The sequence below is a fragment of the Crotalus tigris genome, unplaced genomic scaffold, assembly GCF_016545835.1.
Source record: "Crotalus tigris isolate CLP2741 ecotype Arizona unplaced genomic scaffold, ASM1654583v1 scf7180000024400.591365, whole genome shotgun sequence".
In the NCBI taxonomy this organism is placed as follows: Eukaryota; Metazoa; Chordata; class Lepidosauria; order Squamata; family Viperidae; genus Crotalus; species Crotalus tigris.
This window is the reverse complement of record NW_024100568.1, coordinates 489,204-561,292: the sequence shown is the minus strand read 5'-3', so window position 1 is coordinate 561,292 and position 72,089 is coordinate 489,204.

Below are 72,089 nucleotides of genomic sequence, written 5' to 3'. Positions count from 1 at the left end.
TAACCATTGCCACATCCATTGCCATGGTCATGTGAAGAAAATTTGGACGCTTGGCAACTGGTTCATATTTATGGCCATTGCAGTGTATTGGGGCTCATGTTATCACCTTTTGCAACCTTCAGACAAGCAAAGTCAATGAGGAAGCCAGATTCACTTAAAATTTTTTTACTAACTTAACAACTGCTGTGATTCACTTAACTGAATTCACTTATAAAATTGAATTTATAATGGCTGCATCTAGCTTTGGACACTATAAAGTAGAAAGATAAGTGATATAATGAATTCATTAAAAAAAAGAATTCTACTATGTGATATAAATGGTAACCAATATGTAAGATTTTTTTAATTGTTTGATCAAAATATTTGCAGTATTTATCCACAGTGTAAGGCCACTATTATGCTGAGGCTTTGTGTTACTTAGCTTTTATCATTTTATTTTTGTGAATAATAATATGCTTCATGTTCTTATATTGTGGATAATTAACAGAACAATCCAAACCATATGTTATTGTGCTCTGATTAGCTGTAAAGCCCTGCTGGATACAAGGAGACAGGGAAAATTGTTTTTAGATAGAAAAGAAATCCTTCAGCTTGGCAACAGAAAAGATATTGAACTAGTCAAAATATATAAACTTTGCTTTAGAGGCAGATAGATCAAGAATCCAGAAGATTCATACATTTACCTGGGTTATCTCAACCCCTCCTCCTTTGAGGCTGTTTTATTAGTCATATCACCATGACCTGATCCTCTTACTTATGCTTGGTTGGCTTCACTCTTCAACTTCCACCAGCATCACTCTAAATGTCTTTCTATTGTTTTACCTCCAGAAGCTCCTCTAAAAACCACTGGGCATTCATGGATCCATGGATAGACAGAAGGTGGTGTGGTTTTATTCAAGGCAACCGTTGCCTCTCATTCCAAGCAGTGACTCAGGTTTCAGTTGAATTGTGTACCACGACTTCAGGGACATCTGGGTCCCTTAGTTGGGTACTCAGTTGCTAGCCCCCAACTGGCATCTAGGGAGGACCAATGAAACAGGCTACTGCTCCATGAAGCAGGAAGCAGCCACAGAAAACTCCAAAGTTAATGGGGCGTAATCTAGCTATGACAAGGCACTAATAACAATTTCCTAATTCTAGTTCATAATACTACTGCTACAAAACAAATAAGGTAGGCCTTATTACAGACTAGTAACTGGAGACCAGAACCACCAAATCACCTCTCATGAAGGATGGCAAATGTAGAATCTGCACTAAATATTAGACTACAATTTACCACCATCCATACACCAATACTATCTATACTACATCTCAATTATTAATACTCTTACTAAATCAATAAGGATAAGAAGAATCATAATCCCCTTCTATTTTCCACTCAGAGAATGAGCAAACAGTAATAACCACAGTAGACCCAAATCTACAACGATTTGCCCTATTGCCCATTTAAAATAAATTCATCCCTCTCCTTAATCTGCCATCTTGGAAAGCAGAGATGAACTAAATTCAGAACCACACCCAGATGGATTAAGCAGTCTAGATTCAGTCTCTTCAGAGTCCTCCAAATCATAATGAAGCAAACAAGAAGCATGATGGTTGTTGCTTCCAGGGAACTCATGTGCCACTGAAGGATGCAGGCTGGTCCTCTGATAATATCACCAACCAGTTCCAACCTCTGCTGACACCCAGTACTGGAACCCAAGTAACCAAACCATTGCAACACTAAGGCCATGGATACCCAGACTGCCATAGTTCTCTCTACTCAAGTAAAAAATTGAGGCATGATGAGCCTCTAGCTTCTGTAAGATATCTTCAGGAACAATACCTTCTCCAGCATGATTGGATGGAGAATCCATGAATGCGTTGTCTTAATATTCCTGCTCCAATAAGACTAAGTCTGAAGTGTAGAACCGTCTCTGCTGTGCCATCTGCACCCCAGTTTAGACTTAGTCTCATGCTCTACAGACGTGTTTCTTCAGCTCCAGAAGCAGAAGTATTAAGACAGTTTGTGTAACTAATTTTCCTATATTCCTTCCCTTATTTGAACTTTCAGATCATATTACTATCCCTTTTGGAGAAAAAGACTATATTAGCTTTCTCCAGACACCTGTCTGCCCAGCCAGCCTGACAGGCTTATCTATAACATGTATGGGAGGAGGAGGAGGCAATCCATCTTTGAACTGGTCTCCACCAGCCATAACTGTCATTCTCTCATGGTAGTCCAGAGAAGAAACCAATACCATGAGTACTAACACTATCTACATTGTAAAGTTTCAGGAATCTTTTTCAGTCTTAATAAGTTTAAGATGTCTGAATTTCAACTCCAAGAAATTCCCAGCCATTCCCCTATTTGGGAAATTTTAGGAGTTGAAGTCCAGAAAATTGCCAAGTTAGAAAAACAGTGAGTTACTGTTCTTGCAAGTCTGAAAGCACTTCTCTCCTTCCTCAGACAACTAGGAAAGAAGGGCTCTCCTGAGATTCTCCACAGACTCCCATTTCTCCAGTGGGCTGAAATATCTCTTGTCTGACCATTGCCTTCCTCCTCCTGTTCTCCAAGTTTATTCTCACAGACCTTTACAATAACTGAGACATTCATCTGAATAAGTATAAAAAATAGTTTACTACAAAAATTGAATTTCTGATTGTTCTATATAAGGCATGCCTGACATTCTTCAAGGATATAGTATATTCCCAATTGACAAACAATAATTCCAAGAAAATGGATATATTCCATTTTCTTCAAAAAACGTACTCTTCTTTTGTCATATTTATTTCCTCTTGAGAACACTTCATTCAGATGAGAAGATGAGAAAGGAGGAAAAATCATTATAAAGCACACAAATAGAGGAAGAAATAAACTATGAATGCAACATGATAAGAACCAACATACATTTACAACTACCACTTCTATTGGCAAAGAAATGTCCTGTTGCATTGCTAGGAGTTAAGTCAGTGTGCACACATAACTTCGAGGAGAAAATGTTTACCCTTTCATTATTTCTTTGCGCTTTTCAGTTAGTTTAATTTTATTCTCTCCTAAATAAGATATTGGTAAGACAGATAAGGAATAAGAAGGAAGTTAGGTACATTGTTTTAAAGCACCTTGAATTATTTACAAATACACAAATGAAGGATGATATTATGCTATTAAAACTATTTATCAAGAAAGAGGTAATCCACCCCAAAATAGGATTTTTCAGTTCGAATTCCTTAGAATAGGATGACTATAAATGAGCTATTTCCTATTTTAGACAAGCTATCAAGGTCAATAGCAAACTGGTAACATTTTATTTGACATGAAATCCCTTGTGTTCTGTTTCAGGAAAAGAGGCATTGAGACGAAGCAACGAGTTCCAACAGTCTCCTTTATTGCAACACCAACAGAATAGCTTTTAAAATGGTGCAGCCCCCTTTTATAGCCCACTGCACAATACCTTGCTGGCCAATCATTGCAAAGGCTGGAAGCAGCCTTTCTTGTCCTGGGCATCCACATGGCCTGCCCAGGCCAATCGCTGCAGCCTGTGCCTGCCGGCCAAGGACATTACACCCCTCCCCCCTTGGCTAAAATAATAAGGCACACTTATTATTTTAAATACTCCAACACTCCATTACATTGCATACATTGCCTCTATATATACACAACACTACAGTCTTGCTATCGCCATGCTCCCCACTCCCCTTGAGCTGCATTACTTAACCCAGACTACCAGGCCTGCCCATGAACTGACAAGGACCGTACATAGTCTTGTAAGTATTTGGGAGGACCTCTGGCCAGCCCTGATCTTCTCATGGCCGGTGTGTGTGCCTGGCCTGCCAGCTCGCCTACCAGGCTAGGCAGACCAGGACTTTGTTGCCCCAAAGACCCAGGGGACCCACCCAGCTGCTGACTGGCTGGATCTGCTAAATCCAAGCCAGGGTTCCTTGGGGGGGGTGCAATTCTCCAAGTCCAGTGGTGGGGTAGAATTCCCCAAGTTCCCACTGGACTCCTCTTAGGAGCATTGTCCCTTGAGCCCTAGACCAGCAGCTGGAGTGGCCTGAGTGCCAGAGGCCGGAGCTGCCTCCATGGCGAACCCCCTTTCTGCATACTCCCTGTTTGGGGCAATAGCTGAAGCCTGGGGATGTTGGAGAGACCGTGGTCCACAATCATAATTGTGGTCCTCCTCCCCCCAAGAGCAGAGCTAGGAGTGGAAGAGTTGCTGGGAAGCCTCCAGCGCAATTGGTCAATGTGACATTGGATCACACGACCATTATCCAAGGCCACTTTGTATGACAGCGGCTCAGAGGCCTTGCATACCACTGCTGTGACCCAGAGATGTCCTGGTCCATAGTTCCTTGCCCAGACTGGATCTCCCACTTGTAGTCTCCTAGGTGCCCGCAGCTGTGATACCTGTGAAGCCACCCGGTCTGGGTGCAATCTGTCCAGTTTCGTGATAAGGCGGCGACCCCAGCGGAGTTCAGCTGGGCTCTTTCCAGTAACTGTGCAAGGTGTAGTGCGGTGGCACAGAAGAAAGTCCGCTAGCCTGTGATGCCAGGTCCCGTGAGTGATCCTCTTTAAGGCATCCTTAGTTGTGCGCACCATTCGTTCAGCCTGACCATTGGAAGCTGGATGGAATGGTGCAGATGTGGCATGCTGGATCATGTTGGCCTGGAGGAACACCTTGAACTCAAACAATGTGAATTGGGGCCTATTGTCAGAGACAAGGACATCTGGAAGTCCATGTGCAGTGAAGATCCCTCTCAGCACCTGGATGGTCCTAGCAGTGGTAGTGGAGGAGACAGGCATGGTCTCTAGCCACTTGGAATGTCTGTCCACGAGAATTAAGAAGAATTGCCCCTGAAAGGGCCCAGCGTAGTCGATATGAACCCTTGACCATGGGGTATGAGTCTCTTCCCACCTATGAACTGGGGCCTGGGGCATCTCCGGCCTTGACTGTTGACAAACAGTGCACCCGTGGACCTGGGCCTTGACATCTTTGTCAAGCCCAGGCCACCAAAGATGGCTGCGTGCTAACACCTTCATCTGGACTATTCCCGGATGTCCCTCATGCAGAGACTGCAGGACTCTAGTTCTCAGTGAGGTTGGGATTACTACCTGGCTACCCCATAGGACACACCCCTTGAAGGTAGAAATCTCATGCTTCCTCTGCCAGAAGCTCTGGAATTCTGAGCCTGGACATGTGTCAGGCCATCCAGACAATGCCCAAGTCAGCATGCATGTTAGCGTGTGATCGGTGGCTGTTTCTGCAGCCACATCTCTAGCACTGAGGGGAGATTCAGGCAAGTCCTGAATAGACAGGATGTGATTGGCAGGTGCTGGAGCTGCCTCTATCTGCTGTAATGACAACCTGCTGAGACCATCTGCATGACCCATTTCTTTGCCTGGCTTGTGAACCAGTGTATGGTCATATGCAGACAGGAACATAGACCACCTTAGCATTCAGGGGATATTTTGTGTGGGGTTTGTTTGTTCATTGTGAACAACCCCAGCAGTGGCTTATGGTCTGTAAAGACCGTGAAGTGGCGGCCATATACGAAGTCATGGAACTTCTTTATGCCAGCTACTATGGCTAAGGTTTCCCTATCTATCTGTGCATAATTGCGTTCAGCTGATGATAGGGTTCTAGAGTAGTATGTATTGGGTCTTGTGTTCCATCAGCCTTCAAGTGACTTAACACAGCCCCAATCCCATAAGGGGATGCATCATAGGCAATGCACACTGGCAAGTTCTCATTGAAGTGTGAGGGACCACATTTGAAGAGAGCAAGGCCTTGACCTCTTTGAAGCTCTTTTCATGTGCTTGTGTCCACTGCCAGGGGCACTGTTTGTCCAAGAGCCGGTGTAACGGCTCAGCCACTGCAGCCTTGTGAGGAAGGAATGAGTGGTAAAAATTTAGCAGTCCCAGAAAAGCCTGATGTTCGCCCTTGGAATTGGGATTTGGGGCCTGCTAAATTGCTTGCAGCTTGGATTCAGCAGGGTGGATGCCCTGGGCATCAATGCAGAATCCTAGAAACTCCGTGGAGGTAACCCAGATCTTGCACTTGTCTTGCTTAAGCTTCAGCCCTGCTTGGCGGAAATGTAGCAAAACAGCTCTCAGCCTTTTGGCTAAATTGTCAGCTGAGTCCCCAGCGATGAGGACATCATCAAAGTATGGGCAAATGCCAGGGATATTTCGGAGTGTTCGCTCCATTACACTCTGGAAGATGCCAGGGGCCACGTTTACTCCAAATTGCAATCTTTTTACCTTGAATGCCCCCCTGTGAGTCACTATAGTTTGGGCCTCAGCCGTTTCCTCATCAACTGACAATTGTTGATGAGGAAACTACATCCTGTAGCCCCTCAAAATTCCTACACTGCACATTGAGTGTGGCCTCCCCCCTCACATTGACTCTGGAATTTTGGAAATCTGTGAGGATGAGGTTTGACAGCCTGAGTTTCACCCGTGGGCTGCTTCTTTCTTGCCCACACACACACAGCAGCGTGGCAGCTTTGAGGTCATCTTCACAAATTTGATTCATCCGGAGGTAGTTCTCCACCCGGGCCACATATGAGCTCCAGCATTCTGGGTGAGCTGTGTCAAATTCTGAAAGCCGGCCTATCTTTGCCATCGTTTCAGCCCAGGAACTTCGTCCATGCCTCTTGCTGCACAGATTGAGAAGGGGTCCCCTTTTCTGATCTCACCTCCAGTGTCTCAGTGCTGGCAGGCTAAGTCAATCTCCAGGAGCCACACTTCTCTGAGCTGCAAGCCCCTGTGGTGAGTCAGCTTGGCTTCTTAATCTGTTTGCCTTGCAGGCATCTCACCCTCGTTGCCAATGTTCTGTTTCAGGAAAAGAGGCATTGAGATGAAGCAATGAGTTCCAACAGTCTCCTTTATTGCAACACCAACAGAACAGGTTTTAAAATGGTGTGGCCCCCTTTTATAGCCCCACTGCACAATACCTTGCTGGCCAATCATTGCAAAGGCTGGAAGCAGACTTTCTTGTCCTGGGCATCCACATGGACTGCCCGGGCCAATCGCTGCAGCCTGTGCCTGCTGGCCCAGGACATAACACCTTGGACTGACATTGTTATCTACATCAGGATCAAAATTTAGTGCCATTATACCTTTTTTCTCCTTATTCAGACAAATGATGTCCATCTACATAAATAAAACATTTCAAAACCAAGAGACACTTTGCCTGAATCCTTGTTAAATTATATCCAAAAATCAACATGACTTTTCAACTTGAGTATCTTAAAATAGGAAGACTATAAATGAGCTCTTTTACATTTGAAACTGGCTGCCAAGGTCAGGAAAAACCAGCAACATGCAATCAGTTAGGAGTTCTTTGACATGGGAAGTTCTTAGGTTGACATTGTTATCTGCATGGGGATCAAAACTTAGGGCCATTATATCTTTTCCCCTGCTTATTCTGACAAATAGAATCCATCTAAATAATATTTAAAAATATAACGAACCATTTCAAAATCAAGATAGTTTGTTTGTGGACTTCATGTTTGCTGGCTGAGGAATTCTGGGAGTTGAAGTCCACAAGTTTTAAAGTTGCCAAGGTTGAGGACCCTTGTCTTAGAACAGGGGTCTTCAAACTTGGCTCTTTTATGACTTGTGGACTTCAACTCCCAGATTTCCTCAGCCAGGCATGCTGGCTGAGGAATTCTGGGAGTTGAAGTCCACAAGTCATAAAAGGGCCAAGTTTGAACACCCCTGTCTTAGAATCATGGTAGACAATACAGAGATAATCTGTGCCTTCTGAAGGAATCATTTCCTATTCTTTTTTCTTCCTTCTTCCTTCTCTAGTTCCTAGAATAAAATGTATGACTTATTTCTCCAACTGGTACTTTCAAGAAAAGGAAACTTTCATTATAAAGCTGTAACAATATGTTACTACTTTAATTTACAAAAAAGCAATTAAGGATTGGAGAAGCACAAGAAACTGCAAGGCACCATTTTCTTATTCATTGCAACAAATTATCCCTTCATGCATGAATCACAAAGTTGGTATAATGTGATTGCTAGATTGATGGCAATACAGTTCTCAGTCCAAAATGTCCACATGTAGATTTGAACAGTCTTTATCCAGAGACCTCTGAGTAAGCAGCTATACATATATACATTTTATCAGTTTGGGTGGATATACTAAAATATGGACATGCAGGAGTGGAATTTGAGCATTGAAACTGGAAATAATTCAAACATAATTGCTTTGCTGTCCAAACTGTTATGCATAGAAATTACTTATATAATATGAATTGCTGAGGCTTGGTATTTTAATTTTCCTAGATTAATGCAATAGCTCAGTTTATATACAATTCATTTTAGAAGACATGCATACAGTTTAGAAAATTCTATACTGCTTTTCTTTAGGAAGTATTTACCAGGCTGTTGAACTTCCAACAATGAAAAAGTTGAATGTAGACTTTAGGAGTTTTAGAATGAAAAGTTTTAATTCAGTATGTATATATGTTTTTGGTTTTTTTAAAAAAACAAACCAAGATGTGTATTTTGTTGCATGTCTGACTATATGTCTATGGAGATTTTCAGTCATCCAGGTCATAGTTATCCCAAAAGATGGTTTTTCATGAGGCAAGTGGATTTTCTTGTTTTTCATTGAAGATGTTTTGCTTCTCATCCAAGAAGCTTCTTCAACTCTGACTGAACGGTGGGGAATGGAAAGATTTATACGCCTGCAGACAGCTGTTCATTTGAATTCTTTTAGTGAGTCATTAAAGCTACCTGGAGGCTTATCTGTGTCTTCAGGGTCACCTGAGTAGGGCAAATGGATGTGGAGCTTTCTTGAAACTGCTGAAAGGACTGTGTTGTAGACTGGAAATAGATGGTGTTGTATCCCTCCCCCTTTGTTGAGAGAGGTCTGTTCAATTTTTACATAGATGGCCTCCTCTTTGACCCCTCTTTCAAACCAGTAGTCCTTTTTTGAGATTTGATGAAGGCCCACACATTCTGAGGGCTTCCTTGATATGTTTTATATGTTGACTATATGCTATTACTGTACTTGCTTATTTATTTATTTTATTTTATTTTTAAAATTTAATTTTGTTGACCAAGTAAAGGGAATCAGTATTAGGAGCATAAGGATATTTGACATATCAGAACTTATTTTTCCTCTCTTCTCCTTATATTGCTTTTTAAAGAAACATGCAAGAAAGGAATAGTGTAAGAATACAAGATTCTGTCCTTGAAGAATATCCGGAACTTATAGTTAGTCCAAAATGCAAACACTTCTGTGAAAGCTTAGATCTGTGGATGTGTTACTTGTTTTGTGAGAGCAGCGTTGGTTGCCAATTCCAGGTGCAGTTCAAAGTCCTGGTTATTCATCCATCCATCCATCCATCCATCCATCCATCCATCCATCCATCTATCCATCCATCCATCCATCCATCCATCCAATTTAAAGCCCTGCTTGGCTTGGGAGAGTGTATTAGAAGGTAAGACCAACTCTCCATAGTTACATCAACTCAGCCCAGCCCAGAATGGACTTCTGGAAGCAGTATCCACACAGAGAACCCGTTGTATTTGAATCCCACAATTGAATTTTCACTATTCTATATTACAGTACATATTCCGCCATCTAACACATCTACTATCATGTTGCTTCACTTTTTTCAAGTAAAACGTTTGGGGGAAAAAAGAAAAAACCTCACAATAAATCCAAATTCATGTTTTGATTAAGCAATCCGTAATTTTATCTGGATCTGATGAGAAAGAGGCATATAAATATGATTAGCAGATAAGTTTAGCAATCATTAGCTGCATTAATCATTAGTAGCAATGATTAGAAAGAAAAGTTTAACATTTCTAATTGCTATAAATCTATATCTCAGAAAGAAAAGGTCTGACCATGATAAAGAGTAGAAGTAAAATCCTACAAGTTTAGACCACAAACTAGTTTCACTGAGCACCTAATCGAAGTCTGAAATGTGAAGGAGGTTAAAACATTTGGCAAAATTGCTCCGGGTGAGCATTTTCTATTAAGTGGTGGAGTGTGAATAGCTGGATCTGGGATGGCAGAACCAATACCAATACCTCCTTATAGAAAGAGGCTGTGCTAATCAATGTGAGAGAGGCAGTAACATACTTCTCTGGATCCAGGTATTTTGGGTGACTATTGCCCAGCCTCTAAGCCTCCCATTTCATGGAAAAGTTATAGTTTGAGTGCCAGAATAGATGCACTATAATCTCCTAGATAAAAGAGATTGCCTGATTTGGTTACAATTGGGATTCAAGTTTTGTGTACCATAGAAACTATTGTAAAACTATTGAATCCAGGAGGGGAAAGTGTATCCTTACTTGCCTTTTTATTTTTTTCCGTGGCTCAGTACCATAAAATATATTATCCTTATGAGACATCTATAAAGGTTGTTGTTAGGACACTGTTTATTTTGGTTCCATTGTCTCCTGAGTGCAGTTGCAGTTGGTGATGGTGGTGGAGGAAAGATTCATTCAGCCATTAATGCCTTGTTGGATGCTACATAAGTTCTATTTATTCAGCCCAGCTTTTTTATATAAATGTGTTTCAGAGATCAGAAGACAATGATTTTTAGTGTACATTTCATCTCTATACCTGGAATTTTGAATAATACCTGCAAAGAATCTCAAAGGTGTTTTTTTTCTTCAAAAGGCAACTGGACTGTTTTTTCCTTGAGAAAGAAGAAGAAGAAAATATTTTGTTCCTCATCTTTATCATAATCTGATGGCCTTACAAAGGATATTAAGGCAAAACTGTTAAAAAGGGCATTTTAATACTACAGTGCAGACACCAAGGTTGATTGATTATTTCATAATGTTGTTTGTTCTTATGGATTTGTATTTTTACTGATTTTGTACAGAATATTATAAGCTGCCAAGAATGGATTGGTGGTATATGAATATGATAAATACAAAATAAGAGGGAGAAAGAGGAACAGGACCACATGCTTGTTGTTGTTAGTTGCGAAGTCATATCCGACGCATCGCGACCCCATGGACAATGTTCCTCCAGGCCTTCCTGTCCTCTACCATCTTCTGGAGTCCATTTAAGCTCATGCCTATTGCTTCAGTGACTCCATCCAGCCACCTCATTCTCTGTCATCCCCTTCTTCTATTGCCCTCAATCTTTCCCAGCCTTAGGCTCTTCTCCAGTGAGTCCTTCCTTCTCATTAGGTGGCCAAAGTACTTGAGTTTCAACTTCAGGATCTGGTCTTCTAAAGAACAGTCAGGGTTGATCTCCTCTAGGACTGACCAGTTTGATCACCTTGCAGTCCAGGGGACTTGCAGGAGTCTTCTCCAACACCATAGTTCAAAGGCCTCAATTCTTTGGTGCTCAGCCTTTCTTATGGTCCAACTTTCATAGCCATACATTGCAACTGGGAAAATCATGGCCTTGACCATAAGACTTTTGTAGGCAGGGTGATGTCTCTGCTTTTTAGTATGCTGTCTAGATTTGCCATAGCTTTCCTCCCCAGGAGCAAGCGTCTTTTAATTTCTTGGCTGCAGTCCCCATCTGTGGTGATCTTGGAGCCCAGGAAGATAAAATCTGTCACTACCTCCATTTCTTCCCCATCTATTTGCCAGGAATTGAGAGGGATGGATGCCATGATCTTGGTTTTCTTAATGTTGAGTTTCAAGCCAACTTTTGCACTCTCCTTCTTCACCCGCATCAAGAGGCTCTTTAGTTCTTCTTTATTTTCTGCCATTAGAGTGGTATCATCTGCCTATCTTAGATTGTTGATATTTCTCCCAGTAATCTTAATTCCAACTTTTGATTCATCTAGCCCTGCCTTTCTCATGATGTGCTCTGCATATAAGTTAAATAGGCAGGGTGACAGAATACAGCCTTGCCGGACTCCTTTCCCAATTTTGAATCAATCAGTGGTTCCATGTCCAGTTCTCACTGTTGCTTCTTGACCCACATACAGGTTTCTCAAGAGACAAATAAGATGGTCTGGTACTCCCATCTCTGTAAGAACTTGCCACAATTTGTTGTGATCCACACAATCAAAGGCTTTAGCATAGTCAATGAAGCAGAAGTAGATGTTGTCTCTGGAGCTCTCTAGCTTTCTCCATGATCTGGTGTATGTTGGCAATTTGATCTTTAGTTCCTCTGCCTCTTCAAAATCCGGCCTGTACTTCTGGAAGTTTTCGATCCACATACTGCTGGAGTCTAACTTGTAGGATTTTAAGCATATTTACAGGTTATCTCTGGCATGTCTAAATACAACTGGGGAAAAAGTCATGCTTGGCATGTTGGAAAGCTACATTAATTTACCTTAATTCTTGACTCCAATTGAGTTTTTATTCATATCATGTGTACAGGAGCTACTTGCATTGCTCAAAAAGAAGATTTCATTGTAACACACAGAACTTCATGAGCTTACCATAAAAGATAATGATGATCTCTCCAAGGGCTCTAATTTAATTGATTTCATTGTTATTGCTATTAAAATAGCAAAAGAGAGGAAGATTAGATAACATCATTTAATACTATGAATACAGAAATTATGTATTTGCTTTGAACAGTACTGAAAAACACTTACTATAGTTATATTTTTAAGTAGCAAGCAGAACTATAATAGTCTTCTGCCAAATAAAATGTTACTGATTACTCTTCAGTGGTGTGAACAGATTAGATCCATGGGCTGTCAGTTCTACTACTATTTGCCCATGACCAGAATAGATTACATTAGAGGTAATGTAGTCCTTGGCAGAAAAAAAATGGTTCCTACCTTGCTCTAAATTCTAGGCCAAATACTAAATAGTAACATTGCTTTTCGGGACCAACAGATTATCAACAAAAAAAGGTTATTTCCATCAAAGATGAAGCCTGATCAAGCACTGTATTTTGTAAAAAGAAAATACCTCCCTGTATGCATCTTTCTAGATATGCATGTTGTGTTGAAATTTTGAGTGATGTACAGTACATGAATGCAATACTATATCATTCCCATCTGATTTTATGAACTGCGGAAGTGGCCATGTTTTGACAAGTCTACTCTTCTGCTTTACTATATGTAGCCAAGAAGGAAAGAAACTTTCAGCCATACATCAAAATTCACCATGACCGCATATCCCATTTCTATGCTATTCTGCAGGTGGGAAGTAATGACAGATGGTTTCTTGCAAGCTGATGATGTCCAGAAAAAGATTGGCAATAAATCACTGTGCTTAAGAGGTTCTGCATCCAAATCACAGTATCACCATTCTATGAAAAGCTAAAACAGAAATAATATAGCATACTAATATTTTTAAAATTAATATAGCCAATTTAAGTATTAATATATATGTTTCACTGATGCTTCTGCACCTGTTCAGCTATGTTCACAATGTCAATTTGAAATGCATTGACCAAATCTATATTCAGATTCTGGGTATACACAAAAACACACAGACATACACACATGCACAAACCCCCATCAATTTAATCAACAATAGGACAACATCTAGAGATAGAATTCTATGCAGAGCAAAACAATTCATTTCAATTCCTTAAGTACCTTCCATCGTTTAGTTTTAGGCATTTTAGTTTTGAATGGCTGAAATTGGGAGTTTGGCATTATCTTCCATTCTTTCATATCTGTCCTTTTATATCTTTTATAACTTCCATAGAGATGTCCTTAATCCTGTGGAAAAAGAACAACCAGAGTGAAAGTAAACAAAGTTCTTACTGTATACCCCCCCCCCAATACATTGTAGTACTATATAGTATAGTACTCTATACTATTTCTTGGATCATCATTCCACTGAACACCTAATTCTCATAGTACTGTCAATGTATATGTGTATTTACCCATGTAGTATGGCTGTAGTATTATTATTTATCATCTTCTTTACTCCCCCCTCTTATTAGTATTATTACTAGGATGAAGATTATGATTCTGTTACTTTGCACGTACACTGGTACATTCTGCATCAGAGACAAATTCCTTATATGTCTTGGCCAAATAAAGTATTCAATTCAGTTCAATTCAATACTAAATAACTCCAAAAATATTTACATAACTACAAGGCTGAAATGTATACATTTTATGTGGTAAACACATTTTAACATAAGTTTAACATACGAAATAAAAACTTTTCTTTCCACTGTACAACTTAAAGCAAGTTACACTGTGGCTGATAAAGCCAATTTGGGTAAAAATACAAATATAACAATCTATATAGTAATGGATACTGAATGAATACATCCTTCCACCCAAAATGAACTTCATTTTTCCAAAATGTAATACTTTTACAAGTGTGTTGTGTTGTTTAGTTCATAAGTTAGTAGGTTGTTAAAAAAAATAACCAATTTTCTCACTTTTATAAACCAACGCAGTATAATAGGAATAGCAATCCTCACACTGGAAAACTATATTGTACTTGTTTGCCATAGACCTCCTGTCTTAGTAAACAAATGTTTCATTTTCTTCTTTCCATATATGATTATTTTTAAAATGTATCCCTCCATTAATTATCATCTAAAGAACTCATATTAGTAGACATGGGATTATCTATCTTTTCATCTTCACTATTTAATTAAACTCACTTTTTCTATTTTGGAAATGGACCTATTAAAGATGTCAATCATTTATGTGTGGTTGTAGTAATGACAGTTTACAATGGCTCCTCTGAAAAGGCTTGTCTCTATAGAATTGAGAATTTTTTTTAAAAAAAAATGTTTAGTTTCTTCCAAGTGAGAAGCTCCTTTGACTTATTTTTCAGGCTACTAGTTTGCTCACTTATTAGGTATCCATTTATAATGATTTAAGACAGCTGTTAAATAAAATGACATAGAATTAGAAATGACATCATTACTTTAATAAAATAGCCATATGTTTTAGTTAGCTAAAGTTTTCAGAAAACAAGCTTAATTCATGATGAATTTAGGAAAAATGTAAGTTATCTTGCGGAGTAAACTGGCATAAATAAAACAACCTTTATTTAGAGTTTTGATACTTTACTGAATGTTCAAATGATATTTTGTTCTATTTTAATTGAAAGAGACATTTCTAAATTCCAGTGAAGGTGAGTTATCTTTTATTTAGATTTTCTAGCCATCAGTTTAGGAACTTAAAGACCAATAACCACCTTTCTGAACAAATTTGCAGCAGTTGACTGAAAGTCACTCTGTAATTGGGCAGACCCCTAATGTACTATAGTTAGGTTTAAATCCAACTGAAGAGATTGTTTTCTGCCTCTTTAATAACATCCAGTATAATGCCACCAATGTCACGACTTTAAAGGTTTTTTTTTTATTTTCACATGTCGCAGACTCATTTATTCACAGATCCCTTAGTTGATTGTGTAATTTGAACCAGTTGCCAAGTGTCCTAATTTTGATCATGTGACCATGGGGATGCTTCAACAGTCATTAAGTGTGAAAAACAGTTATTAGTCACTTTTTTCAGTACCATTTAACTTTGAATGGTCACTAAATGGACCATTGTTCGAAGACTATCTGTATCGACACTCCTATTGACTCCTATGACCCAGTGAGCTAAGTTTTCCAATGTATCAGTTTCTGACTTGTGTCATCTAAGTTTCATTCAGATTCTTTTTTACTGAAACTTTTGAAAAACAAGTCATCAATAGCCAATCAGACTAGAGCTGGAAGGGACCTTGGAGGTCTTCTAGTCCAACCCCCTGCTCAAGCAGGACACCTTATACCATTTCAGGCAGGTGGCTGTCCAATCTTTTCTTAAATACCTCCAATGATGAAGCGCCTACAATGTCTGAAGGCAAGCTGTTTACAATTTTGTTACAATATAAATTTTTTACGATGTTTACAATACAATTTAATGATATTACTAATTATTGTTGTGATTGTTGCTGTCCTAGAAACTTAGAGAAACGGTGTTATTTTAGGATAAATCCTTACATAGTCAAAACTGCACAATCTGTGGCCCAAGAATACACCGAATCATTAACAGTGTACAAATTTATTTAATTAATTAATATATATAAGAATGGAGAAATACTAAGCTTCTTCAAACATGCAAACTGTTTAGAGAATGTTGTATAGAAATGAGGGCCATTTGTAAAATAAACCCTCCAAAAAATTATGCAGTATGAGGACTAGCTGAAGAATGAAAGGCTGTGTAGGAAATAAAATGGAAAGATAAAAACAGGCAAGATTTCCTGGCTGGATAGAAGTCAAAAAGAAGCACTATGCACATTTTGCTGCATGTTTTCCTTTTCTGTTTCTTCTCTTCCTTCTCCTATAAAATCTTTCCCATCATTTTCTTCCAGAGATGTAGCCAATTTCATTCTAGTAAGATCCATCTGGCAATATCCATGTGTTCAGTTACTGACTGAAGATTCTGTGTCATAAATAAATTGCTTTTAAAATAACATTTTATTAAGTTGTACAGTAAAATATGAACTACAAAGCAAATAGTAGGACACAATGGGGAGGAAAAATGGAGAAGAAAGCGAGGGAAAGGGGGAAAAAAAAGAGATTGACTTCTGACTTCCCCTGTTGCAATAGAATAGAATATTAATGTCAAGCCTCAGCTTTTTAATTTTTCACAATAGTAAAAAGTAGCCATTTCTGTAACAACAAATCAATCTAATCAATGAAACCCAGAATCAAAGTTTCATTTTTTTCCACCTCAAGCACAAAGTCCAGAAGCGGTCTCCATGTAGAAACAAAAGTACTTGTATTCTTTTCTTTAATCAAAACAGTCAATTTAACTGTTGACGGCAACAAGACTACTGCATACAGTAGTCTTGTTGCCGTCAACATATCAGGATCAAAGTTCTGAATTTTTTTTCTATGTGTCATAATAGATTGTTGATCCTGAAGAATTTAATCAAGTATCCCCCAAAGTAAATTCTGTTGCCAAGGGCATATTATCTAACCACATGGTCGTCTTCTTTATTCCCAAGGTTTGTAGCCTAGTCATCCTTAACTACCAATATTCTGTTTATTTCAACTTGTATTTGTTTACAAAATTTGTTCACCTTCATCATTTGTTGTGACAGCAGATACCTGAATAATAATCATGTTGATGGACATTCCTTGAAGACAAATAAAATTTAAGAATTCATTGTACTGTATTTTATTGCAGCTCTTGCAAGATTCTTGATTATGATTTGCTCTTGCCCTTCATTCTTTGCCCTTCATTTCTTTGCCCTTCATTCATTGCCCTTATTAGACTCAAAATGCCTAATTCCAATCCACTTTTGTTGTATCTTCCAATTTGAGTGTGATTTTTTTTCTTGACAATTTCCAGTTCTCCTTCATCTTTTGTTCATTCCAAGATAAGGGGCTCATCTTCCATTTTTGTATCAAACTTTATTTTGTTGTGACTGTCTATTGAGTTTTTATTCCACACAGGTAATACAATGTTGTTGCCCTTGTCACAGAAATGCAAGTCTCTACTACCAACACTGCCCTATACTGTTGCCACCTATATTATGGCTTGTCTTAGTCTGGCACTTCATCAAAAACCTATTGACTCTGAGATATCCAGAGTGTAGACAGTAGTCTATAGTCTGATGGCATATCTCTCTGCATCTCTAATGCATTCAAGCCCTTGTGGCGGAAATCACAAAGCAAGTAGGAGAAGTATATAACTTCCATATTTCTCTGAAATATATAACACTTTTATCCTTTCTCTAATAAATTGCCTGCATTTTATAAATATATACAAGAAGCTTATTTTATTTAAAAATAATGATAGGTTTGTTATAAATACTCAAATAAGGTACATTGCATTTTCTTTTATTTTTTTAAACAGAAACTCTTCTCCCCCTTCTCTCTCTCTCTCTCTCACACACACACACACACACACACAGAGAGAGAGAACAGAAACCAGAGAGATGTCTGATAGCTCTTCCCTTTGCAGTCTTTAATCTTCCTTATTGTATTAGCATGACAGAAAAAATGATCAAATGATTGCAGATTAATTGAGTTGCAGAAAAAAGTAGACAGGCCTCCAAAAGTTGTTTTGAGAAGAGGCATGATAATGAAGGAAGAGAGTTCAAGGCAATCTGTATAATTCTGATGTCTTAAATTGTAAGCAAACTTAATTGTTGATGCTGTGCAATGTCTCTACTATTACCTGCCATAGATATAAATAAATACCTTTATAACTAGGTTATCTTAATTTCATGATGAATACTGATGAGTCTTTCTTTGAAAAATTAGCTAAAATGCTTTGTTCTACCTTCATAATGTGTTAAAAAGCTTAATCCCATAATTTCTTTCAAGAAATGCCTTTGGCATTTTGGCAACATTGCCATTATTTACAAATGCACATTCAAAGACATTTATTTGCATGTCTGCAACATTTGTTAGCAACTTCAATCACCATCACAAAAACATAAATGTCAACTGAGTATTCTACAACAGCTTGTTGCCATGGATAACTTCAACAAGAATGTTCTCCCAAAAGTCAGGACATAAAATAAATCTGAGTAGCAACATCTCCATCTTTATGGCCTTGATAAAACTGCTTTTCACAGTTCAAACAGTACCTAGTTCAAACAAAGCAGTGTGGAAATTCAGAAAATTTAGTATAGTATGCATCAACTTGATGTATCTCTGGGTTGATGGAATACATCTTCATGTACTTCAAAGGTCATGTTTGCCCACTTTATTGGATTTTCTAAGAGATTTTTATTTTATTTTTTTAAAAAAAGATAAAGATACTTTCAAGTCAAGCTTGACTCATGGTGATTGTATTCATGCAGTTTTCATGGCAGCATTATGGAAATTGTTTGTCATTGCCTCATTCTGAATGTTTAGCTGGAGAGATGAGAAACAATGCTGCTAATCATCCATAATAAAAAAAATATGGTTTATAAACACATATATAATTCCTTAACGTAAAGTCTGATATACAATAACCAGGAGTCCACGTTTTGAATGTCAAAAATATTTTTCATATTTTGACTATTTTAATTCAGCTTAAGGAAATTAGTTAGAATTTTGTTCAAAGGAGTTGGATCTTTTATTTTCATGTTGGAAGATTTTAGTCCAACATGGAGATTAGCAATAACAAAGTGAGGAAAAAGTATATTCTTTATTCTACAAAAATCCTAACATTTTTCAATGGTTTAACCCTATCATTACCTAAAATGAGCAAACAAGCAAATGGCATTGCCTAATTACAATACATAAAACATAAAACAGAATGCAGCTGGAATAAATATGAAATATGTATTAATCTATCAAGAAAAAAATGCATCTATGTGTATTTCCCCCAAAAGTAAGAAAATAATATGAAGATATTGAAAAGCAAATATAAAACATAAAAAACAAAAATGACAGATAATTTCCATTGAGAAACATTCATTAGTTACAATCAGACTGAATAGTCGTTGAAATATTGAATTGAGCAAGACTAATAATGACATGAAAAAAACAAGAAGCAAATTTTAAATTGAAAGAAAGAAAAGTCATGAAATATGAACAACTGCAAAACTGAGAGCTACACATACCTGAAGAATACAGTAACATAGTAGAATAAACATATTACTGTGGTATTAAAAATCTATAGTAGTAAAAGCCAAAATAACTGCACAAGTCAACCAACTAAAAAATAAATAAAACAAATATAAAGTAAAATAAAATCAAATTATTTGTAAAAGATAGAAGTACTCAAAATGTAAGCTGGAAGAATACAGTAAATTAACAGACAAAGCAACGAAACTCTGCATATGTTTGAAATTGCCCAGGGTGGATGTTGAAGTCAGATCCCATAATGATATGCATGGAATCCTGCTAGAGGGCTTTGGGCCAGTACCCTGTGTCAGGCCAGCCCATCTCACAGGGATGTCAATGTGGGAAAATAGGAGGAGGACAAAAGAGTATTAGATACGTTTGATACCCTACGTGGGATAAATCATCCTCATCCTCATTGTTGTCAGTTCTTTCATCAGTCAGTAGTAACCAGTAAGAAAAAAAAAATGGAAATGATCAGCATCCCATAATTCTTATATCTCAAAAGTGATTACTCGGACTCCACAACCTGGTGATCCAAAAATCTTCCAAATTTGTAAATTTCAATGTGATAGAAATGAAAAAAAAAAGTTAATTAGACATGAGTGATAGTATTAACAGTACTAAATGAAATGAAGATATAGAATTTCTAACTTCAAAAATTATTTTAGATTAGCATCAAACTAGTCTTTGTGCAGGTATCCTGGGAAACTTCCTAATTTTCTTACTGTTGAAGGTAATTTAATTTTCTTGTCCTAATTTTTACTCTACTTTTTTTTTTACCACTAACAGAACATGGTGTCAGATGGCAGAATGTGTTTCAAACTGATAGTAATGTTTTTTTCCCATATATTTTATTGATTTTTTAAAACTTAAATCACTTAATAGTTGGTAAGCAGTGTTTGCTGGGTTTACATTTGTAAACAAAAATCATTAACAATTAGTTTCTATAACCCATAATCCACATAGCATATTTAGTTGATTTCCCCTTTTCTCCAAAATGTCTTCTTTGCAAACCTTGAAATAATACAGATCTTATTATTTTGATAGATAACAGTTACATATATGATTTTTTCCCAATATTCCTAGAAATAATGATCACATCAATATAATATTTCTTTTCTATCTAATCATTTTGGTTGCCTCCTCTTATATCCTGTTACAGTCCTTATTTAGATTTGTTTCTCCCGTAAAGTTCAAAATATTCTTGCAGGTTAAGATTTTCTCAACAGTTAATTACATTTAAAAAATTAAATCCATTTTTCCCATATAAACTATCTCAGCACTTTTTCTAGCCGCGATGGCGGCTAGCTTTTAGCCGTCCAGCTGGGGAAGTGTCAGAGCCGCGGAGCGCAGTGCGCATCAGCTGGCCCGCGGCTCGGAAATCCCTTCCCGGGCAAAGGGAAGGGATAGAGAACGCAAGAGTAGAGGTAGAACCCCTGAACCCCCTCTGGATTTATTTCTAGAGGGGGTGAAAGGAGTGTTCCCTCGGAGCTCTTGCTGATCTCCGCCTCCCAGCTGTTTTTGCTTCCTTGGAAGCAAAAGAAACCGCCGCTTCTATCTCCGTGTTTACAGCATTTTGGTGAGTAATTTTTAAACGGACGGAGCAGTTTAAAGGACTTTTTCTTATATTTTAGGTGTTTATTTTTTTATCTTTTGATTTTTACTATTTTTCCTCCTTTTCTTTGTTATATTAGTGAAAGGACTTAAGATGGCGTTTTGAAAGTGTCGGAGTTTTTTTTTCCTTTCTCTTTTGTTTTACTTTCCCTTTTTAAGGATTGTTTTTTGCTTTTGCTTTTGCTTTTGGCTTAGAATTTTTTTTTTTGAATTGTTTGCTCTTTTATTACTTATTCTTGGGATTTATTCTGGACTTTTAATGATTATAGTTTGTCTCTTTTTAAAAATTCTTTTTTTCTTTTTTTCCTCCTCCCTTTTTGGCTGGAGGGGAAAGGGAAGTGACAATTGTGCTTTTTAAAATGGCTTCAAAGAGGCAGCAGCCTTCCTCAATACCCAAGGTTATTTCTTCTCCTATAACTTCCACTGCACAGCTACAACAACAATCTAAACATGCACCACCGGCTCAGCCACCACCCTCCCCTCCTCTACCTGGACTTTCAGTGCAAGAGGTTAGAGGCATAATGGGAGAGATTGTAGTTCAAATGAGAGAGGAAATGACTCAATTTGTTTCACAGATTAAATCAGAAATTAAATCTGATCTCAAAGAAGAGACAACGGGGATAAAGTCTAAATTGCAAGAAAATAATAATGAATTACGACAAGATATACTGGCAGCTGTTTCAGGTTTGGCTACTGTGGTGGTTAAGCTCGATGCAAGGCTTGAGGAAGTGGAAGACAAAGTTGACTCTTTAGATGACAAAATTCAAGACGTGGAAAGGAAGGTGGACTCCTCACAAGAAGATATTTTGATGTTTCAATACAGACAAATGGAGTATGCTCTGAGGATTAGAGGCCTCAAGGAAGATATGAATCAAGATTTGATGGAGGTGGTTCTTAGTGATCTGGCGCTGGCTTTGGATATGGATAAAGGAGAATTACAGAGAGAAGTAGAAAAAATTTATAGACTCAACTCCTGGATTGCTAAGCAGAAGAATTTGCCCAGAGATGTGGTGATTTACTTTACAAAGAAGTCCCTGCGGAATGAGATTATACAAGCTTTTTACAACAAAAGATTTCAGATTGCCGCCCAAGATGTCATCATTCTAAAGGAAATCCCATCTAAAATTTTAAGAAGTAGGAAAGACTTTGCTTTTTTAACCAATGAGCTTAAAGCTAGATCGATGCCATTCAGATGGGAAATTCCGATGGGTATCGTTTTGAGCCATGCTGGGACACGTTACAGATTGAACACAGTTGACAAAGCTAGAGATTTCTATACTTCGGTCCTGAGTGCAGGCTCAACTTCATCTGGTCGGAAATCTTTGAGTGCTAAGGAACCTGAGCAGCAATCTGAGGCACTAGATTTGGTTTCCGCAGGGATGATAGAAGTGGCAAAGCAACGCCAAACGGAGGCTAAAGAGCAGAGGATGACTCGTGCAGCTTATAAGCGTAAAGAGAAAGAGCAACGTAAAAAAGAGCCCAAAGAGAATTCTCCTGGAAGTGCATCACCGCCGGTGGGAGGAGCAAGACCCAAGAGTTATGCAACACACGCAGCTCTGTCAGAGTTTGATGGTGTCTTCTCCAGGCTGCGTGCCAAGGGAGATGGCAAAGTTTTTGACCTGGAATGTTAATGGATTGAATTCTCCTCAGAAACGGAAAAAAATCTTTTATTATTTGAAACAACATACCAATGATGTTATTTGTTTACAGGAAACTCATATTCTACTTAAAGATCAGAAATATTTAGTTAATGCTCGTTTGGGATCTCATTTTATATCTCCTGCACCTGGGAAGAAAGGGGGAGTTGTTATATATGTCAAACAAAACCTGCCAGCTTGTCTGGTAGAATCAGATCCCCAGGGGAGATATGTGATGATTGAACTTGGTATTTATGGTAAGAAAGTACTTATAGTTGGACTTTATGCTCCAAATCAACAACAGGAACAATTTTATAAACAGTTACACCAAAAAATAACTTTGCTTGATTATAGATCGGTGGTATTAATGGGTGATTGGAATGGTGTCTTAGATACACAAAGGGATAAGAAAGGTTCCTCTCCTTTTCTTAAACAAGCAAGGCTACCTAAAGCCTTTTTTGATATGAAAGAAGACTGGGAATTAAGGGACTATTGGCGGGAACGTAATCAAGAGGAGAGAGACTTTACTTTTTTTTCTGACAGACACCAATCTTTTTCAAGAATTGACTTTTTCTTGATTACCACGGATTTGTATAATAAAGTAAAGAATGTAAAGATTTTTCCTAGATCACTGACGGATCATAGTCCAGTTTGGATGGAGTTGATTCAAGAGAAAGAGGAAAGAAGATCCTGGAGAGTTAATGAAAATTTGTTTAGACAAGAGAAGAATGTTCAAAAACTAAAGGAGTGTTTAAAGGACTATTTTGCTTTGAATATGTATAAGGGGACTTCAATGTCAATGGTATGGGATGCAGGTAAAGCATTTATGCGCGGTGTTTTGATAAAAATGAATAATTTTTATAAGCGAAATCAGACTCAGAAACGTAGAGAACTTGAAGATGAAATTAAACTAAAAGAAAGGGCTTTGATTCTAAATCCTTCTGATGAAAGTACTAAAGAATCTGTAAAGTTATTAAGGTCACAATTTAATATGTTGATAGCAGATCAAGCTGCAACCAATTTATTATTTATGAAACAAAATACATTTTGTAATGCTAATAAGCCGGGGAGATGGTTGGCTTATCAATTAAGAAAGAAACAGAGACTGAGAATAATAGAGAAAATAAATTATAAGGGTAAACTAGTTTCTCAGAAGGAATTAATTAAAAAATCTTTTTTGGATTATTATCAAAACCTATACAAATCTACTAATGTACAACTGTTAGATATAAATAAATATTTAGCTGAGGCAAGTTTTCCTAAACTGACTGAGGATCAGAAATATGAAATTAATGGTTTAATTACTAAGGAGGAAATCGCCTCAGCAATTCAACAATTGAAATTAGGGAAAGCACCGGGTACGGATGGGTTAACAGCTGTTTATTATAAAGCTTTAATGGAGGAGATGATTCAACCATTAAATGATCTTTTTAATGGTATCTTACAGGGTTTAGAGATTCCTCCTTCATGGCGTAGTGCTTTTATATCATTGATTCCAAAGGAGGATCAAGATCTTACTTTACCAAAAAACTATAGGCCTATATCTCTTTTAAACGTGGATTATAAGATATTTGTAAAAATTTTGGTAAATAGGCTTATGAGGGTGGTGCATCATCTTGTGCATAAAGATCAATCAGGGTTTATAACAGGAAGGTATATGAAAAACAATGTTAGACAAATTATTAACTTATTAGAATACTTAGATAAGAACAACCAAGTTCCTGCAGGGCTCATATTTTTAGATGCTGAAAAAGCATTTGACCAACTGAATTGGCATTTTATGCTAAGAGTAATGGAAGAAATGAATTTTGGTGAAAACATATTACAAGCCCTTAAGGTAATATATCAAAAACAAACAGCACAACTTATTGTTAATGGAGGTTTGTCGGAGGTTTTCACAATAGAGAAAGGTACTAGACAGGGGTGTCCTTTATCGCCATTGTTGTTTGTTTTAACATTGGAAATATTATTGATTAAAATTCGAGAGTCTCAGGAAATTAAAGGAATATATGTTAATAAAAAAGAATATAAGTTGAGAGCTTTTGCGGATGACTTGGTTGTTACTTTGTCGCAACCTGATTATTCTGTAGTAAACTTATTACAGTTGATTCACCATTATGGTTTGGTCTCGGGTTTTAAGATTAATGTAAATAAGACTAAAATTTTACCTAAAAATTTGTCGAGTCAGGAGAAGCAGATTTTGGTTAACTCGACGGGTTTTGAGATTGTTAATAAGGTAAAATATTTGGGGGTGATGCTGTCTGTTTCTAATGCAAAACTATTTAAAAATAATTATGAAAGGTTGTGGGTCGGGGTACAGAAAGACTTGAAGAATTGGGAAAAGCTGCAATTATCCCTCATGGGAAGAATTGCAGTGATAAAAATGAATATTCTACCCAAGTTTCTTTTTTTGTTTCAAATGTTACCAATTTTGAAAAATGAGATTAATTTAAATGAGTGGCAGAAGGGTCTCAATAAATTTATTTGGGCAGGGAAAAAACCAAGGGTTAAGTTCAAAATTATGCAAGACTTCCGTGAGAGGGGCGGACTCAAGGTACCAAATTTGAAATTATATTATGATGCGGTGGTTTTAACATTAATTAGTGACTGGGTAAATTTGACAAATTCTGAGATACTTTATCTAGAGGGATGGGATTTACTTTATGGGTGGCATGCCTATTTAATATTTAATAAAAAAATAGATTGGGCTTTTAAATCTCATATTTTAAGAATTTCTTTACTTAGGATTTGGAGAAAATATTATAAAAGTGATTTTAAAGTACCATTATGGGCTATACCTTGGCATGCGATAGAAGGAATAAAAAGAGGGGTTAAAATGGATATGGTGTCTTATAGACAGTTACTTAAATGGGATGGACAAAACTGGCAATTAAAATCACGGGAAGAATTAGCACAAGAAAATTTTACTTATTCTTGGTTCCAATATAGGCAACTACTAGATAGATGGAAGATGGATTGTAAGGTGGGTTTTCTTAGAGAAGATGAAAATCTTATTAAGCAACTGAAGGATCAAAGACAAACCCACATTAAGAGAATTTATGGGGTTTTAGTTGAATTGGACTCAGAAACGGAACTAATTAAAGATTGTATGATTAGATGGGCGCAGAACTTTGGTGAGCCAGTTTCATTGGACACCTGGGAAACTATTTGGGTGAGAAATGTCAAATTTACTCAAGCACAGAATCTAAGGGAGAATTTTTATAAAATGTTTTATAGATGGCACCTTGATCCACAAAAAATGTCTTACATGTACCCTGACGTGCAACCTAAATGTTGGAGATGTGGTTATAAGGAGGCTTCCTATTATCATATTTGGTGGTCATGTAGAGAGATAAAAGCATTTTGGATCAAAATATGGTGGAATATCCAGAGAATTTTTAGAAGGAGGGTAAAATTTACTCCGCAATTATTTTTGTTAGGTATTGTTACAGATTGTGATACAAAGGAGGTTGTATTGATGTTAAACTTGATCACAGCCGCGAGGCTGTTAATTGGACAATATTGGAAGAAGGAATCTTTGCCTACATTGCAGGAATGGTTTTTTAAAGTAGCTTATCTGGCAGAAATGGCAAAGATTTCGGCTTTCTTAAAGCAACAAACGCAAGAGAAGTTTTTTGCTATCTGGGACAAATGGATAAAATTTATACAATTTAGATTGGGTATACAAAAATATTATATAGCTTTTTCATAAGTTTTATTTTTATATATATTATAGATATCTTTTTTATATATATAAATATAAAGTTTTTAATTTAATTTTTATTTTTATTTTTTTTTTTTTTATTATTATTTCTTAAGCCTATATTCTGCTCTGGGAAGCTCAGGGGGGGGGAAGGGAGGGTTTTTGGGAGGGGTGTGGGGTGGGGGGTTTTTTTTATATGTATTGTTTAATTTTTTTTTTCTTTTGTATATGTTGTTTTTTGTTCTGTATTGTTCTTGTTTTTTTTTGTAAAATTTATAAAACTTTTAATAAAAAAAAAAAAAAAAAAAAAAAAAATTAAATCCATTTTTCCCATATAAACTATCTCAGCACTTTTTCATTTTTTAAAAAATAGGTTAAAACAGTAAAGGAAAAAAGAGCAAGAGTAAGGAAACATAAAAAGTAAAATACTACTTAAAATATATATTCTTCCTAAGCTAATATATATTCATTCCCAAAATATCTTATTCTTTTTAACCATAATTTAAAAATATATTTAATCTTTAAATATTCAATTTAATGTATCTAGTCATCAAATCCTTTAACTCTTATTCAAAACATTTTTTTCTTTTTTATACATTATAATTTCCCTAAATTCAAACACATTTAATTATCTAAAACATTTCCTTTATCTAGGCCATTTCAGCAGTATTATATTACTTATATCAAGAAATAAAATAAAAAGGGGGGAAAAAGCATACCGTATTATTTAAGGAATTCAACTCTTTTAGAATGACATACCGTATTTTCTGGCGTATAACATGACTTTCTAAACCATTAAATCTTCTTCAAAGTCGGGAGTCGTCTTATACGCCCAGTCATCTTATACGCCAGAAAATACCGTATTTTCCAGCGTATAAGGTGACTTTCTAACCATGCAAATCTTCTCCAAAGTCGGGGGTCATCTTATACGCCCAGTTGTCTTATACGCCAGAAAATATGGAATGTATTCAGAATTGTTTCTATTTCTTTAACCATATTCAAACAAATATTCCTTTTTTAAATATTCTCTCTGATAGATCCCATCATCTATTTTCTTAATTTTCACTTTGATCTTTTTCCTTTGACCAGTATCTTTCTTGATCAATGTATTTTGCTGAATCAATTTTTTTCCATATATTCATGACTGTTGCTATAGGTATAAGAAGTAAATTGAATAGTGTCTTTATACAAGGCTTTTGCATTTCCATGTTTCTTGAAAATCTTTTTCTCTTTCTCCTTCTTTACTTCTCTTATTACTTTCTTTCTCTCTGATGTTTTCAACATTTCAACATTCCATTTTATCCAATCTGTTTTTTTGTCCTCAGATTTATTTTGTAGACTTAAGGGGTGAGTTATTTTTTTCATGTCTTGTAAAAAAAATTCTCACCAAGATTAAATCATGTTTTCTTGCTTTGTTAAGTTCCGCCTTTGAGTCTCTATTTTCAATTTTATATCTACTTATTTGTTTTGTCTGCTCCTTCTCTATTGTTGTTTCCTGAGAGTTTTTTTGTTGTAAAGTTAGCTTAGAAATAGATTGATATGCATTTTCAAAGTTATTTTGGATTTCTTTGTGATTTGAACTCAGCGTTATTTGAATTAATTGCAGTATACTATATATCTCCTCTTGAGAAGTATTTATGTTTTCTTGGTGTGGTCTGTCTACATGTCTCTGTATATGATGGCCAAAAGTTGGAGTTTTTCTTCTTATCAGCAAATAGCTTTAGAGTCCCAGTTAAATAGATATTTGTAATCCAAAAAGATCAAAAAAGATTTTTTTTTTCTAAAGTTTATAATTCTCTCTTTGTCTGCAGCCCAGATTGTTGTCTTTTTTTTGTCACAGCTGTTCTTTATTATTAAAGCTTTGACGCTCACAAACACAAATTAGCTTTTCCCAGGTTTTGGCAACCTGTCATAATCTTCATCTATCACTAGGTGTCAGCATCTATTTAGTTTTCAATATGAACAATGGTCTTTAACATGACAGTCTTAACCATTCAACAATCTTAAACTTGTCCAAAGTTAAATTTTAGCTTTCACGTTTATAAATTTATTCACTATCATATATTTTGATCCTCCATAGAAATTTTAATTCGCCCCTTTCATTAGTGTAAGGATGGGTGGAAGTCCCCCTCCTTCACTTTTGGAGGTATTTTGCTTCTTGGGGATCTTTTCCAGGAAATTAAGTGTAGAATAGAAAAGGGAAAATTAGATGCTTACCCAGTTTCAAGCACGCTGTTTACTGTAGTGCTGGTTAAATCTTTTGGACTCCAGTTGCAAGTAGCTTGGAGCCTTTCTTCTGTCGGGTTAGAAGGCTTTCCTCAAGACAAACAGAACGACTGCCATCATTCCAGAGTTGCCAATGCACCCTTCTTTCTTTGCCGGCCCTCTGGGGTGGCTTGGACCCATTAGGGTCTCCAGGCAGGATGAAAATTAGCCGTGGGGTTGCGGCAGTCCGCAACCCCATGACCAGTCACTACCACACACGGCCAGATGTCCAAACTGACAGTAATGTTTTTTACCAACAAAAGTGACTTGTGCTTTATCTATATCCTGTATAGATGGCATATTTTAAAATTAGGATTAAACTCTAAACATCTGGATGTTATTTTTAGTTTTTCTTGGTGATTAATCTGTATTAATGAACTCAAAACTTGTCCAGCACACAACTGTAATTTTCTCTCTTCTTTATTTCTTGTTATCATGTCTGTGGTCTTTGTATGCCTTGTTTAAATCTGCATAAGTGAATTGTGGTAAAAAAATATTCCATTCATAAATATACATATCTGTTTTGTGAATGGACTGTCAAAGTATTATGCCTTTATGGTCATTAGCCTCACTATGTGTGTTTTTTGTTTTTTTCTGCATTTGATATTATAAAACTTCCCCTTGCTTATCACTTTATTATTCTTTAAAACTCCTCAGTACACTCTAGAAAGTGAACAGAAGAAAAGAAACAAGCAAAGAAATCATTCAATAAAATAGTTTCTTATGATGGAGTTAGCTAAAAATTCACAACTTAAAATATACTTAAGATTCCTCTATGCTTTACATTAGTCAAAGATACTTCAGATATGATGAGTACTTGGGTGGTTACTAAAGAGAATCTGAGAGCTAAGACTATTCTGGGAACTAAATTTTAAAAAAGAATATATCACATAGTCACTGAGTATTAAGTTAATCCTGCCTTTTTTACTCATAAAAATGCTACATTGATAACATTATGAGAAATTTATTTATTTATTTATTTATTTATTTAAAACATTTATATAGTTGCCCATCCTTCAAACAGCTCTCAGTGACTCCCAAACAAAATTTAAAGTACATATAAAATTATTTTAAAACTGTAAAACAAAATCAGCTAAAACATTGAAATATAGAAAACAACAAAAATCTGACACCTGATCAGTTGTGTGATCATCTAATCTCTCATCACCTGGGGGGAAAGCCACATCTTTAAAGGTTTACAGAAGGCTAAAAGGATGGAAGCCTATTGAGTCTCAAAGGCAAAATGTTCTATGGGGTAGGAGCTACCATAGAAAAAGCACATTTCCAATTTGTCACCAGATGACAATATTTAGAGGAAGGGACTAAAAATGTGCCCACCCTATCTGACCTGGTAGGACTGGTGGATGTCCTAGGAAAGGTGGTTCTGCAGATGTATGCTATATATGTTTTAAAAGTGATGACCAGCACCTTGAATTGCACCCAACATAACTGGAAACCCATGCCAATGGAAGACCATCCCTAGAAGGGAGTTTGAATTGTATTATTAAAAAATGTATTTTAATTCAAAAGGCAATTTTGAAAATTGTCCTATGTAAATATAATCCAAATGGATAAGAAATTGAGTCAACAAAGTTGCTATCTGAATGTATACACTTAAAACTAGTTGCATTTTTTAAAAGAACTCTGAATATAATGGGAAAACCAAAAGCCAGCTTTTGAATTTTGTAATTATAATTTGCTGCTTTAAAAAAAATGCACAAAATGCATGTTAGGTAATGCATTTTGATATAGAAAAATTATTTCCAATAAATGAATGCACTAGGAAAAACTGCAAATATTATCTATTTTGAAAATTATGTTTGAAAATGCATACAAATATTTATTATAGTTTATTTAGTGAGTTATAAGCATAGAATGCATTCCTCAAAAGTATACAAAGAAACAATAATACTATCCACTACTGGGCTGTGGCCTATTCAGAACTGGGCCTCATGAGAGGCTGGCCAGCTCATGCAGCTTGACTCATATGAGTGGCAGCTGATGGGCCACTTGCAGTCGAGCTATGTGTGCATGCATGTGTGCGCCAGCCTGCCACTTGTGCAATTTGAGCTGTGCACATGTGAGGCCCAGTTCCCAACCCTTCCCTCTCAGCCAGGCTGCCAAGCCATAAAAGTTTGGGATCACTGCATTAGAGTAGATACCTTTTAGTTAGTACAAATGAAAATATTCTTTTTAGGCAGTTAAACATGCTTTATTGAATGCAGTGTACATGTGGCATGAAAGATTTCACAATGCTTTTTTTATATAAAACTGTTACTTTGATCCATAAGTAGATAATACACACCATACTCCTAGTTCCCCTATCCCTATCCATTTATTTTGAATAAGAATTATGCAGATCATCCAATTTATCTCTTCCTACCTACTTTGTACACTGCAGATATGTCTAGAAACCTGGTGAAAAGAAAATGGATAAAATTATTTATTTGTAAATCAACCTTACTTCCCCTCATGCTACTTTTAATTTGCTGCAAGCTTTCAGTAGGAGGGTACTAAGGACCTTGATTCTTACAGACAGTTTGGACTATTGTACTCTATGATTTTACCTCATTTCTAGCTGAAAACCAAATGTCCTAAAATTGATACCATACAGATATTTTTCACTACAGATATTTTTCATCAGATTCATGTTGACTGGGATGTTATTGTTATTGTTCAATAAACATTGGATGTCATCAGCAGAAGAAACCCTTAAACATTAACAACTAAATGGCAACATACACAATTATAGTAGCTTTTGTTTTAGTAGCATTCATGTAGTATTTGTATATATAACCATGGTACTGTGTTTACTTTTTATTTATTCTCTTTTTAAAATATTGTTAGACATGTATATATTCTCTGAATGGAAAAGAGATGCAAGAAATAAGCAAACAAATCTATAAAATATATTGAAAGTGTTGGGTTCCTTTATATCAGGATTTCCCATAGTGTGAGGTGTTCCTCCCTTGGGGAAGTAAAGGCACCATCCACAGTTTCATTGTATTGTTTTAATTGTTTATTTTGGTGTCTAGATTATTAAGTGATGTCTGTACATTAAAATTATATTAAAGGGAGATGCAATGACAAAACATTTAGAAACCCTGCTTTATTCAATTGTATTGCTATTAGCCTATTACAAACACATTTCTTTCAATTTTATTTTATTTTATTTATTGAATTTCAATGTATTGCAGCCTAAGACCAGTACACATATTTTATTTATTAAATTTATTCCACCTAATGAAACATTTGTCTGATTGTGCAGAAAGCTCAAAGTGAAATTCGAAATGATTTATTACTGTAGTCAGTCCTGTGTCTTTCTAACTTCTGTGCATTTAGGTCAGACATGTCAGACTCACGACGTCGCATGATATCGCATGACGTATCAGAGCTTTTTTCCTATTGCCGGCAATGGTGTGGGTGCGGTTTCCTGGTAATGCATCCGGCTCATGGGCCAGCAGTTTGACACCCCTGATTTAGGTGGTTTGACTGGAAGGGAACTGTTTCAGTGGGACACAAATCAAACAGGAATCTGGAGAGAAGCTAAGGCCAATTCTTTCCTCATTTTGAGCTGAAAAGTTGAATTATTGAAATATTTATTTCTGTACACTGTATAACCTAAAATCATCTGATTTGAGTAACTAAGGTGCAGATAGCAGGTGTTATCTTTTTGTCATTACTAAATTCCTAATAGAACCCATTCACCATGTGTACCATTTGTGGCAGTAAATTTCTCAGTAGCATCAAAAGATGCTGACAACAGAGGCATGAGATGGGATTTTGTTTAGAGCCATCTTAAAGACAAATTGTTAAAAGTGTTTCCCACTACATCACAGTTCTGATTTATCTCTGTAATGGGTATTGGTAAGAAAAAGAAAAGATTCATCCATCCAAAAGTCAATTGTAATATAAAATCACATCAGCTTCAGTTTTTGTATAGGTGAGTATTAGCTACTGGTTTTGCCAAAGTGGTGCGAACTATCTGAATCCCACCACTGGAAGAAATATATTGCTTAAAAGAATATATTTTACAGCCATTAATACCTACAAAAGAAACCTGAACAAGCACAGCACTCTGCAGTGATCCCAGAAACAAATGCCCCCGAAGACTAGCATTTAGCACAAGATTTAGGAAAACTTTAACCAAATAAACATTCCAGCTTGTGCAGAGAAGGGGGGAAGAGAGAAAGGAGCGATGGAGGAAATGATCAGCTGCAGTATCCCCACAAAAAAGAAATAATTGACTTTAAATTGTCTTTCCACCTTTTCTGGTTAGTTTCTTACTTTTGGAATATCCAGGCAGATGGATCATTGATTTGGCCTAATTTGATTCTATTTCTCCTGTGTGAGGTCCAAGGCTGTGTTACTGTTTAAGAATGTTGCATCAATATGAAGACTATTTACATGGAATCTTCAGGATGCCAGGAGGTATATGACTGATAATAGTCTGGAAAATAAGTTTTTGTTTTGTTTTGTCCTAGTGAAAATGCAATGTAATTAATTTCTTTACAGGATACACCTCTCAATCTTTGGATGAATTTGTGGAAAAATACAAACTGACTACATTTTGTATACATGGAAAGGTTTAAACTCAGTGGGTAGAAAGTACATTTCACTTTTAAATCTTTTAACAGGAACAACATGGAGAATCATTGGAACAAATTGCAGAAAGGTAATGGCTCCTAAGTAAGATATACATGTACTTTTCCTTTAAAATCTTTCTTTATTTCTATATAAAGTAATGTTGCTTTCACAATCTCTCTCTCTTTTTTTTTTTTTGCTTTGACAGCTCTTAGTCTTTACTCTTTGGAAGTAAATTTGATACATTGTTATATTTTTCTGCTGTACAAACACCATTTCAGTTTCTTTCGGATGAAGCACTCCAATATCCTGCAACTGTCAAAGCATTTTTTCTAGAAATAGATAAGAAAACAAGTAAACACACAGTATACCATTTTTATTTTTAAGTACAGGAAATACATATAGATACATTTGCTATAGATTTAACACCAGTCAAGAAAGATAAATAATAATTAAAATATTATTTGTTTGCCCTTTACACTTGTCTTTCTCTAATAGAAAATCAATACTTAATACTATTAATTATTTAATAGTAGGTTTCATTATTTTTGTCACCAAGAATGAAAGACATATTTTAAATGCCTTATTTATAAAGTTAAAAAAAATACCCAGGAATGACATGTCTAAAATTGGAAGTCCTGTATTATTTAAAAAGAAATGTATATAAAATAATTTTGCTTGCTGGTTTCATGTTCCTGTAGACCAGTGGTGGCGAACTTATGGCACATGTGCCAGAGGCGGCACTCAGAGCCCTCTCTGTGGGCACGTGCACCATGCCCTGGAGATGGCAACTGTCCCTCTTCAACTAGCCATCTGCTAACTCGCTGAGGTCCCACGTGGCCGGATGCATCGCAGCACCCATGTGCTCACTGGCCTCTAAGTGCAGGGACTGATGGTGTCAGGCAGCAGCTTCCCTGGCCCCTGCCTCACCTTGCCCTGTGACAATGGCATCCCCACCCTGCCTTGCCTTGCTTTGCCTTACCTGCCAGAGACCCCCTGTATCTCCCCCAACCCTGCCTGGCCCCAACAGGCATCCCTCCCCAAAAGCAACATCGAGGTGATCACGCCCACCTTGGCCACACCCACCCAATCTGCATGACCACCACAGCTATGACCACCCAGTGGGCCATGCCCACCTGGCACCCAGTGATAAATAAGTGGGTTTGGGGTTGCAGTTTGGGCACTCAGTCTCTAAAAGGTTCGCCATCACTGCTGTAGACTAATCCATAACAACACTGTTTACTGAACTCTGATATTTTGCCAGGCTGCCATATTCACTAGTTGCCATTTATAAACTATGATCCAGGGCCAACTTTGGGCTAAGACTGAGGAGACAATTGCCTAGGGAGTTTAGAGGGCACCAATGCCATTCTTCCTTCCAATCATTCCAACCATTTTCATCATTAGTAGGTGGAACCATTAATTAATGTTAATGTACTATGTATCCTAAACTGGCACTGCCATTATAGATATTGCTACCATTAATCATTATAACAAACCATAAATTCATCAACTATTATGGATGGATATGGTGAATAAATACAAATAACAATTAGATGGTAGCAGAGTGGGGGTTTTCCTCCTTTTCTATTCAATAGAAGTAGAACTCTGAATGGACAGCATCTTTTTCCACAATGGCTTTCTCTTCTTCTGCAATAAAGCAATCCAAAGTAATATTTTATTCATTTGGTTCTCCATAATATCTTTCAAACAAAACAATCAGGATGCATACCTAGAACTAAAATGACTTGGGCTTTAAAGTTGCTCTTACAATCTAGCAGTTTAGTTTAAGAATTGCCTCTGGCAACTTCAAAAACTGGACTTGAAAATTGTATTTAAGGTATCATCTACCAACCATTGTCAACCCCCACTCCCAGGGTACTCACTGAACATATAGATCCCATGTAGTTGTCACAACTAATAGTCATTGTCCGAACTCCCTTTTATAAATCCATTTAATCCAAAAATGTATATCTTCCTGTTTTTAATCCTACTACAGATTAATTAAATTTTTAAACATAATTTTATGGTCATTCCCACTTTAATCCCTTTGATAAAACAATTTGGCCAGTGGCAGATTATCAACATTTCTAAGCTATACTGGTGAATCTGATGATAGCCAGTTCTAATCTTTTCAAGATAACACAAATTCTCTAAACATCATCAGACTGACTTTGTGTTTACTTTTTGCCAACAGGATGGTTTGTCATATTTTTAACATAAAGAAATGGATAGGAAAAATGAAAGCATTTTCCTTCCACCTTTTATGCTATAAATCCTTTGCCATTGTCAGAATCCAATTATATTTCATTTCTAGTTATCTACTATGGAAAAAACCCATTTCTGCTCTCTCTGGATTGTCATACTATGAAGGGGAAGGGGGATAAGCAGGAGGGTTTTATGGCTCTCACTTCATGAAACTTCAAAAGGACTGAATGTTGATTCTCACCAAGAGGACTGACCATAACAATATGCCAATCGCCTTTCATCTACTCCTCTCTGAAGTCTCCCTTTTGCCAGCAGTAAGGGAAAAGGGGGGAACAATGCAGCGCCTGGAGTCTGGGAAAAAAGAGGAGGAGGATCATCACCTGGAAGAACTGTGGGGTGGGGGGGCTGCTTGAGAACACTTAAAACATTGAAGAATGGGAGAGAATTCCTCAGATCCTGTCTAGCAAGCATACAATCATTTTCTTTTAATAAATATGCCTGTTGGAAGAGATATTCCAAGAGTTCTGTATTCTTAAGATGTAAAGTGAGGTGGATCCTTACAGCCATTCTCTCTCTCTCTCTCTCTCTCTCTCTCTCTCTCTCTCTCTCTCTCTCTGTGTGTGTGTGTGTGTGTGTGTATGTGTGTGTGTGTGTTATATATGAGAGTCAGATTCCTCATCTTGACATATATGAAATGTATGGTTGAGCCTTTCATTTTGTTTATTTATTTGGAGGTGTTCCAAATGAAACATCACAAAGGAAGTTGATGCTTCTCTATGCATATGCAGTGATATTAATTTAGATCAGAATCCATAAAATATTAAAATAAAATATTCACTTTAGTGACTTTTATTATAACATTTTGCTACATATGAAATGTATGCCTTCCCCTTTACTTTATTTGTTCATTTTTTACTTTGTTGAAATTTTGCTTTGATTAAAGGAATTTTCCAAGGCAGAGAAAACAAATTCCAACCATCATTGGTTGTTTGTATCCCACCTTTAATATTTTTACAAACAAACCAAGGTGGTGAACATATCTAACACATCTTTCTCTTCCTATTGTTCCCATAATAACAACTCTGTGAGGTGGGCTGCGCTGAGAGACTATTCTAAAGTCACCCACCTGGCCTTCAAGGCTAAGACAGCACTAGAACTCACAGTCTCCTGCTTTCTTTCTCATGGAGAAAGTTGGAGCTTCTCCATCCAATTGACATACAATGATTTCAATTCAAACCAGAATCATGGTCTTATAACAGTGTTTTGTAAAGTGAAAAGTTCACATAATGCTCATACATAAGTTAATATATGGTTTAACTCTGAAATTTCATTCCAAAATTAGTACACTTTTTTCTTTCTCAGTGTGTTTCTCTCTTTATAAGAGAGAACTATACTTGCCAAAAGTATTCATAGCATTAAGTAATTGCTCTTTAACACTGAGATAAGCCTGAAAGGTACTATTTCCCATGAGGCTTCAAAACCTATCTCACATTATATCCCTACACAGTTACCTGATTTATGTCATTTCTGGTTCAGGGGTTCCTAATTGAAAGAAATCAGACTTTCTGGAAAAAAGACTTTGCTTTGTAACATGAAGGTTGAACAAAATAAGCAGAAAATCCCAAGAAAATGAAAAAAAAAAATACAACTGTTTTATTCTTTAAAAATAGACAATTATCTTTGAGTATTTATGTTTGTATACCAAGTACTCTGCTCTACTAACAACTGGAAAGCAACAAAAATGATTTATTTTAATTCAGAAAGAGAAATAGTTATTTTGTTCATACTCCCTATACTGTAAATCAGCTCATACAGGAACACAAAAGAAAAACAAAGAAACAAATCAGTCAGCATAATTTAGCTGTGTATCTTCTGTTAACTTGGTTAATCTGTCAAGATATGGAGGTGAAGACCCCCTACTGAATTCCATGTGTGTTATGTCCTATGTTGTGAATTATCCCATCTTCTATGACAGAATATGTTCTGTGGATCTGCATCAGAAAAAAGCATGAGCTAAATCAGTCCACTGTTTGATTTTCATACTGCAGAAATATTTTGCAAGATGAAGGTTGCAGAAAAATAGAAAAAATGGCCCAATTTGCATCCTGATCTTCTACTAACAAAATTAGCTAATTTATCAACAAAAGTACTATCCTTTTGTTGGGCTTCACTGGTAGGTCACTTGATCCTGGATAAGTCCATTTTGAAAATCAAAACTACTTTAAGCACAGTTTGAACTGTTGCTGATTGCTGAACATTTATAAAATTAATGATCTATTTTATTGCTCTTTTCATAAAATGATTCTCCAATCAACTTTCATATTTGCAAATTTTCATGGGAAGATACCATAATCAGTGGCACTGAATGCTCTCAAGAAGGTGGCAGAACAGAACTACAGGTTAAGACTTAGGATAGGGTCTTGATTAAATATATCAAGTTTATGTCTCAGTCATGCTTGAATATGTATTAGAAAAGATCAAAATAATTAATTTCATTTAATAAGACTGATGATCTCAGAACTCACTGTAGGATTTGATTCAAAAATTAAGAATGGCTTATTAATTATAAACCATTTATGGAAAATAATGTAGGATGAGTCCAATTAAGACAATTGCTATGCATTTTGTGAAAGATCAGCTATTTCTCCATAAATAGCTTATTAGGTGTCTGCTACAAGATGCAGTAATGAAAAATGACAGGTATTCTGATATTATGACACAAATCTTCCCCTTTGTTCTTGCAATCTAGTGTCAAGTACAAGTTCATAAATTACATCACAATACAGGCTTTTTCGCTTTTCCTCCCCTGCCAATTCCTGTTCAAAAAAAATAAAATAAAATACAAATTAACAAAAAGAGAAAAAATCAAAAGGGGGAGAGGGGATCAAAGGGAGAGGGTTAAAAATGACAAGAGAAAAGAAAGGAAAAATACAAAAATCATTATTTTTGACTTTCCTCAGTACAGGTGTAAATTGTGTAATAGCATCATCTCTTATTCTAAATTCAAATAAAAACTTCATATAAGTAATATAGATAAAACCCTAAAACTATGTAGAAAGTAACCACTTATTCTAAATTTCAGCAGAAATCTTAAAACTTTACTATACACATTACTATATATCTATAATCATAACAAATTTAAACTCTGATTAAGATGTTACCTAGCCTGGTAATGAAATGTTTGGAAACCAATCCACAAGCTCACCCTCATAACATATCTAATTATCAGATCCTATTTTTTCATACAGTTAATCAGTTATTCATCTTCTGCTTTAGTTTCAATAATTTATTTATTTCTGCAATAAGATGTTCCTTATTAGTACATAAATCCCTTTCAAAACCTGTTTGTTATTTACAAAAGCATATTTTTTCATCCAATTTAAATCTTTGTACTAATTGTGCATAAGAAACCATTGATAATTTTAGCTTTCCTTTTTCAGCTCTTTCCTTGTTTTTAATTTAGGTTCTCTTTCAATAAAAGTCAATACATCAGCATAAGTCAGCCAAGTCATTTCTCTTCTAAAAAAAGCTTCCTGGAGCAACATCATAAGTTTTCATTTTACCTATAGAGTTTTAATGTTTACAATTCAAGTCTATATTTCTGGTTTTTAAAAAAAATAGTATATTCTCTCAGATTGCTGTGTCATCATTGTTGTCTAATCACTCCATTTTGTTTCTTTTAATTTTGTAGGTTGTGTGATATATCTTGGAACCTGCCTTTTTGCTCAACATTTTAAATAGGATTTTTTGGATACTTACTACATTGAAGATGTTGGATGCTACTCAACAGCCTGAACTCTATTTTTTCCTTTTGATTTTGTATATCATATGATATATCTCTGAATTCACATCTCTTCCTGAACCTCTTGATAGGAATTCTGTGTTCAGTGGAGATATCTAGAGACCTCAGAACCTATTCAGCTGCTGAGCTATCTAAATAATTGTTTTTCACGGCCATACATGATCTGCCATACAGTACCCAAACCTGTCAAGAGAAGAGTACTTGGTAGTTTACACTGAAAAACAACCATGAAGTCCATTATTTTGTATAGTATTATGAACAAAAATTTAATTCCTTCCTCTTGTTTCAAGACTTCCTTTTCTCCCTTTAATATTTTTATTATTTTTGAGGAGAGAACAACAGAATCAGTATATCATTTTCTGTGGTGATTGGTCATATTAAGAATAAAAAGAAGCAGAAAAGCTTAGCATCAAGAAAGCCTCAAGGAAAAAATGAAGCAGCTACTAGATGACTTTCAAATTAGGATGGTTTGATGCTTCATAGACGAGGCAGGTATCTAGCTTCTAAAAATTGCCCCTTCAGGCAGCATATCAAATCACTGCTGTGCAATCTATATTCCAATAACATATTGATGCTTCAAAGTGTAACTAAGAAAAAGAGATTTTAAAAAAGAAAGAAAAAAATAGAAAATTAATTTACAAGCTGTACAATATTGAACAATACCCCACTATGGTAAAAACCATAAATTAAAACAATTAATAGGCATTATACAATATGTTCTTATAATGGTTCACATAAGTTCTAATATTTTAAGCCATGGGGTGAAGTCGTCAGATGGCACAGGATCAGATATCACTGTAGGCTGACAACACCCAATTGTATATCTTGGCTATACCAGGAGGTGAACTTAAATCAGCAGTCTGATCATTATCAAGTAGGAATGCTGCAGGAACTGATGAATACCCACTGAAACGTGCCAAGCAACAGAAGAGGAATCAGTAAAGATTCTAACTAAGCTGCTTGCCATGAAATCTGGAATGACATAATGGCCAACAGATTGGAAGATATTAGTCTACATTTCAATGTAGAAATGGAAAATTAATGGAGTGTAAGAATGCAAGGTTTTGGTTATGCTTAGGATCATCCGATGCAGATAGGAAAAAACAAAGATACAGGTACAGATTAGATGAAACCTGGCTCAAATAAAAGTAACTGCAAGAGAGATCTTGGAGTCCTAGAGGATGATCACTTAAACATGAGCCAGCAGTGTGTGGCAGCAACCAAAAATCTCAATACAACCCTTGTATAAACAGAGGCATAAAGTCAAAATCATGTGAATTATTAGTACCACTTTATAAGTCCTTAGTAAGGCCATACCTGGAATACTGCATCACTACATTTGGTCACACAAAGTGCAAAAAAGAGCAACTAAAATAATCAAAGGCCTGGAGACTAAAACATATGAAGAACCATTGCAGGAATTGGGTATGGCCAGTACTAGAGAAAAGAAAGACTAGAGGTGACATGATAGCAGTATTCCAGTATTTTATTTTCAATTATGTTAAGAGAAACCAAAACTTCAGACACAGTTAAAAATCTATGTGCAAAAGTATGTGCCATAACAGTTTCCAAGTTAAATTCAATATCAGATTTATTTTTAAATACTTATTTTTAACATGGATACATACTTCATTCTTCTAAAAAAAACAATTATATATACTAAGAAAGAAGCATAAAATGGCCTAACAGCTCTTTTCATACACATAACTATCTTCCCATACTTTATAGAAATATACAGCTTAATAACACTTAACAGGAAGTAAAAATGAATATATAAAATTTGTTTTATTTTACAACAAATCATTTTCTAAAAATAGAAAAGAATCATATTTGTAAAATATAAATTACATATTTTGGATATCAGCACTATTATATTATATTAATATTCCAAGGGAAAAATCTTGTACCATTTTTTTAAGTATACTATTTACAGAAAATTTAATATTTATCTTCTGTTGATATTGCCATTTTTGCATATCACTTGTTGTGTTTAGAGTCTGCATCTTTTTAATCATGTAAAGTTTCTTGTTAATTTTTCTTAATTACATTTCAGTAACTACTTGTAAATAACACCCAGCAGGTGTTCAGAATTTGTATTAAAAGCTTTTAATATTGGTTAGGCCTCTGAGTGGTTTGTTTTTCTAATTCCTTTTGAACTATACTGCTTATTTGAAGATAAGTGAGATATTGCTGACAATTTCTCCAAAATAGTTTTTCTAAAACAATAATAATCTTTGTTTGATTTTAAAAAAGAAATCATGCAGTCTACACAGATTACTATTGAAGCAATGGGTAAAAACTGGACTTATTTTTCCACTAAATTTATCCCATACTTTTAGTATGTTCTTTGTAATTACTTTGTAATCAAGTAACCTCTTATAGACCTACAACTATCTAATTAAATATATTTATGGAAAACTTCTGGGAATTCTGCTCAGGATTACTGCTAAATTACTTCTGTTGAAATAACCTAGCCATGTGGAAATATAATCCAGTCTGTGATCCAGATCAAGCAACTGATTTCATAAGGCAGGTGAATATTTGATATAGCTGGACTCTTCATTCTTCCCTATTTTGCAAAACTTAATCCTTGATCTTTTATTTGAACAAAGAAAGTTAAAAATTCTTATTTGCTATTCATTCAATATTGTTTTTCACAATTCTCATAAGACTAATTTGAAATAGAAAGTTGAGTCTAGGTAAAATATTAATTTCTTTACAGTTGATATTCTTTACTATATAATATAACTTTTTTTATTTTGGAGATTTTGGAGTGATAATGGACAATCACTTAAATATGAGCCTTCAGTATACCACAGTTGCCAAAAAAGTCCTACGCATTAACAGGGAGATAGAATCAAGATCATATGACATGTTAATACCACTTTATAATGCCTTGGTATATTATAATGCCTGGAATATTGCATCCTTTACATTTTATAATGTAATATTTTTTTATTTTATATTTAGTGTTTGCATATATTATCTCCTTTATTTCTTTGTTTCATCATTTCTTTAAAAAATTAGAAAGGAAAGGCAAAGACAAATGCGCTCTCTCTCTCTCTCTCTCTCTCTCTCTCTCTCTCTCTCTCTCTCTCTCTGTGTGTGTGTGTGTGTGTGTATGTGTGTGCATGGTGTGTTTTGTAGGAAGATCTGCCAAAGCATTAAAAGTGTCTTTTTAACAAGTTCATGACAAATTTGGTTGTAGGATTATTATTTTCTATAATAAAAATCTGACAGGAAAAAAATACAATTGAAAACAGATGTCTGTTAATATATAAAACATAGCATAGTGTCTTTAAAGCTCACCTTATTTCCCCTTTTTTATCACATAACTGTACAAAAATTAAAATACATTATGGCAAAATGATGAAGTATGCAGGGCCAACAGGCAATTGCATGCTGTGCCAAGCACTTTAATCAATAAGATCTTAGCACAGAAACACATCCAAAGGTGTAGAATGTGGTTATGATCAGCTCATAAGGAAATGCAATGCTTTGAGTATGTCAAGTAACATAATTTTTTACCAGAGAGGTTTTTTTATAACAGGGTTTGATTTTTATCAGCAAAGTGTTGAGCTTTGTCATGACTGAATATTATAATACAATATGATATTACATTACATTACTTCTTTTTTCTAAAAAATTCCCAAAAAACCCAGAGTTCTTATGCTGCTTCCAACCAATAAAGTCCAAGGGCAAATTCAGAAAAAAAAATTCAGTTTATATTGTATTAAAAAGTAACTAATTTCTTCCAGGAATGAAAGCAAATATACATGTTCCAGGATCCAATCTGGGTCTGTCACCTGGTTTTGTCATACTGAAGCCCCCATTTTTGGGGAAACTTCTCTGGCAGAATTTACACATTCTGGTAGATTTGAACATTCTGGCAGAGAGAAGTTCTCTCAAGAGGGGCTCTAGAAAGAGGCCCAAAGCTCGGAAGACTAAACCTCTGGTCCTGGTGACCGACCCAGATTGGACCTATTTTCTTCCTTTTGCATTTGGCACAATCAGCACAGATAATGTATTTTTATGTAATCTAGCATGTTTGAATGATATTTCCATAATGGAAGTTTCATTTATTTAGTTTTAAACTGAGTACTGTGGGGTTGCCCAAGGCTCATGATTCCTGCTACTCCTCTTCAATATCTACAGGAAGCCATGGGGTGAAGTCGTCAGATGGCACAGGATCAGATATCACTGTAGGCTGACAACACCCAATTGTATATCTTGGCTATACCAGGAGGTGAACTTAAATCAGCAGTCTGATCATTATCAAGTAGGAATGCTGCAGGAACTGATGAATACCCACTGAAACGTGCCAAGCAACAGAAGAGGAATCAGTAAAGATTCTAACTAAGCTGCTTGCCATGAAATCTGGAATGACATAATGGCCAACAGATTGGAAGATATTAGTCTACATTTCAATGTAGAAATGGAAAATTAATGGAGTGTAAGAATGCAAGGTTTTGGTTATGCTTAGGATCATCCGATGCAGATAGGAAAAAACAAAGATACAGGTACAGATTAGATGAAACCTGGCTCAAATAAAAGTAACTGCAAGAGAGATCTTGGAGTCCTAGAGGATGATCACTTAAACATGAGCCAGCAGTGTGTGGCAGCAACCAAAAATCTCAATACAACCCTTGTATAAACAGAGGCATAAAGTCAAAATCATGTGAATTATTAGTACCACTTTATAAGTCCTTAGTAAGGCCATACCTGGAATACTGCATCACCACATTTGGTCACACAAAGTGCAAAAAAGAGCAACTAAAATAATCAAACGCCTAGAGACTAAAACATATGAAGAACCATTGCAGGAATTGGGTATGGCCAGTACTAGAGAAAAGAAAGACTAGAGGTGACATGATAGCAGTATTCCAGTATTTGAGGGGCTGCTATAAAGAAGAGGGGGTCAGCTTATTTTTCAAAGAACTTGAAGGTGAGTCAAGGAACAATGGATGGAAAGTAATCAAGGAGAGAAGCAACCTGGAATTAAGGAGAAACTTCCTAATAATTAGGACAATTAACTAGTGGAACAGCTTATCTTCAGAAATTGTAGGTGCTTCATCACTGGAGGTTTTTAAGAAAAGACTGAACAGTCACTTGTCTGAAATCGTACAGGATCTCCTGCTTTAGCATGGGGTTGGACTAGAAGACTTCCAAGGTTCCTTCCAGTTTTATTCTGATTCTGTCAGGCACAATGAACAAGAACAACACTGTGAGGTGATCAGAGTTGCTTTTTTATTTTTGCTATCCTTTTTACAGGAATCTCATCAGACTAAATGCATTCTCTTAAGAACAGGCAGATAAATGCTTCAGGTATTTGAGAGTAGAGATCTGGCCTCCATGACTTCAATGTTCCTCTGGACAGATTTCAAGCTTGTCAATCTCTGATCTACATCCACTTCACTCTATTTGGAGATTCCACTACAGTTAGATCCACAAGCAAGAGTGGTCAAGTCCTTTTCAATGGCAGCATCCTGATAACAGAACCATGTCAAAGAACAAACTGAATTTTGAGAAACATGTTAAAATCTGTACAGTTTGGTCATAACATTGATGGATTTTCTTGAACTTTTAATATCTATATAGTGTATTCTTTTTTATTGATATTTCTCTTCCTTCTAGGTACCTGAAGCAGTTGCAAAAATCCCTGGTACATTTATTTTTGGAGATTATGTTACCTCACAATGTCAGATGTCACATCATTATGTAAATAGTAAAACTTTATATGGTTTATACAGAGTTACACTAAGTGAAATCTGCTAAGATTAAGTCAATAAGGTACTTTCACATGATTTCCACATGCACTTGTCAGTGCCTCCTGTCAGTGCATTGCTATTTAATGAGAGCAACTATGATTTTAAAACATAAACAATAAAAGATTCAGTTCCCAATTTGTAGCCAGCAACTGCCAGTAAACAAGTCTGCCAACTTTAAAGAATTCCAACTATTTGTTATATACAAGAGAAGTATTTCTCATGGGCAGAAGGGTATTTGATCAGTATGCACATACATTGTTTCATTTTTTAAAGTCAATTAAAGGACGTTGTCACCCTAACTGATCTAACACTGGCATTAATTGGAATGCAGCTTTAGCAGCCCAGAAAGAAAGCTGATAAGGTTCATCATTTTCATTCTGACAAAGAGCTAAGTTGTGCATGAGAAAGAGAGAGAGGAAACTGTGGAATGCATGTGTTAATTACATTGCTATAATGAACAGGAAGAAGTTAATAGTAACAGCTTCACCCCAATGAGCCAGGCAGTTCTTTTGTTTAAGGAGCTTTCTGAATATTTAAAATAAAATAAAATAAAACATTTACCCTAAACACATTCTTCTATACCCACACATGGCTCCCCCCCCCTGAGCTGCACCAATTGTTGACAAATGTGATCTTCTCCAAGTTGTCTGAAAAATAGACAGTAGCATTAATCACATAAAAAGCAGCTTTGTTAGGAATAATCCAAAGAATCATAACTAGAATGCCTAGTGGACTCTATAGCAACATTAAGATTCAGAAGCATGCTCAAATTATTCCTGCTTTCAGAACTTAGCCAAGGGTAAAAGAAAGTTTTGTATGGAAATTGGAGGATTGTTTCATGTGAAATATTCACTCCAGTTAACAGTGTATGTAGTTACGCTGTCCCAGGAATATTTGGTTTAAATGAAACTCCAAGGGAATGTGAAGTGAATGTTGCCATGGAGAATTGCCTATTCAAGTAGTGATTGCCACCTATTTATCAGAGGGCAAACTCCTGAGGATACTTTCTGCTATTCCCTTAGCTTATCTTTGAGTTTCAGCAGATGGGCACACTTCTAAACATAAGCCTAAGACAGTGGTTCTCAATCTTTCTAATGCCATGACCCCATAATACAGTTCCCCATGTTGTGGTGACCCCCAAGTGGGTGTGGCCACCAATAAGAGGGAGTAGGACAGCTAGGGAAAAGGGAAAAAAATGGCGGACAGCGTGGTTTGGCGACCCCCGTGAAATGGTCGTTCGACCCCAAATGGGGTCCCGACCCACAGGTTGAGAACCACTGGCCTAAGACCATCTACACTTTTATTTTTCAGGAATATCTATGAGATCAAATACAGTTTCCCATTCAATTGTTAAAAAATAATAAAATAAAATCAGAACAGAGCTATAAGGGACCTTGGATGTCTTCTAGTCCAGCTCCCTGCTCAAGCAGGAGACCCTATACCATTTCAGACAAGTGACTGTCCAGTCTTTTCTTAAAAACCTCCAGTGATGAACACCTACAATTTCTAAAGATAAGCTGTTCCACTGGTTAATTGTCCTCACTATTAGGAGGTTTCTCCTTAATTCCAGGTTGCTTCTCTCCTTGATTAGTTTTCATCCATTATTTCTTGTCTTGCCTTCCTGGAAAATAAATTGACCCCCTCCTCCTTGTGGCAGCCTCTCAAATACTGGAATAGTGCTATCATATCCCCCTTATCCTTCTTTTCTCTAGACTGGCCATACTCAAATCCTGCAAATAAAAATAAAAAGGTTAAAACATTAGTCAGGGCAGATAGGTAGATCCGAGCTAATTTCTAATCTGAAGGAATAGATCTTGGATGATCCTTTTCCTTAAGGGGAAGAGATTCAGGCTTTATTCTGACCAATAGGTATGTGGTGGTGGGTATGTCTGAAGTCAGCCGCCATAGCTACACTCTCATTCTGCCATCTTCTTTTTCTTTTATTTATATTATCAGGTCCAGGTCAAATGTTGTTCACTTCTCAATATCATGATAAAGAGCAAATCTTCTAGTACCCAAATTTTACAAGAGTAGTTTGGGCTTGTAGAAGTGCTCAAGCTACAGAGGAACAGAAAAAGTGAATACTGACTACAATTTTTAGAAAGCCATGGGAGTCATGATTTAAAACTGAGACTTGACTATTGATGATTGTGAGTGTAATGAAGTTTCATTATCAGCATCATTGTATCATAATTCAGTTTGAATACCAGCCTTCTGTAATCATGACAGTAGACATTATCTTTGCACTAAATATCTTAGTTTTCTCAAGAAACCTGATTCATTCTGAAGTTATCAGTGTTAATGAAGGACACAGCTGACAGCCATTGTTCAGCAATATGCATATACATGAGGGTTGGAGATTTGTAAATCTTATGAAAATTAAGAAAATTTGTCTTATTGAAAAGATGGGGGCCTCAAACCTATAAAATAATTGTAGATAAATTGATACAGAATACAGAGAACTATTTTAATATAAAGTTGCATAAGATCAAAAAATATAACATCAGTCTTGAAAAGCTTAAATTTTTCTTTGAATAGTATTAAATGACCTCTGGTTGTGATGATCCAATCCTTGGGACATCCCACCATCTGCTGAACAATTTGTTGAAACATATTATTCCAACACCAATAGAAAGTGGATTTATACATAACAAATTTGCACAATTCCATGGTAAAATGAGTACAGCATTTGGGAGAAGTCTTGCTTCAGCCAGCAGCAATACAGGAGGCAGCAGACCAGTCAATGTCTCTCTGCTCTCATGAGAATGTGCTACAGAAGTTCAAAGAAGCCTAAGATCAATTCCTGGCTTTCATAAATCAGTGGAATTGTTTATGGCCGATCATCCAGCAGAATTTCCTATAGGCCACACTTTTATTCTGAGACTTCTAAAAAAGTAACCAAATAAACATGTCCCTCATTAAAGGTAATGATCCAGTACCAAAATTTCTTGCAAAAAAATTGCATTTCACAATTCATTTACAAGACCAAAAATAAATTAAAGATGCAGAAATTGAAACAAGATAAGTGTAGCTTGTGAATACTTATTCAATTATTTGCTAGAGATAATGAATTGAATAATTTCACTCTGACTGACCACAATAGACAACATGCTGATGAACTGGAAATTAATTGAGTGTGACAAGGCAACTTGGAAACTTTAGAAAAGTTCATTCCAACATTGTATGTTAGTTGATGGGACTTTGGAAATGTTAAGGTACAAAGCAAATAGCTAGCACAGGAGATTTTTCACCATCCCCAGGACCCACCTCTTCAGAATCCAGTGCTGAAAAATCTGTGCAAGCAATAGCAGGTAAGGCATATCAGTCCTCAGCAGAGAAACAGGGAAGAACACATCTCAATTTATATTTTTATTCTGGAGCCTTTAGACATCTATTTGAAAAACTTGCATAGTTCTTAATCTTTGCATAGCAGGGACATACAGTTTTCCCCCTACCCATGCTAGTTTATCTTGCATCAAGCAGAGATTTTTCTGTTTTAAAAACAACTCGTCTTTCTCTGAAGTTTGTTTGAATGCAGTTGAGGCAGCATTGTCCAGTGGCATGGGGATTTTCTTCTGTGACTTTGTGACCACTGGGGCCACTAGTTATTATGTTGATAATAAAGGCTTTACCACATCAGCTTTGGAGCTGTTGTACTGTGGCATTCTGGATAAGGCGTCAGCTAAGAAATTCTCCCCCCTCTTCTGGCAAGTAGTGGAGAATGAAATTGAATTGGTGGAAGTGTTGGGCCCACCATGCTTGCTTAGGCGACACCTTCCTGGGTGTTTTGAGAACCTCTAAGTTTTTATTGCTTGGTGAAGAGGAACTAAAGAGCCTCTTGATGCGGGTGAAGAAGGAGAGTGCAAAAGTTGGCTTGAAACTCAACATTAAGAAAACCAAAATCATGGCATCCGGCCCTCTTAATTCCTGGCAAATAGATGGGGAAGAAATGGAGGTAGTGACAGATTTTATTTTTCTGGGCTCAAAGATCACCTCAGATGGGGACTGCAGCCAAGAAATTAAAAGACGCTTGCTCCTGGGGAGGAAAGCTATGGCAAATCTAGACAGCATACTAAAAAGCAGAGACATCACCCTGCCAACAAAAGTGCGTATAGTCAGGCCATGGTTTTCCCAGTTGCAATGTATGGCTGTGAAAGTTGGACCATAAGAAAGGCTGAGCGCCAAGAATTGAGGCCTTTGAACTATGGTGCTGGAGAAGACTCCTGCGAGTCCCTTGGACTGCAAGGCGTTCAAACCGGTCAGTCCTAGAAGAGATCAACCCCGACTGCTCTTTAGAAGGCCAGATCCTGAGGTTGAAACTCAAATACTTTGGCCACCTAATGAGAAGGAAGGACTCATTGGAAAAGGGCCTAATGCTGGGAAAGATTGAGGGCAATAGAAGAAGGGGACGACAGAGAATGAGATGGCTGGATGGAGACACTGAAGTAGTAGGTGTGAACTTAAATGGACTCCAGAAGATGGTAGAGGACAGGAAGACCTGGAGAAACATTGTCCATGGGGTCACGATGGGTCGGACACGACTTCGCAATTAACAACAACAACAAAAAGTTTTTATGATCAGTCCATACTTGGAAAGGGATTTTGTCCCCTTCCAAGAAGTGCCTCCAGGTAAGGAGGGCCCAGTGCACTGCATAAGATTTCTTCTCCCAACTGCCCAGCACTGTTCGGTTTCTGGTAATTTTTTTAGAGGTGTAAGCACATGGTTGTAGTTGGCCTTTCTTGTTTTCTTGGAGTAGCACAGATCCCATGGCTACATTGCTGACATCTGCTTGAATCACAAGCTCCTCCTCTTGATCCAGGTGTTTTAAAATTGGCTCTGCTGAGAAAAGCCTTTTTAGCTTTTCAAATACTGCTTGGCACTCCATTCTCAATTTTAGAGGCTGGCTGGGTTTCAGCTTATCCACCCTTTTGTCTTTAGCAGGTTTCTGATAGGTAGGGCAATCTGGGTGAAAGAGGGGATGAATTGCAGGTAGAAATTTGCAAACCCCAGGAAGCTCTATAGCTGCTTTCTGGTGCAGGGAGCCGCCCATTCCAAAACAGTGTGTATCTTTTCTGGGTCCATCTCTATCCCTTCATGTGAAATTTGGTAGCCTAGGTAGTCAATTTTCTCTTTGTGGAACTCACATTTTGATAATTTTGCACAAAACTTGGCTGCTCAGAGTTTATTTAGGACCACTTTGACCAATTTTACATGTTCTGCCTTCATTTCAGTGTAGATTAAGATATCGTCCAGGTACACAAAAACCCTTTATACAGGTGCTTATTTAGCACCTCATTGATCAGCTGCAAAAACACCACAGGAGCCCCTTGCAAGCCAAAAAGAAGTACTTTAAATTGGAAACAGCCAAGGGAGCAATTGAAAGCAGTCTTTCACTCATGTTCCTCCTTGATTTCCAGGCACGTTGCATTCAAACCTTTATAGTTCAAGTAGAGATGAAGAGAGTCATCTTTCTTTTCTCTGAAAAGCACAGGGTTGGCCATCCGGGGTTTGCCGGCTGGATAAACCCATGGGCCAGGTTTTTATCAATGAACTGACACAGTTCATTCAACACCCTGGGGGTCATCAAGTACAGCTTTGGTTTTGGTAGTTTAGCACAATCTGTGGGTTGATGGGGGGGCAGCTCGTCCAAATTCCTTTCACTGAAAACCTCAGCCAAATCCTGATATTTTCTAGGTATGGTTTGCAGGACTTCACCACTTAAGGTAGCCACTATTTCCTGAGTTTTTCCCTTCCTGGATGGCATTATTTGCTCAAGAAAGGGGTTTTCTCTTTGGGGAACTTCAAATGTTCCATTCACCAGTTCCATTTTTTCAGTCACACTAACCCGAGGATAAGAGGTCATTCCATTCCAGGAGCCACAATGAAGGTCAGAGTTTCTGAGTGGCTTCCCATGGTTAGTCCCAGGGGTTCTGTCACTAAAATGTGACTGAGATGCCCCCTGCAATGAACTTGTCAAGTTGGCAAAATGAAATGGGATTTTTTAATCTTCTCAGCTGGACCCCTAACTTCCCAACTAGGACTGGGCTGACCAGGCAACAGTACACCCTGAATCTAAGAGGGTAGTTAGGGTCACCTTTCCTTCTCTGCCCAGAATTAACAGTTCTATGGGCATGGTCATTGGAATGACCCTCATTTATTATATGCTTTTTATTATATGTTCAGGTCTGTTCTGTTGGAAGGGGATGAGAAGATTACAGCCCTATTTCACTGGAAGGGGGGAGGTTGGTATGTGCTTTGATGCATTGGGGTGTAAACAGAAGAAGGAATATTCCCTGGGCCACCTGTCTTATCTCCGTGCCGAGGGGAGGAGATCAAGAGGGTGAGAAGAAAATGAAACCCTGAGTATGGTGCCTGGGAAGTGCACTTATCAATAACAACTTCTCACCTGAAGATTGGATGAAATCAAACTGGATGTTTGGCCATTGGGGTGGGATACGTAAGGGATGCTTTAATCTAACATTTCCCGTGGGAAAATACTAGATCTTGTTTTGCTTTCTTGCTGTCACTACCTTTCAATAAAAGTTCCTTTTAAGATAATGCTATCTCAAGAGTTCTGCTTTCTTGGGAGGACTAGCTGAGGCAAGACCTTACACTTTAATATGATACAGAGATAGTCATTTATAAAATCTAAATTAAGCAAATTATACAGTAAAAATATTGGAAATGACATGAAACAGGAAACATTTTATCACATATAGCGGACATGTAAAAAACTTCCAAATTAATGGAAATATATAGCATAAAATTTTGGAATTTAGTTTTTTTTAAAAAAGAACTTTTTATTAGATATAATCTCAGAAAAATCAAGAAGAAACAATGTGGATAACGTGATCGGTAGCTGAAGAGAATAAGGATCACAGTTTAGGTTTAAATTTGCAAATTGTTACATACATGTTCTCTATAATAAGCAAGGTCATCTTCTTCACTCAGAGCTACTGTCATTGTGTAAGTGTATACATAAATTGGGTTGGAGCAAATTAGTTGTGTTCATTTATCAGTTAATTAAATAACTGTTTGAAACAGCATGCAACAGTGGTAAGCAGAGAAATTAAGGCCATTATTAAATACCTATCTCAAAGTTAATTTGTAGCATGTTTGACTAAAATCAGCATTCTGGATCAGTACATATTACTCACCTGCTGTGAAGGAAAGCAGATACTTCTAAGAGTCTACTTGAAATGCTTAGCATCAAACCCACATGTCAAGGTTTAATTTTACATTAAGGGCATGAAATTTAGAATCTCTGTCAAGTAAAGACATTTAAATAGATTACATTCCAAATGCATGGATAGGAAATAGGATGTGTTCAGGGTTATAAATACCCTACCCTGGAAATCATTTAGAAATAATAGTCAGATTAAAAAAAAAAATAAGCTGCTATTTTCCAAGCAACATTTACACATCAAAAATGATAGATTTTTTTTTAAAAAATCATTGTCTAAGTTCCCAAATGTGAACATATAGCAACATGTCTGCAATACTATATATTCTTATATTTCAATAAGTCTCCATCTAATATTTTAGCTATATCCCAGGCAATTCCATTAACCAATGCTTTTAGCACTTTTACAGTTTGACATATGTACACTCATTACTATACACACAACTGTTATTTGCAAAGCTAATTCTGATTAACAATTGTGATTAAATTATACTATCTTCTTGTAAAGTTAATAAAAATCATTACTTCAATAAAAATTGTTAGACTGGATATTACTACATTATTATGCAATTATGAGACCAAAACCCAAGCTTAGCATAATTCAGTTTTACTATAGAGATTATTGCTTATTAGAAATATACTTTTTATACTCACAAATGCTCATTCATCTAACAGAGGCAGTCATTTATAAGAATATGGTGTAATTTAGCAAAGATCAGAGCTTTTATTGTAAGTCTTATAAGCTTTACTATATTATCCTAAACTTGTTATTATATGATTATTATCATAAAGTGAAATATTTTGAATACAGGCTGCTCTAGGATACTTTCATGTCTAATATTGTCCAGTCTATTGAAGATAGATTTGTAAATCTAGAAAAAGAATCTTTCCTATCATTTATTATATGGCCTTTCTTAGGATGGCTGTTAACTATCCTAAGATCTTGGGAAAGAAAAACAGTAATACGAGAGAGAGAGAGAGAGAGAGAGAGAGAGAGAGAGAGAGAGAGAGAGAGAGAGAGAGAGAGAGAGAGAGAGAGAGAGAGAGAGAGAGAGAGCTCTAACTAAATCTCTTTGTAATAATAAGGAATGCTGGTAGATGAATCCTCTCCCCTTCTCATACCATATTATCTTTAAAACACATGCATAGTTGTCTCTTGTTTTCTTCCCCGTTTCCTGCTCACTCGTCACTCACACATATACATATGGAATTTTAGCTTCTCTACTAAGATATTTTGCAGTGGGTAGGTAAAACTTTTTAAGAATCTGGACTTTCCAGATTTAAAAATAATTTGAAACTGTCAAAAATTTTGCAATGTATCCCATTATATTATTTCTTTGTATGTATTCCATTCATAACAGATTCAGAATCATTTTCTCATAATAAAGTAAATATTCAATTTTGTGCATGGCCAGCTACTTAGTTGGGACAATTTATTAATCTGTGTTAGATGCAGTTTAATTAAAATTAACCATTGATTGAGTAGTATGTAAGTATGTATGCAAGTGTTTATGTATGCATTTATAGCATTTATAAGACTGCCTAACTGAAACAGTGAGGCTCTGTGTAACACAATAAAACAGAACAAAGCAAAACCTGCAGAAATAAAAAAAAAACATTCAACTAGACCCAAACATAAAACATCATTATGCTACTTTTCAAGATCTCCCAATCTGAAAATCTCTTCTGTATGACAACAGTCTCAATTTTTATCTTTTGCCAATAGGTGATTTTTTGTTGTTGTTTAACTTGATATTTGAGTCTATATCTAATATATTAACTGACTGCCAGATTGCTTCTGATGAGCTTTTGTGTTTGTGTGTGTTTTTAATTATTTCAGTAGTGTAACTATAATTATTTTACATTTCTTGAAATACCCATGTTCTGTTTTGATTACTGCTTCATTTCTTTTCAGTACTCTCACTGAAACATCTTTAATGTTGAAAAGCCATGTGGATGCTCCAGTGATTTTAAATAAGAGCTGACAAATCAGGAAGGTTGTAAAAAGGTATTAATGTTGTCATAATTGTTATTGCAATAATAATTTTCTATTTAAAAAGAGGATATAAATACAACTGGAGCAAAAACTTTGTTGACTAATTAAATTGAGATTTTATTCAACATTCACTCAACAGTCATATATCCATAAAAATAATAAGGGCGGCATAAAAATAAATAAACAAACAAATCAATCAATCAATCAATAAACACTTTCATTCATCTTATTTCCCTATTTTTAGATGGGAATTTAAAAATCCCATAATAATTAAAGCTTTTAATTTAAAAATCCCATAATAATCCTGACGACATGCTGGAGATCCAAAACAATATAGCTCTGCGTACCTTGAAAATATTAAATTATAGAAAGGTGGCAATCAAGTGAAAAGTTTAATCATAATGAGATTATTAACTACATTAGTAACTTTTCTGATATAAAGATATACTGACAAATACATAAATTAAAATTCACAACTTGACTTAAAATATACATGTTAAACTCATGAAGAAAATTTCATGCAATAAGGCACATTTTATTATTATATAGTATCATTTACATTTGAATTTCCAACATTTAAAACCTGAATTACTTTTTAATATGTTACTTTAACATAGTTAATGTTAAAGTATGTTAACATTGTATGAAGGAATAAAATGAAAAGCAATTACTTTCTGAGGTGGGGCCCAGTGGATGCACCAAAGAACTAGTCCTAATACATTTTAATTGCAATTATTTTGAAGAACAAATAATTATTTTCAGCACTAATTCTATTAAAAGCAGGTGCTTAATTTACTTCTTAGACATCCACATTTTCATGATGGCAGTGCATAGAAATTTTAAAAAATTACTATCATTTTTTAGCTCTTCCAAGATTATTTCTGATTGTAACACCCTTGATATGCTGTCAATGCATAATGAAGTTTCTGAAGTGTATCTTCCAGAACTGGAAGGACAGTCAAGTGAATTAATAGATCATTCAATAACTATTTAATCGATACAAAACCTTGCAATTTCATCTTAAATTAACTTATTTGGTAGCAATGTTATATTTATTAACCATTCATGATAATTGAGTGATATATATATATTCATTCCTTCAAAACTGAATAGCTATATTTTATGAGAAAATTATGGGGAAGCTCAAAACATTCCCTGCTGAATCATTCTGTGTCTATGTTAAGTTCCATCTGTTAAAATAAGAACATGCTTATAAATGAGTCATATCAATGGTGATTCTTAGTTGATGAGTATTGCTCAGGTCTAGTTCATCAGACAAAAGGCACTCATTGGTAGTCTAGTTTGAGTCATTTACACTCCATAGAAAGAGTTAAAATAAACCCTGAAATATGGTGGGAGGGTTGAAGGAAGGGGGGGGGGAAGGATGACAGGAATGGACAACAAAGGGTGTATGAATCGGCAGCTAGGGAGTTGGAGGAGGGAGATGAGATAGGAACTGGCAATGGAATGCAAAAACGGCAGGCGGACCAGCACCCCTGTCTTCGGTGCCGAGTCGCATACCTAGAAAGTCATCTTATACGCTGGAAACTACCGTTATTTCTGGCGTATAAGACAACTCGGTGTATAAGACAACCCCCATCTTCGGCGCCAATTTTAAAGCTTGCAAAAGTTGTCTTATATGCTGGAAAGTACGGGTATCTTTTTTTTTATTGAAAAGTTTTATACAAGTTTTTAACAATATCCCCCCCTAGAATAACCCCCTCCCTCCCCCCCTCACTTCCCAGAGCTGGTTACAGGGTTACAAATAAACAAGCAAATTCTAAATAAACTTATCCAACTATACAAATAACAAAATCAATAATGTGCTTTTACTCGAATACAAAACAAATTTAAGCAAATTAAAAAAACAAAAATAACAATATAAGCAATTCCAAATTAAAAACTAAAAATTATTCATAATCTAAATAATACTTTTTAATCCCATATCAACTCTAATCATAATTTATCCATTAAATCCCATATTTAATCTTCATGTAATTTATCCATCTTCTCTACGCCAAGGTGTATATTTCTTTTAAACAACCATTCATCCATAATAAACACAAAATTTTCCATATAACCCAACCAATAAACTTACATTCGATAAACTTGACTCTTTGCATTTTTTTCCACCGCTAAGTAAATTTATTAATACCCTCCTACTTAAGAACTTTTAGCAAACCATTCATCTTAATCACTAAAATTCTCACCAACAGAGATCATTAGAATTTAAATTCTTTTGCACCTTTACCCATAATATCTCATAATTATTTTTATACACTTTAAATTAAAAATTTATAATATATACTCCCAAATATTTAAACTTTTCCACTAAATCAACACCTTCTATTATTCTTTTTCTTTACATCTACATACTACACAAGTCATTCACTATTTAAAACATACGAAATCAAACTACCAGCTAAACTAACATTTATTGTTCTTTTTCTTTACATCTACACATTACATGAATCATTCACTATTCCTTTAAAACATCTTCTATCTCAAAAAACTACTACAAAAGTTCATCATTTCCTTTTCCTTATTCCAACATCCGCCTTCTGCTGTTCTTTTTCTTTACGTCTATAGGCTGCACGAGTCATTCTCGGTTCCTTTAAAAAATCTTCTGTCACAAGAGACTGCTGCAGAGGTTCAGCCTGTATGTCTCCTACATCCAATAACATAGCACCTTCAACCGGCTGCTCTTCCAACTTTTCTTCTATTATCTCAGGTCGTGAAGATGATGGAGAGCTCTCCTTCAAAACAGAAGTGTAAACTCTTTCACCTTTGAAATTGTATTAAGTCTATAATATATCCCCACATAATTCACCACTATTCCAACCGGTATCTCCCATCTGAACCGGACCTGTCATTTTTTGAGCTCACCAGCCAAAAAAGCAAAATCCTTTCCTTTCTTTTTCTAAGAATTTTTGAAGGTATTTCTTTTAAAATTATAACATCTTGAGCTGCAATTTGAAATCTCTGCTTATAAAAAGCCTGTAAAATTTCATTAGGAAGTGATCTCCTAAAAAAATAAATAACCACATCTTGTGGCAAATTCCTCTGTCTCGCAACCCTTGAATTAACCATAAAAACTTTTTCTGTCTCTCTCAGTATTTCTTCAGGCTCAGCCCCCAAAATGAAAGCTATATTCAACCACTTGCGTGTTTTCCTTCATTCCACTTAATCTTAAAGCAAATTCCATGTCTCTATATTGTAACATAGTAATTTCATCCTGTATTATTTCCACTTTGTTTTCTACTTTGTCAATTCAATCTTCCAGTTTTTCAAAATTTTCCACAGCATCATCAACACGATCATCCAGACGCTCTATATGACCAATGAACTTTTGAAACACAAACACTATGTCCTCTCTCATTTCCCTGATTTTATTTTCAAAAAATTCCTCCATCTCTTCTTTAATCTGTCATACCATATTTCCCAAGGCATCCTGTAAATCTTTAAGTGTACATGCTGCTGATGATGGAGAAGGTGGTGGTAACTTAAACTTAACTTGCTGAGCTGTCTGCATTACTGGATAGGAGATCGAGGCTTTAGAAACAACAGAAGCTCCGAGACACTTTGAAGCCATTTTATTTTTAAAACCACTTGTTAAAAAGTCTGCTAAAATCTTATAAAATCAACAAATACCAAAAGAAAAAAGAAAAAAAGAGGGGAGGAAAAAAAACAAAAGCCCCCTTAAAAGAAAAAAAAGATTCTTGCATTTTATATAAATACAAAATCTGTTACATTGTTCCAAATAGAAGTTCCGGTCCTTTCACTCAAAGAATTAACATCTCAGCACCATTTTTCACCACTCTTAATTGAAAAAAGGAGAAGATAAATTCTTTTCCAGAGTTAAAGTCTCAAAATAATCACCATTTTAATCTCTCCTGGTCAGCTCTGTCTGCTTTAAATTTTACTCACAAATTCATTTTAAGCACAGATGTGGAAGCAGTGTCTAGCTTTGCCCTGGAGAAAAAAAATCAGGGCAAAGGCATCCTGGAATGTGGAGAACACCTCAGACTCCATGGGAGCTCTCACCCTCCGACCACCAAAAAAAAGCTTTGGGGTCTCGGGGAGCTCTACCACTATCCGAGGAAAGCTCACCTCCTCCCCTTCTCCCAGGTAGAGAGGTTCCGAGTCGCGAGACAGCTCTTGCTTGCTGTCTCAGCAGGCTTTGACACATCCCAGGGTGGACGGCTAAAAAAAGCCGCCATCGATGCGGCTGTCACCACCGGAAGTCTGGAAAGTACCGGTATCTTAATATACCCCAAATACTATGGCACTCTATGATAAAACAACTTGAATTAGATAATGTCTCTATATTACTCTTAAAATATATCCTTTGTGGATTTCTTTTACAACTTTAGAACTTTTAAATCTATCAGGCTTTTATTTTCTGAGCAGGATTTAGCAAGGGCCAGAGGAGTTCCTGAAACCACTGCTTCTACTGACTAGTTTCTTTCTTGGCCACTACAGGAGTCCAAGACATAAACATTTCTGTGGAAATTATAGCACGACTCTCTTCCCAAAGTTCCCACTATTATCACAACAGCAAATTACTCAGCAAATAGCTAAGAGGTATTTTTGTTTTATAATATAAAACCTTAAATATAAAATATAATATAAAACTTTACATAGCCACCAGCATCTATTTTATTTAAATTAAAAATTCTATTTAAAGTAGATGGATTACCTGCAAAGCTCTTTCACATTCATAAAAAAGTTAATATGCATGAATGAATGAATGATGTGTGCCTTAATGAGAAAGCTTGCTATCATGGGAGCTAATATAACAAATGGATTTTACTGACAACTTCTAGTAGAACAGTTTTTAAGCCTTGGGAATATGTATAATATTAAGGTTTCTGGTGATGGCATGCATAAATGAAAGTTTAGCAATTTCTTTAACTGAAAACTATTATATTTGAGTCCTATTAAAACTTTACCAGGTAACAAAATTCTATTTGTGATGTTTATCTCCAGCTACCTAAACTGTGAAAGTCTTAAATAAATTTTACAAAAGCCATATTAAAGTGAGGGACCTAATCACATTTTATTTGCCTAGTTCTTTTTTAGTGCCTTCTTTTGGGACATATTTTCTCTTTTAACTATAGATAAACTACATGTCACTCATCTCACTATTCCCTTTTAGACCAAGCAGTATTACAGTATGTTAAACACAAGAAGAAGTAGACAAAAGAAATCAATTATTCCAGAAGTTCTCATGATATAAATATATAAATATATGATCAGAGCCTGAGAAAAATTCCATTCTGCCTGAACAACTCTCTTTAATTATTGAAAGAATGCCATCTTTGGCAATGCACATAACGGATATGGTTAAAAGAAGTTCTGACCTGAGCATAAGTTCTCATCTGGGAGATAAAATAGCCCTTAAAAAATTAAATAATATGGAGTTTTTGAAATAAATGTCAACATGATTCCAGGAAAATTGTTGAACAAACAGTTGAGCTATCTCAGGATACCAAAGGAGGTGATGACAGGAAATCAAATAAGCTATTTTAGAAAAAGGGGCAACTACCACCAGGATGTCCCTTGAATTACAGACCAGTAACAAAGTCTCCAGAGATTGGGTCCCAAGGCTCAAAGGGAGAGGAGAAGCTGCAGATATCCAGCTATCCAGTTGATGGGAGGTCTGGCACAGTGACAAGTGTGGCTAGTAGAAACTAAAACTTTGATATCTAAAAAAAAGTCACCCAAAATTGTGGAGAAGGAGATGGAACATTTTAAGAAGTCCAAAATGATTTTATCAGGATGATTGTTCTGGTAAAAGTTCAAGATTTCTTCCTTCAAGAAAAGAATGTATTGTCAAGGTTGTTGTTGTTGTTTTTTCCCCCATTCACAAGAAGAGGAAGAGGAAGAGGGAAAGGACAATGGGTCCCTCCTGTGCATCATCTATGAGCTCAACCAGAAGGGTTCTGTTTTGTCAATCCATACTCTGGAGATTTAGTCAGCAAGGATTTTCATTCTGCCCCCTGAGGGGCACATGACATGGACCTGACATGTGGGATATGCCATTTAATGGAGTAAAAATTATTTTTTTTCAGTTTTTTTCAGTGAGAGGTTCTAAAAATATGTGTTTTTACATCAAGAATTAAAATCTGCTGTTATTTTTTGTAATTGCACAACATTTAGCTTGGTAAATTTACATCTGATCATATACCACACAAAAGTCTCTTGTAACCCAAATACCGTTAATGTTATCTTCTCAAAATTACACTTTGTACTAGAAAGTACATGAATCTTATCTAGCTAAGCAAAAAATAATACATGCAATCATAAACTAACATCAGAAAGCAATTATCTGAGTTACAAAAATGTTTAAGTGAGTTTCATCAAGTCTTGTTTTGATTGGTTCTTTGACATCAGCTGCCGACTTGCTTCTTGGCCTCTGATTTACCCTCAAGTTTCTCATGTATATACACTCTGCTTGCTGCCTCTATGACTTGTTTCACACTTCTCTCTATTGATTGGGCATGACAGGGCCACTGTGGTACTTATATTGGTTCATCAATGAACTTCTTTATTTCTGCTGTAATCAGTTTGCACATCAAAGATGGCTCATATGCACCTTCAGACCAGTCAATCAGCTCCAGCAGAGTGGATGCTTTGGCATTGATTAAAGGCATTTTTCGTGCATGTACAAAAAAATGTCCCAGCACATTATCGTCTGCACCCCTCAAGTCTTTTGCATACCAATTCTCTTTTATTGAATGTCATCTGAACACAGGAGTGTCTGGATTATCATTTCACTGAAAGCGTACTATGCTGAATGATGAATAATTGGCAAAACAGCATCTACTACAGACTTCTTTTGCAGTCTTACTTGCTGCAGCTGGAACAACACATGATGCAGACCTTCAATTCAGGAATGTTTTACTTTGAAGCTGAACCAGCAAGGTTAGTAGATATGTATTTTGTTATGTATTGAATATATATAAAGTTGTGTTAATCTTTGCTAAAGTGAAACTAACTCCAACTGCTTGTGAAGTTAAAATGAAACTAAACTTTAGATGACCCTGACTGTTAACTCCAACTGTTTTGGAGAGAAACTTTGATATTTAGGTGGGATTTTTAAGTATTGTGATTGGTTAAGGCCCTGTGGCCTCAGAGTATAAATTACAATCAAATTGCCTGCAGTTCTCCAATTCTAGTTTGAGTCAATAAATAATGCTGTAACTATGCTGGTCTGTTCCTTGCCTACTGAAGCCCACTACACAATATATTCCACTATCATTCTTAGGTTTTGGAGAGTTTTGCCTTTAAAGAATGTTTTGAAACCCATATTCAACAAAGCCTATTTGCAGTTGTCAACCAGCGTGAAAGGCAATCTTTTTGCTTATTAATATCCCAATTTATGCCCCTTCTGTGGTCACACTTCATTTTAATGAATATATGAGATATTATGGGATGCAAATATGTAACACATTTGACTACATATAACTGATGTCTATGTAAATAGGAAGTTACTTTTGTCCTGTCCAATCACCTTTTCTCTTACATTTTCTTTGATGTCTTAACTATAAAAGGAAATGTAAGATGGGTCTCGGGGTTCTGTCTTTTCATAGGGAGATCCCTCTTTAAATAATAAATTGTTTTTAAATGATCTTTCAACTCAGTTGCTTATTGGAAAAGGTAAACCAAGGCAGAACCTAGGGTAACATTTAGCTATCACCCCAGGACATTGAGTGGGCTTCCCTAGGGTTTAAGACTTTTTCGGGGAAACAGACTTTTAGTTATTTTCCTACAAATTGGGACCAAAATCCATTTGCTCCATATTTACATTTAGTTCTGCTTGGATGGAGTCTAGATAGATCTCACCTTAGTAGCCTTAGCCTTTTTGCTTGAAAAGCGTTTGCCTATAGTTAGAAGTCACTATAAGACATAACTTTGGCAGCTAGGTATCGCTGATAAGAGTGATATTTTTCAGTGATCATTTGGGAAACTAATATAGAATTAGGGCAGAATTATTATAATTCCTGATAGTGCTATGAAAATATTTCAAGAGGGGTGATATGGGAATGCATACAGAGTGCCTCTTTTTAATTTTTAAACAAGCACATTTCTCAAGCCCCGTGGGCTTGACACTGACAGGAGGGGGGAGGGAGACAAGGACAGTGCCTGGGAGAAGGCCAGCAACCAAACCAACAGCAACAGCCCTTCCCTCGTTACCTGGACCTGGACTGGCTGAGCATGGTGGCGTGGTTGTTGTCTCTGTGGTTACACCATCGAACAGCCATCGGCTCCATGGCTGACCCACCAAACAGCTGTTCAGCGCTGGGAGGCACCAGGAAGCCAGAAGCCTACAACGAGCAGCTGATTGGCACAGGGACATACCAGCAGCCAGAAGCCTGTAGCGTCCTGAAAACAGCTGAGCAGAGCACGGAAGCTACATGGAGCTGGAAGCCTGCAGGGCATCCTGCCTCGCTGCTCATATTACATCGCACACCGGATGCTAGTTAGGTGGGTAGGGGGTGGGGCCAGGTGGGAAATGCAAATGTAAGGTGTTGGAGGCGATTACTCCCAGGGCTAACTTTGTTTGCTGTTGTGCATGCAGAACGTTCCATGATTAAAGCCACCTGTGAACTCAACTCAACTCAGCATTGTTTCTTGTTGGAGCCAGGGGTGTGGTAAGGACTTCTGACAACATCATTTTTTCAGGCTTGTACAGCTGTTAGCACGTCTGTGTGCATGAACAATCACTTTGTCTTATATTTCTTCTACTGTATTTAAAACATATCTTTCACAGGGTTTGCATTCCCTTAATGTATATATGACAGATTCTCCCTATTTCTCTTTTTTTGGACATATAATCAGACATTTATCTACACAACAACAGCAATAGAACATTGCATGCAATCATGCAAATAAAGCAATATATCAAATGCAACAGATGGGAAACATCTGGCTGTCATTTACAAGAAGAAAAATTACATGATGCCAAACCAAATTCAATTTGTGATAAATCCAACAGAAAAGACACCATACAACATGACATGGATGATGTATCAGATGAATCAGGATTTTGCATGGGGCAATCAGAATGGCAGGTCAATATATATCAGCTAGACTGATTACTGGGTACAGCATGCAAGACATAGCAACTGTAATGACAGGATCACCATAGCAGTATGAATAATGGTAATGAGCATAAACAACACTACTCAAGCAACAGAAATAATGACAAGTATAACTGGGAGTACAACATGGAATTCACAAGTAACAGAAATGATGGCTGCAGCAGTATGACATAAAAAACCAGACCTTCTCTCTCTACCTTATTCTTTATATTATAACTATATTATAACTATTTCATACCATATAGTCTATGCAAATGAAAGTCTATTGATGGTACTAACATGATTGTACTTTTTATTGTTTATGGTGATACTCATTGTTTCTGTTGCTACCTTTTGCTTATGATAGTAAGAAGGAAGGATTTCCAGATGTCCAGGTACAGTACTCAAGGGCTTCTGGGAATAATAGTTCAGTAATATGTAGCAGACTATTTATTCTCTATTCCACCCTCTTCCATTCTAAAGGAAGAATAAGGGAGTTATTGCTCTTATTTACTACTGTTATTACTTTTCCTCCACCATCAATTACACAGTAATTGCAGACAAAACAATCAATTCTAAAGGGAAATGTTAAAAACACTCTGTTGGAATGGGACTCTAAAAAGCATGATGTTTCAAAGTAATTTTTTTACTTGAGTTGCTATCAACATTCTAATTCAGAGATAGAGAAAGGCACAAGATTGTGAGTTGTTCTTGATACTAATTAATAGGGAGGATTTAATTAAGACAGTGGTTGAAGTAACATGGCCAAATATTCACCAGGTAATACTTGAATTTTTGAAGCTAAGAAAAGCTGAGAGTAAGGGGAGCATGATTTTAAAATCTGAGTATAATGGAATGTATATTTCTGATTTCAACACAATGCATTTTAATAAGTAAGATTTGATTGTAGAAGAAGTAAAAAAAGAATCAAATTGTACACACAGTTTAGCAATAGTCTAAAAAGAAAATAATTATATATAAAAAATGAAAAGAGGGATGGCCTGTCAGGCAGCCTGAAACTTAAGACACTTACTCAGGAAATTCAAAGCTCAGAATGAGCAGAGCTTGAGGCAGGATTTTAAGGGCTTCTTCAAATATGATCAGAGTAGTAGAAATTCAAAAAGAATAGTCTCCATTGCTAAGTAAAGATAACAAATTTCTAATGTATACTAGCAATCTCAAAGTGACTCAATTCCTGTTTTAGTTTAGTGATATTTACAAATTATAACAGGCAATTGTGAGGACTGAAATTTTACACTGAAATTATTTTAATTCTCCAGAGCCGTATAAATTACACCTTAATATACTGAAGAAATTCTATGATGAAAACCTCCTAGAATTCATATGAGTCTATATAAAAGGGAAAAAAAGAATGGAATTGCTATAGGAATATACTGCAGCCAGCCCACCAAGCAGAAGAAATAGATTAACTTTTTGTTAAACAACTAACAAATGTATGTAGGAAATATAGCACAGTAGTAATGGGAGATATTAGCTACCCTAATATCAACTGGGAGAAAAACTCTGCAGCAAGTCGGAGGGAGATCAAACATATTCCTAACCAACCTGACAACTTTATCATCCAAAAGATAGAGGAGGGAACTAAACGAAAAGTTATACTAGACCAGCGGTTCTCAACCTATGGGTCGCGACCCCATTTGGGGTTGATCGACCATTTTTCGGGGGTCGCCAAAGGCAGTGATCCGCCATTTTCTCCCCTTCGGGGGCCGCGCCGCACATGCGCACCGCGCATGGGGGCGGCGGCGCGCCTCCGGGGGGTGGCGCCGCGCAAGCGCATAAGGTTTGTGTGGTGGGGATCGCTGTCACACAAACGTTGAGAACTGCTGTACTAGACTTAATAGAGAAGAAGTGATATAGGGAGTTGAAATTACAGGAACTTTGGGTGAGAGTGAGCACATCATATTGAAATTTAATATAATGCAAACACAAGTAATAGAACATAATACAGCCAGTGTCATAAACTTTAAAAGAGCTCATTTTAACAAACTCAGAGACAGCCTAAGAAAAATTCCATGGATGAAAATCCTAAAGGGGAAAAAACTCAAGAAGCATGGGAAACTCTGAAAAATATGATCATAAAAGCCCAAAAGCACAATACCATTGAAAAAGAAAAAAAAGAAAAACAAGAAGAAACCAGCATGGTTGCACAAAGATCTCTTTGATAAACTGAAAGACAAAAGGACAAGTACAAAAAAATGGAAAGAAGGACACATAACTAAGGCAGAATATCAGCAGTTAGCCCAAATCTGCAAAGATGAAGTAAGGAAAGCTAAGGCTCAGAATGAACAAAGACTTGCAACAAAAGTCAAAGATAATAAAAAAAAAGTTTCTTTCAATATATAGATAACAAGAAAAAAGTCAAGGAAACAGTTGGTCCACTAAAAAGAGAAGACGGCAAGGAAGTAACAGGCAGTAGAGAGAAAGCAGAGCTGTTTAATTCATTCTTTGCATTAGTCTTCATGCAAAAAGAAACTATAGTCCAACCTACCAAAAACCTAACTGTAAAAGTTAGACTAGAAATAAAAATTAAAATAAGCAAGAAAATGGTAAGATAATACCTATCTGATCTTGACGAATATAAATCACTAGGACCTAATGGATTATATCCCAGAGTTCTGAAGGAGCTGGCAGATGTTATCTTGGAACCATTGTACCATATCTTTCAAAAATCCTGGAACACTGGGGAATTACCTGAGGATTGGAAAAGAATTGATGTGGTTCCTGTTGTGTCTTGAGCCTGCAAAAGCAGGCTCGGGACGTTGCAATGGTCCCGGGCTGTTGCAAGCTACCCGGGACCAGACTGAGTGGCGCTGGCCTGTGCACATGCGCAAGGCGCAGAAGCGCGCCGGTTTGTTACCTTTTTGCCCGGGGATTCTATTAAAGGAGGCAGAGAGGCCTGCGAGCCTCTGAGTTGTGACAGAGATTGCTGATGAGAATAAAGGCTGTTAGAATCAACAGAATGTGTGCTCTTCTTTTGCCGTTAACTCAAGGACTCAACACTGGTGACGAAAGTGGGATCGCTTACAAGATTAAGGAAGAAGACTTGTAAGGTTTACCCAAGAGTCCTGGAGAGAGGAAGACGGCGTTAAATTCAGCATCTGGCCTGCCAGTACAGCGTCGCTGGAGGTAAGCTGGCTGATAGACCTGTAGGGATAAGAGACAGGCGAAAGTTGCGAGCAGAAAACTGCCCTACCAACGCTTGTGCCTTTGTTATGCATCTTCTTCTCCCCCCCCCCACATCACCATGGTGACGTGACGCAGGTCTGTGTGACCTTGCCAATTTGATAAGGCTAATTGGTGGAACAACAAGCTTTCCTGTTTATGGCCTCTAACTTTTTACTCTTGAGGATTGGTAAAGGATTTTAGCCAATGAAATGCTGTTGCCATGCTGTATCTATTGCTATTTGAAAAACTCTATAAAAACAATAAACGGCTGCGTAGTAGGTGGCCATTTCTTTGCACCCTTCAATGACTAAGGAGTGATTACTACAGCTGGCACCCGAACAGGGACATTTTGTTTTGGGACCCCTACGGGAAGAAGTAGCTGCCAACATACTTACCATTGTCTGGAACAGACCCCTAGGTGCACTTTCGTCTTACGAGACCCCTCAGTGAGTAAGTATGGGCTGTAAATTATCTCACCCTCAGCAAAAGCATGTACAGGAGTTCAGACTCCTGCTACAGAAATCAGGCTTGGCAACGCTTGAAACGAACATAAGGAAGCTGATTGGGGAGATAAGAAAACAGTGTTCTTCGAATCCTAAGCATTGGACGCTTAGGCTAAAAGATAGAGCATAAATTACATCTTGAACCTTGGGCTTCAGTCTAAACACCTTTAGTGTTCACTCCTGTCCAAAAGGAAAGAAAAAATGGACCCAAATACTTCAGAACGGCAATTAACTATCAGCCCGCTTCTGCTAGCAACTAAGTAAAATTTATTCCTTCTAAAAACATCTTTAATTGGATTTTCAGCTTCTTCTGAAGAGGCTAATTCTTTGCTTATTAGTTAAAGTCATAAATCAAAATTTACTCCCTCAGAACAAAGTCTTTTGAGCAATCGGAATTTTTGAAAGTTTGTAATATATTAAGTTTTGAAAGTTTGTAATATATTAAGTTAGCCATCAGACAAATGTCTGGTTGTGTTTTGTGTTTTGTGTTATGTGTGTGGCCACTCAGAACATTATGCTTGGGCTTGGAATGGTGAGAAAAATGGGAAATGATTAGGGCCCTCAAAACCACTTTTTGGTTGAAATCACCTTGTCATTTTTCTCGCTTCTTGCAAGACAAGTTATATGTCTAAATAAATGTTGTTGTAACAGTATTTGTGTATATATGTTTGTCTGCGTTGTTCTGTGTTATTCCAAGACTTGGAAGAGGCTCAAAGCCCTCTCTGATATCAACAATAGAAAAAGGCCTTGCTAAGAATATATGGTTTGCCTGGAGAAAGTATGAAATGAAATAATTGTATGTGGAATGGTTTTATGTAAACAGTCAGTATGAAACTGAATGAGTTAATTTGTTGAAGTGTGTGTTAGCCTTTAAAACCCACCCATTTTCTCCCTAACTGTGAAAATAATAGTAAATATTTGTATGAGAAGAATTTCATGGAGAATGTATGAGAGAATTTATTGCAAAATGCATAGGAAATAGATGAAACTACTTTTTGGTGGTGAGATTCCCCCCCCCCCTGTCTCTTTCGGCTGGCTGCGTTGCTTAAAAAAGCCAGAGACAGGAAGGAGGGGGGGGAACTGTTCGTTTAAAAAAAAAATTTTTTTTCCTCTGCTTGGAATTGTATCTGAAGAGTGATGAGAGGGAAGAAAGGAGAGGAGAGAGAAAAGAGTAAAGGAGGGGAGAAGGAAGTAGGAAGGTTGGAGGAAGAGGAAAGGGGAGCAGAGTGGTTAAGGAGAGGAGAGGAAGAAGAGGGAAGTAGGAAGAGAAGAAAGGGAGAAAGAAGGTAGAGAAGAGTGAGTGTGGAGGGAATGTATCATAATATTTGATAAGTATTACGGTATATGTATGGGGGAGAGTTTGGAAAAATAAAATATAATTGTAATCTGAGAAGAGTGGAGTGAATCTGAAACTTGACATTCACCTATGCAGTTTCGGCAAATAATTTTTTTGCTCAAAAGAGAAACAGTAATGTTGGACAATATTTTTTATATCCAACAACCAAAAGAACTAACTGAATTACATTGTTATAGATTTATACATATTTAACCTATTTATATACAAATTGTTTCCATCTGAATGGACTTTGCTTAAATTGAAGCATCAAAGATACAATTTAATTGGCTTTCAAAAAATATAAAATGATTTAGGATTGCAATAAGTCCCAGAAAAAAATATAGTTGCACAAATTGATGACATCATGAATACTCAATTTGTGGACAGAATTTCACACTTTTGATTTTTTCCTACCAGTAAATTACCTAATGGAGTATTAACTGTAATAGAAGTGCAGAAAGTATATTGAATTGAATAATATTTACCTACCATATCCCATCCCAAAATGTTTTATTTTTTATCCAGGTGGTTGCTAAAATGATAACCTTAGGATGCACAAGAGCTTGCCGTCGAAAAGGAACTGATTAATTAATATTGTTTTCAAAAATAACCTATCTCTTTAACGTACTTTAACTGACTATATAGGCTGTATTTCATATCATTTGCCTAATGATCTTTGACTTGCTTGTTTCCTTTCCAGTCCAGCCACTATTTTCTTCCTCTTTCTCCCTTGCCACAAGTTATTGCTTTTTCTGATGGAGGGTGAATGAGAGGAGCAATTGTTTACAAGGATGATACCTGGAAAGTGTCCTACACTGCAGTGCAACCCTTATCACAATGCTCAGAATTATTTTAGCTTTTCAAATCTTTTCTCAACAGTCCTTTAACTTAATCTCTGACTCTCATTATGTGTGCCAACTTACTTTTACTTCTTCAGGTGCTTACATCACGCCCAGGATTGGCCCCAATCTTATGACCTTGTTTTTAACTTTGCAGCAGCTGCTCCATAACTGAAAGCATTTATAATTTTGTTTCTCATATACACAATCACTCCTCCCTTCCTGGGCCTAATTTTTTTTTATGTCTTTTTTATGTCTTTTATGTGGTTTTGCCTCTAATCAACTATGACAAATGGACGTTATCCATGTTCTCTCTTTTTGGCTTCTTACAAATGTATATTCATAAATAGGTATTTAGGAACAATTTCCCCCACCTCTATGAGGGGAAACAGGTTCACATGTTATTTTTCATCTTTTTTTGAACAATTTTATACAACCTGAAATATTGTTTTTACTCATGGTCTTCTCTATAATTCCACGGGTCAAGCTATCGTGGAACGTGCTAATTGGTCTTTCAAGGACTGCCTTCACAAATAAATAAAAAAGGACGGATTATCTAGGATACCCAATTTGTCGTGGGTAATACAACAGGTTCAAAAAGTATTATTTACATTACACCAATTGAATATTTCCATTCCAAATTTGACTGCTTATCAAAGACATTCTCAACAGAAAACAAGATTGCCTCCACCTCTGGCATATCGGGCATTACCAGACAAAGCATGGTTGTGACCAGTCCCTCTGATCACTTGGGGGTGGGGCTACGCTGCTGTGCTTGCTCCAACAGGACCTTTGTAGATTCCAGCGCGTTGTGATCACCCAGCCAGGGATGTCGTTGCACCAGTCCCTGGACCCAGTCCCAGAAATGGCAAGGGTGACTCTACAGATGGCACAGCAAGTAATCCAATTCTGACATGCCAGGCAGCCAGTGACATGGGGAGATGTAAAGAACTTGATCCCCGAGAACCTGTGTGCTGCCATTTTTGCGGTTTTAACTGAAAATTTCTTATCCATCATTTGTTTATGTCTGATCGTTAACATCTGCCCTTTGACAACTGTAACTGTCATCCCACTCAAACAATCATTCAAACAACGAATGAAGCAAAATCTAACATCACACAAAATGACTTCTTTTGTTTATTTGAAATGTATTACATGTAATTTGCTTTCTACATGTTTAGTCTTTGTTTGCACCCCTTCTGCAGTAATTCAAAACTTCACTGACTCTGGGAGGTTATTGCTTAAAAAACCTCACTGTCATCGCATTGGCTCACCTGCTTTAAATTGCACAGCTTCAATAGAGACTTCCTTTCATTTTGGACATGCTTGGCTACTGCAAGGAGGGTTTTTTTACGTGTGGTCAAGAAACTTTAAATTATATTCCTGCTAATATTAGTGAAGCGCAATGTTGCCTCAGCCAGCTGATTCCTGTTTTGTTTTCCAAACAACAAGTTCACATGAACCATTCTTCACGTGGTGTCATGCTAGACAACACTTGTGACTCTGAGACAACCTTACTTTGTAGCATTGGTTATATCTCTAGTGGGCGTGCCAGGACTTGCTGTTCGTGCCCACCTCAACATTAATGCTATTATATGAAATTTGGCAAAGACACTTAATACTACTTCTTCAACTATTTCAGCGATCAACCATGAACTGCAAAATTTGAGAAGAGCTATTTTGCAAAATCACGCTGCAATTGATTATTTGCTTCTACACCAGCATTTCGGTTGTAAACGTTTTGAGGAAATGTATTGTTTCAATATTTCTGATAATTCATGAACCATCCAGCACCAGATTTAAATTTTACACAATTTGGCCTTTGATTTGAAAATTGGTACCTTAGGATCTTTATGGGTGCTGTTTATGTAATGTATTTCTTTCATTTTGCAATATATGTATTAGCGCTTTAAATCCCAGTAGATCCTCTCTCACATTGCCTCAGGGTCAAGTTTTGGCCCTATATTAACAACTGCAAGGATGCTCCTCTCCTGATTATAATCCTTTTATTAACCCTGCTTATGGCGATATTTCGTCTAACAAAACAAAAAGGAGTGAGATGTAGGGATAAGAGACAGGCGAAAGTTGAGAGCAGAAAACTGCCCTACCAATGCTTGTGCCTTTGTTATGCATCTTCTTCTCCCCCCCCACATCACCATGGTGACGTGACGCAGGTCTGTGTGACCTTGCCAATTTGATAAGGCTAATTGGTGGAACAACAAGCTTTCCTGTTTATGGCCTCTAACTTTTTACTCTTGAGGATTGGTAAAGGATTTTAGCCAATGAAATGCTGTTGCCATGCTGTATCTATTGCTATTTGAAAAACTCTATAAAAACAATAAACGGCTGCGTAGTAGGTGGCCATTTCTTTGCACCCTTCAATGACTAAGGAGTGATTACTACATAGACCCCTTCCTAGAATAAGAAGCAAGGATGGCGAAGATAGGGAGATTGTCTGAATTCGATGTTACTCACCCAGAGAGATGGGAGTTGTATGTCGCTAGAGTAGAAAATTACTTTAGAGTGAATCAAGTTAAAGAAGATGGCTTGAAGGCTGCTACTTTGCTGTGTGTCTGTGGTCAAGATGCATTTGAAATTGCAGAGAATTTGGCAGCCCCTGCTCCTCTTGAGTCTGTTACTTATACAGACTTAAAGAAGTTAAGACACACTTAAAGTGTGGAGACACACATTTGAACAGAGGGATCAAAGAGCTGGTGAATCAGCCAAAGAATACATTGCAGCCTTGAGAAGAGCAGTTAAGCCCTGTGACTTTAAAGATTTAGAACAGTGGTTCTCAACCTTTTTAATGCCGCGACCCCCAACCGGTCGTAAGTCAAGGACTACTCAACCGGTCGTAAGTCGAGGACTACTCAACTGGTGCAGCACCATTTGCAGAATGGGACTTTTGGCGGGCTCAGCAGGGCAGAGACAGCTTGGACAATTCCTATTGGCTTTTG